Consider the following 60948-nt stretch of genomic DNA (forward strand, 5'->3'; position numbering starts at 1 on the left):
TATGGATATATTATGATAGTATTTTATACAGTTGAGTTTTTTCTGTTTCTTAGATCAAACCCTATATTACTGGGTCTATCTAGCAGAAAAAAATGCAGAAGAGGATGCACAGTATTAAATCACATACAAGTGCCAGGGAACCTTGTTCTCAAACTTGTGGGAATGATTTGTGTTGTTACATATGCTTCACAGTATGGATTTTTGCACACTTGTAACCTTTTATATGAGAAAATCTGGGGAGAAAACCCTATGTTTTTATTAGGAAAATCCTGATTTTTTTTATTATCAGTTGAGCTGGGTTTTGCTCCTGCAACTGACAGACAATTTTCTGCAACATTACATACATTTGTCAAGTGAGCTTTGTGTTCCACCAGCTAAACTTTGATAATTCCTCTGTTTCCAGAATGTGTGCCCTAAAATGGAAAAAAAAAAATAGACAGGATGAAGACCTTATTTTTTAATATACAAAAATGTACTTAATTTTACCATAACCTTGATCTGAGTATATTAATATCCATTTATACACCAACATAGGATAAACTCAGACATTTTTGCCCATGAACAAATAACTGAGGCCTATGCAGTAAAAATGAGTAAGCTTTTTTAACAAATAGCATTGGTGTGTCAGAAGACCCAACATAGAACATCAAAGGTTTTATACATAAAATGTAGACAGATGTAAAGTTATGTACCATATGAAGAGAGGCCTTGTTCTAGCACCTCAGACTTTCAAATTTGGCACATTTAAAGACTATTGTAAGTTTTTCCTAATGACTAGAGCTAAACCATAGCAACACACACACTTCTTGCTTTTAGTTTTAAAAATCTTTCATGTTCACAATTTCTGAATATATCTCTATTCTATCTGCAAATTATTTGCATTTTCCCCTTCTTCAATTTTGTTAAGTATATTTTCTTTGCAATAATTTTCCCAAAATTTCTCTCTTTCTAGTGCTGATAGTTTAAGAAGTTATTTCAGTGGCAAGGTACCTAAGTTATCAGAGGTGACAAGTTCTCACACATTCATTTGTCTTGCTGATTCTTCAGCTTTACCACCCTAACTAGTGCACCTGGTCTTTGACACCTAAACATTAAATGATCTGGTTAAAAGGACCTACCAAAAAGCAGGTAAGGGACAGGACACAGCCAAGAACAAGCAGAGATGGGGATAACAAAAAAAAAAAAAAAAAAAAAAAGAGAGAGAGATTGGATGTAACCTGCACAAACTCGTCTTCTGGTTGAAAACTGAATTAAATCTCAGAATTAAAAAACTGATTCTATATCAGAAAGTATTTATTAAGAACCAAAACTGTAAACTTTACTTCTATAATCACAATAACCAAAGTTATGCAGATTTTCTTCTGGTGGAGGGTATAAACATTTGGACTCAAATATTTCTCTGTAATTTTTTTTGTGTATTGAATAAGAAATATCTTAGATGTAATAGAAGAAATACATTGATAATATTTGGCTTAAAGAAGTGACCAAGGTAATGGCAGTGATATAAAACAACAAATCCCAGTCTCAGACAACAGTTGACAGATTATTATAGAAATGACCAGCATCAGAAAGAGACAGAAAGGAGGGCAAGAGAAAAAAACCAGTTTATTGGTATCATTACTAAACCAGTGAAATCCAAGTGCTTTGGATTTATGGTAACACTTAGATTATATTAAACATGAAGTAACATCTTCCTTCTTAATAGAATCTAAGTTTTGCCATACCACAAACCCCTCCTTCTGGTATATAAGGTTTCAAGCTACAGCTGTGGATCATATCAGAGAAGAAAAAAATATTATATTCCTTTAATAGATACCTTGTAGTTCCTTTAGTTTTAGGTGAACAGTAGATATTTTAAAAGAAAAAGAAGTAACTATCTGGATAATTGCTTCTCCTAGTCACTGGAAAGCAAAGGTATTTTATTTTAGCTCATTTTTTATGGGCTTCAGGTGTCTGATCCCAGCTGAACACTGTGCCTGCAGACAAGAATGCACAATCAATAACCTCAAGGGTAACAGTTACATGCACCACAGGTGGAGATCTGTCTGATACACATTTGTCACAAGTGAAATTATTCCACTGATTAAATCAATTTTATTTTGCAAACAGTAAGAGTTTGATAGAGAATACACACACCGCTTCTGATTTTTTTTTTGACAGTTATAACAACTTTTTTTTTTTTTTTTGTCTTTCATTTTCAAAAATCTCTTTACTTTTTCTGAGAAACCATCCTGTAAGTTACTTACAGGAACACAGCCCAAACCCCACTAATTAGTTTTGTGTTTCTGGAATGTTAGCCTTTATCTCTTTGGTTTTAATGCCTCTTGTCCTCACAGGTCTCTTTACCATTTAATTTGCCCAGCAATCTTTAATGAATGTATTTTGTAATCTTAAATACCCATTCAGAAGTTGATAAAACTATTCCAGTAGTAGCAGCAGCAGTTACATGTGCAACAACTACCATCATTAATAGCTGACACACTTGTCACACTTCAATACATTTAAAGATATACATATTGCAGTTCAGAAGGTTCTGCTCTAACCTGAATTCTCTGGAGGTCCCCCAAAGTTACTGCTTACCTCTACAATTGCCCATTTTTCTTATTAAATTACATTTTCCTCTGAACACTGCAGCAGAGAGATCAGAAAACAATTTGGACTAATATTTCAAACACCTCTCATTCAAGATTACTTTGTTCCAAAGTTTGAAAGTGTTTGAATTACCTTCATATAACATGAAAGCACAGTCACTATGACTGCTTTGGTGCCCATGTTTGTTTTACACTAAATCCAAACCAACTGACAGAATTAATCTTGGCTTATGTGTATGTATATTCATTAAATAAGAAATAAAGTATACCCTATGTATATTTCAGTTGGCAAACAACAATTTTCACCTAAACATAGTGAAGTTTCTGGGGAGATCATCAGTTTGTTCAAAAGCTTTCAATGTTTTTGCAGCTGACACTATTTCTGTCTACCCACATAAAGAAATTTCCCATATCAAGGGATTTTCAGACTTGGCACAAGAAAAGAGGGCTTACATTAATTTCTATACTAGGGGTCATACTCCCTCTGTACAAGGATCATAAATCTATAGATTTTAAGCTACAATATAACACCGAAATTCTAACATCCTTACAAAAACAGAATGCAGAAGCTTTTAATTGACATACACTCTGGTGGGTTGACCCCAGCCAGCAGCTGAACTCCCATCCAGTCATTTGATTACTCACTCCAGCAGGATGGGGAGAGAGTTGGAAGAAAAAAAGTGAAAAACTCATGGGTGAAGATAAAGACAGTTTAAAAAGGTAACAGAAACCCAAACCTAATAAAAAAAGCCCCAAGTGATGCAAAGGCAATCACTCACCACAGGCAGACCTGCTGTCCAGCCCGCCCTACAGTGAAGGTTACCTTGGAAGAGCGGTCTGCTGCCAATTTTAATGCTGAGCATGAGCTCTTTGGTCAGCTCAGATCAGCTGTTCTAGTGCTGCTCCCTCCCAGCTTCTAGCCCACCCTCAACCTACTGCCTGTGGGGACAAGGTGAGAAGCAGAGGCGGCCCTCTTACTTTGCACATGAACAAGGGATAGCAGAAGTATCGGTGATATCAGCACAGTTTTGGTCACAATCTAGAACATAGCACCATAGGGGCTGCATGAAATAAGTTAATTCCATCCCATGAGACCCCACACAAACACTAAGAATGAATAAAAGGTGTGTTAACTACAACAAGAATTAAAAAGGCATGAGTTTAGAGAATAGACTTGACAGTATGTTTGTCTGAATATTCATAGAATCAGTCGTAGAATATTGGGCTAGAGTGGGACCCCCCACATGATTTGAAATTTAGTTACAAGTACTTAAAAAACTATTTTATTACTGATATACCTGCAAGAATAGGGCCATTTAAGAAAAACAGCTCTTCTAAAGGTAGCACATTTAAGTAGGCTCATCTCAGGCCTTTTCTGAAGGCTGGCCTGGGAGCTATCACTTGGGTCTTGTTAATAAGAAAATTAGTTAAAATGGCAGTTAAGAGCTGTGATGCAAATTAATCAAGTCCTAACATAAAGCTACCCCAGTGGAATGTTTAAATCAGCCATAGGATTAGTTTACTTTGTTTCCAATGACATTTATATACTTCATCAAAGGAAGTTCTTACAATGCACAATCATTTTTATTTTAAAATGTAAAGCCTATAAAAAGTTAATGACTGGCAGCAGGAAAAGAGGACACAATACAAACCTCCTGCCCCACCAGTAACTTCTATAATGAGTTACAGCTACTACCTTCTGCAGATGTCAGTGAGAGTTTACTCTTCGTGGTCTTTCATCCCAGAGCAGTGCCCAAATACATATGCAGAACAAAAGGGGAATATTTTAATGGCTGTACAACAGGCAGTGAAATCTGAAAGACCCTGAGCCACCTGAAACCACCCATAATGTCATTCTGGTAAGATCTAGCCTGCTCTTCAACTTATAACAGGTTTGGGGACAGAACCTTGGCTTTGTCAAAGCAAGAAAAGCAAAGCTGTATCACAGTCAATAAAATTTAAAGTTATGTCTCCGTGAAAAAAAAAAAAAAAGTAATTTGTCAATACAACTCAGATTTTTCAGAAAAAATGTCTTGAAAGTAAACTGGTTTTGGCTACTACTGTCCCTAACACTACAAGCAACCACTTCTGATCAACTGTGTGTCAGGTTTCTTCCTGATTCTTGAATATAACAGAACATATGCAAGCACAGCTGGCTCCTGACAGAAGACTGAGCAGGTTCTACATCAAGCTGAGAAGGCAGGGAGCATCAGGAAGGAACAATCTCACCAATCTCACCAAGCTAACAGAAAGGACAAAAGTACACGCAGCCGCTGAACGTACCACTGCTTTCATCACCACCAGAAACCATAACCATGGTTAGGCAGAAATTTCAAACCCATGACAGCTACAAGACCACTAAAATACGCTTTTTTTCTTAGAGATGAAAATCCTTAGAAAGTAACTTTGTATCAGCCTTGAAACCCCAAGTAATGAATACAGAACTGCATAATTGGTAGATGCCGATGCTTTTCCTTTACATGTATCTGCTCTTCTTTCATGAGAAGGTTTTGAATTAGATTTGATACAGCTAAACATATCAAATAAAGCCATAAATTTGCTGACCAGCAAGGATGACTACTGAAACACACGCTAGAAAAAACTTACAATATTTCCCATCAGGCTTCTAAAAACACAATTCTAACAATTAAAATATCAAGCCACAAGTGCTAACAGGCCTCAGGTCAGCACAAAGGCTCTAATTGTCCCTGAGCTTCAGCAGCTAACTCCAGGACCTCTTGCATAACTTAGAGGTACCAAATCATACAACCTTTTCTGCTGAATATCTTCAGTTTGCCTCCTAGCACCGGGTGCAACCCACAGGAAACAGGAGTGAGGCTCAGACCAGGTCAGTAGCAAGACCCCAGTGAGCTGCAACAAAACAGAATTCCATGATTTCATCCTTTTTTATTCCAGAAGCCAGGCATGAGAATGTCATTAATTGCTTTTCTCTAGGTCTTTCCCCACAATTGTCAAGAAGTGAATAAAGAAAGGGATTTTAATTCATTCAATCATTACCTATAAATTTTTAAGTACCCATTTAGGGGATTAGTCTGTTCCATTTCAGTTTGGCACTAGAATCATCAGCTTGCTTAAAACATACAAATAGACAATTTTTTCTTTTTTAAATTTAAGCAGGAATAAGTATGACAAAATAACATCCGAATAGAAATAACAATGTTAGGGACAAAAAAGGATATACTGCATAACCAAGGCATTTTGATTTCTAAGTAGACTTGGGCAGAAAAAATCTATATCTCAACAGTTCTTATGGCACACTTTTACGGAGCACTCCAAGTAAAAAAATCAAGTAATTAATTATGCCATGGCAGAAGAAAGTGCATATCATTCATCTTCAGCTGGAGGTGGCTAAACTTCCTCTCCCACTTGATCTCCTTCTTAGTGGAAAGGAAATATCTCAGCCTACTGTCTTTCTTCTGTGATTCTCTCTCACTTAGATTTACTTAATTATCACTTAACCTCTTATCAGAAACAGCACAGTCATTCCTGTGGAAGGAATTTGTCATTATTTGCCATTTCTCTGTATATGTGATCAGTTATGTTACTTCATATAATCATCTTAGCCCTATCCATTTTCTACTGTATTTTTTGCCTTTTTACAGAAAATAATATCACCCATTTGCTGGAAGAATAGAGGGGAGAAAGCATACATGCATTACCTGAACAAACATCTTTGTGAAAGGATATTAGAATACCATTACTGCAACATAAGTTATGCAACTTTTATTTCATGCTTGTCAAGATCTAGTAGTTGTGGTCGTTGTCTTAATCACCTTCCTCAATTGCTTGCAAGCTACCTTAGCTTCCCACTTTCAAAAGAGACGCTTGCCCGAAATGCTACCCCATTCACGCTCTTAATAATACAAACGGCAACTTTCTTGCCATTATTGTGGTCAATATGGAGCTGGAGGCACACAAGTCTCGGTAGAGGTCAGGTTTGTGAATGATTCCTCAATAGGCACACGCTTACAGAAAGAGGTTATTATCAGGCAGAAATAACGTCTATGAAGCACACAATAGCTGATAATTTTCACATAATAATAGTTCTTCTATTGCCAGCATGTCTTGGCTGGCATCTCTGGGAAAAGGAAAATATTCTTTAACATCAGGATATTCCTGTGCAGGATGGTAATACAAAACACAGTCACTCTCAACACACATCTGGTGCCAGAAAATGAAAAGTCTTCCAAAGGCTTGGTATGAAAAAAAAGTGTAGGATTATTTTAAAAATGGGGAAATAAACTATTCTGTTTTTCTACAGAAATTATTCAATTTTATTTAGTTTTTCACTTTTTTCTGTAAGCCTGTAACTGACAAGTAACCCTGCAACACTCTCATAGTTAATAAATAAGTAAAGAGAAAATTCAAAAGGTTTTTGTAAGAAAAAGAGGAGGGAAAACCCAGATATCTTTACTCAACAAAAGCCAAGAAGCAGTCCATGCTAGCTGACTTCCAGCTGCTCTAATTTTGAATTATGTGTCACTCAGAGCACTGATTTATTAGAACTAGATTTATTGCAAGCAACTGAGACTGTGTTTTCCACTTCAAATATGGCCCCAAACATTTACAAGAACACACAGCCTACAAAAGTGTTTATTCATCCACTTTTTTCAACATGCCATAATAAAAGTGCTCTATTGTTACTTCCAGAGTCATAACATTTTCTGTTAAACTTGCAAAAGCAGACAGCTTCAGGCTGCAGCCAAAAAACCCAGAACTCCTTGTTGATTTACCTGACTTTTCCATCCAAGTTCATGAGAAAAGAAAAGCACAGGCCAAAGGAACGTCTAGTCAAACACCTCCCTTTTCTCAGAACAAACAAAATGACTGGGAAAAGTAAAGAAATAAAGTAAGTATATAGCGATATTTTTCCTCAATACTCTCTCAATCTCCAGATAACTTGAAACTTTTTGACTTCTGAACCAGAGGAATCCATCTTTGCCTTTGATTTTTCTTTGATTTCTCTTTTTCTTGAGTGAACTTAGTCAGCCTTTCAGACTACAAAAATTTTTATAATAAAAGCAGTTTACAGATAGCTCAAGGGGTGAAGCATAAAAAAATCACAGTACTCTACTGGTAATTTTTTAGTTTGTTTCTTTTAACCTTGGTACTGATACAAGTATTACTATTTTTAGATTTCATGTTACATGTAAGTTGGATGACTTGTTACTACAGAAGTACTGTTTAATAAAAAAAACCAGTCATAGTGTACCAGTTGTAATATATAATAATCTTTTTATAAACAAAAATAGGGGAATTAAAATATTGGTTTGATTGCAGTACTCCAACTCTTGTTCATCAAGATGTCTTTAGCAAGAGCTCTTCTATGTCTTACTTTACCTTCCCTGCTACAAAACCTTTGGATGAAAACTCATATCCTTCAAATAAAGTAATAATCCAAATAACTCAGCAGTAAAACACATCTGTGCATGCACACACACTAGAATTTTCATGCAGGACACAACACACTAAAAATATTTTTCTCTTTTCGTTTGCCTTGGCTACTTTCTAAAATTACTGACTGTAGCTCATACATGCTTACTACTTACTATTCAGTGCATGAAAAACAAATGCATGAAAAAATACATTATTTTAAAGTGGCCCGTGTTGCACAAGTGAAGGAGACTGAGTGTGTGTATATATACATATATATATATATATGTACGTATATGTATATTTGGCTTTTATCAGTCACACAACAAAGCACTTCTGTCCATAGAAAAACTGATCCCACTTGAATGCCTTCTGCTTTCCAGCCCCTCTCTCTCCACAGCAGAGGGCAGCTATAAGACACCATTCCACCACTTCCAGCAACGGAAGAGCTTTTGAAGACAGAACTATTTACATCGCTGAAGCAGGCCTCACAGCTAGCCTCAGGATAAAAGAAAACAACATTCTTACTCTGTAAACTGGACAACATTTATTTCTAAGAACAAAACACACCCATTGTGAGTAAGAGAAAGAAAGGAGTTGCTTTCACAGTCAAAACCCCTGAAAGGAAAACACAGCTGCACCTGCAAGTTTTCTTTACTGCAGCACAAGCATTGCCCTACACATTCTTAAGGACTGCCTAAAAGCCAAAGGTGCAAAATAGGCTGAATTCTTGTGCCCTTGTGCATGAGGAAGAACAATGCCGTCATTACCTTTTTTTTTTTTTTTTTTTTTTTTTTTTTGACAAAACAGATTCAAACAATCCTGGGCGCTGTTGCTATTCAGATTTCTTTTGGTTCCAGTCAGGTAAAAAAACACAGGCAACAGAAAAGGATCCTGACTAAAGTGAGTTGTTTAGAAATTATTACAACAAATAGTCTCTGTCTGCAACAGGGTAAAAGGTGAGTACAATACAGATGTGTCCCTCTGTGCTTAGCCATACTCCCTGCAGCATGTAGCCAGATCATGTACTTTGCCTAAAAGCTTCTTGGCAAACCATCTGAGATTGATTTAGATTCCTCTAGTCTCTGCAGGAGACTCAGCCACAAAGGTATAATGATGTAAAGGGTTCACATTCTGCCTAGAGAAGGGAATGACTTTAAAAAGTCAGACAAAAGAAAAAGAAATCACACCAGATGTTGTAAACATTCATGTCAAAGTATCTGAGGCTCCATGTTCAAGAAGCAGGTAAATTCAGAAAATATTGCTACATTCAGAAACTATTTTTGCACAATCTAAGCTGGAACAAAATTCCATTATTTCCTGTCAGAATCCTTAAGCAAAGAAATAACACAGCTACCACCTGCCCTCCTGAAATGCAGGAGGACCTTGCAAGTCTGAGCTCTCTTACACCAGCAAAGTTATCCAAGACAAATGCATGTCATGTGTTCTAGATCAACAGATACAAACACAGCTGACAGGATGCATTTGAAGTCTGGATAGCATGAAGTTTACACCTGCACTTGGGTCTGGTTAAAACTTTGTGCAGCTGCTTTGTAGAATGGCGCATTTCAAAGGCAGCCAGGATTTTGAGAAAAGGTTAGGCTCACTTGTGCTCCCCATGGGTGGTCCTTCTCCTCCTCAGGCTGACACAGCATGCTAAAATTCAGTAGACTGTGTGATTTCATTCGCCCACCTCACCCCCTCCCTGAACGTTTTTCTCTTTTACCAGCTCCTCCTCTTTTTTCCTCCATTCTCTCCTGCTCCAAAATCAGCTGTATCCAGCTGTAAACATAAATTCTTACAGTGTACATTGCTCAGTGTATATTGTAAGCTCTCTGTGCTCCTACTGGATGCTATTCCAAGTGCAAGCCAAATCACTTAATTTAAGAATTACAACATCTGCATTTGTATACTGAAGCACTTTATAAAAAAGATAAAGCAGGAGTCCAAATTCTGAGCTCACTGATGCCACTGAATAATTTCACTGATGTAAAAAGGAGTTAGTACAAACTTTTCTCTGGTATCACAAAGATCAGAATTTCACCATTGGCTTTAGTTATGTGCTGATATTTTCTTCAAACAGATGATGAGAAAAGGAAAATAATTAGTGTTCGCATTCCAAATATTTGATCCTTGTGAATGCTCAAGGCACATCTTTATTGTGCCTTAATTTCTATGAAAAACTGCATCTTATTTCTCCATTCTCAAAGCTACATCTTTAATAGATAGGAAATTGCATGAATATCTCCCTACACTGGCCTTTTCAATTTACAAGAATAGTATTTACAATTCAAAAGAATAGCAGGAAATGTCTAATAGACTTAGCACTTGGTCTCTAGGAAACGAGAAATACCATGCTAATCACTGAAGACTGCACCTTAACTATATTAACGTGATTAAACAAGCATGAGAAAGTGTACTTTTCTGTGAGCAGTAGTATTCTGAACAGAAAAACTACAGACATTAAAAGAAAAAAAAATACATACGAAAAATTTGTTCTTATCAGTTGTAAGCTTATGGGTAAATCATTTTCTGTTGCAGACATAAAAAGGATCAGCAAGCTTTTCTTGTACAAAAATTTTTAGAACTGTCTTAGACATGTTGAAGGTGTTTACGATCATTTTTTAGGAAAGGTTTTCCATATCAAATATATACTTTTCAGGTAAAATAAAATAAAAATTAAATAAATAAATAAATAAATAAAAATTATTACTGCAAAAGTTAGTAATATTAATGTTGTGAATTGTAAGCATTCAAATGGTGCTTCGCAATTGTTTGTTCATTTGCTTTTTAAAAAGCAGTAAGCTTGGTTTGCAGGATGAAGATTCTGAAAATTATTTTACAATTTCTAAACAAAACCAAGAAATTTTAAAAAATGTCTTAATAACAAATATATAAATTTTAAAGTAATGTAGCAAAGAATGTTAAACTTCAACCACACAAACCCAAGTAAAAACTAAAGCACTGATCAGATGCTGTCATTTTCATGGACTTTTCCCAATATTAACATGTATTGGACCAAATTATTGCTGGAAATTTTCCTTTGTGGTTTAATTTTCTTCTGGTTACTCCTAGTGGTGTATACAGGCATTAGCCTTCTCTGGACTCTAGTACTGAGTGAATATAAAAAGAAAAAATAATCCTCAGTCTGAATGAGAAATGAAAACCTTTGTCATTTACTTGCTTTGGAAACAAGGTAATGAAATAGGTTTTTTTCAAGACACAAAAACTCACTGAAGAACAGGTGCATATAGAAGACCCTCCTAACAACACAGGCTTGCCATGGTTAGAGGGCCAGGCTACTTAATCATCAATTTTGCAGGAAAAATTATGGAAAAAATTAGAAAATAATGCAAATATACACTGATAGATAACATGTTATAAAAGTTAATTATTTAACACTAAAGATAACAACAACTACAATCATAGTCTCTTCTGTGAGTTTTCCAGAAAATAATTCAAATGTATCAACAGTGCATTTGATAATCATGTTGTAGGCACTGATGACACAGGTATCATCAATATATTTGATGGATCTGCAAACCAAAACTACCTCTTTGCTCCTGCACAGATTCATGGCTGCATGAAGTAAAGTATGTGGCAGAGAAGATTTGACAGTACTTCCACAGAATCTCCTGATGTTTGTTTATCTTCAGGTCTCCAAAAGTGAGACACAGACCACATTGTTTCTTTCATCAGTCTCTGTGTGATCCTATTGGGAGATTCAAGATTCTTCCCTGACTCCCCTTAACGTGCACTAGGTATGCAGGGGGAAAAGCTGATGCAATTGGCAGTTTCAAGCAAGAGCCCCTGCATAACGATGGCAGTTCTGCCTCTTAATAAGTGTATTTTTAAAAAGTCTCTTCACAGGTACAGTACATGAATAAATAATCCTAATTCCTAACTACACTGTAAGACACATATTCTTGGCATGCTTACTCTACTATAAATGAGATTCAAGTTAGCACTCAGAAGATAAGTCCTATCATACATGTTAAAACAACTATGCAAATATATTTACATATTGAAGTAATTATAAAAACCAATGACTTCTTAAATAAAGCAGTAAGTCCTGAGCTGGTTATCTGCTTTATTCCTAGCTGACACAAAAAAGCATGGAACAGAGTCAGGGACCAAACCTTACCTTCAAATAATAACACATTACAGCACTACTAGACTTTAGAAAAATTCTGCCAGCTTTAAAGCATCCCTTGCCTTCTGGAAAGAAATTCAACTCACGCTAGACCATAAATGCAATAACCTTCTAAATCATGGCATTTATAATTTTGATTCTTGCTAGAGAATAATGTTTAACACATGGATTTGTGATTATCATTACAAAGATAGAGGTGTGAGCAATAAGTTGTAATAAAAAAACCCAATGTTTATCTTGATTATCCTTTGCAATGAGAATTTGAAGTTAAAATGAGTTGAGCAAAATATATCAGGTTTCTTTATGACAGAAATACCAAGAAACACTACTATTCTGTTCTTATACATCATTTTTCACCAAGGGATCTCAAAATACTTTAAAGAAAAGGAAGGAAATGTCATTAAGCCATTTTACAGGTAGATAAATTTCAGAGATTTCAATTTTTCTCTGCCTATTTCACATCCTCCTATGCAAGGAGAAACAATGGACACTATATTTAGAGGCAGCTTCCAAACTGTGGTCTGTGAGAATTCAGTAACTCACACAACCATATTCAAGAGTGGTTTTAGGGTGCCCTTTAAACTTGTGCATTCATCCTGAAGTTCTAAACTTGGAGAGCTGTTAACTGGGCCCCAAAGTCTTGCAAGGCAGTGGCCATCTGTGTATGCTCCCATGTACTGTGAAGTGCCAAGATATAGAAAATTAGATCCTAACACTCTAATACTTAAGGCCTACCCATTAAGAACTGTTACCCAGCTTAGACTGAAGCTAGGCTTTTCTCTCTGTGGAAGTACTTCTTATCTCAAAGTGTCTTTCTTTTACAAACTAACATCAAAATTCAAAGTCATAAAAAATCATGAAAAATAAATATTCCAATTTAGTCCAATAATTTTGTTTTACTTTAACTGAAATGTTGATTTAAAATGGGTGTGACCTGAAAATGGGAGCTTTTAGACTGAAATTTTAAAGTAAGAATTCCATCTTTTTTATTGTTGTCCTGCTTTTAAAAAGAAATTCATTATTTATTTGGGGAGGGAAGTAAAACTGGCAAGTCTGGATTTTTACATTAGATGGGAAGAAGTAAAATTTTCTTAGTAAATATCTTTAGACTGTCCTGAAAAAGTAATGCTGAGTATCTCCATTTTCTGGTGATGCATTCTCAGATCCCAAAGAATGATCTCGATTTTCATGTTGTCAAGAGCTAGTCTCAGAGTCTAGAATGCCTTATGAGTTGTCTCAGTTCATATGAAGGTCTATAGATTTTAGCAATAATTTCAGTAACAAATGCAAAGGACTATTTACACAAACCCAAACTTCACTCGGGTTCCCAAATGATCTTAAATGTAAGACTAGAAGCTTAACTTTAGGAAAAAAAAGGAAAAAATATCTTCAGTTAGTAGTCCTTCTGTCTTACTTCCATTCATCCGTCAAGCTACATAGCAACAGCAAATTACATCAACTTCAGATTCTGACAACTTCTGTTTTCTTTAGTAATGAAAATAAGTGACATAACATAGTTATGTTTGTGTAACCAGTTTCATAATTAAAAGCTCAATTCTGTGTCAAAGGAAATCTTTGTACAAACAACCATCTCCTAAACTCTTCCTAGCAGTAGTTTAGCAGGTGACCACCAAAAGTTCGAGGTCACATCAGGCAACAAAGTGAAATTAAATGTTTCCACATTAAGATTTGCAAATACTTATGTGGTCAGACAGATGGATTTCATAGCTGTTTCTAAAATCTGCAATACACATCTTCTCAAAGAAAGACCAGCAATTCAACTCTAAGGGTTTCTGGTAGCAGTTTTACACTGTCAAGTCTGAAATTTTAAAACATGTTGTCTCTCATTATTAGGCTAGTTAAACTTTTAGTTATACAGCTTGATTGTTGATATAAATACTGGATAACAAACATGGAAACTCTAGCTTACAAATTTTTCTGCTCAGTTGCAAACTTTTGAGTATTTCAGAAATAAATATAACAGACAAATTTGATTTATTATGAAATACAGCCCATTTAAATGAAGCTGACGAGTTACAAGAGAGGAGCACATTCAGCTACACGATTTGTAACAAAAAAAATGGATGCAATATGAGATCCTTAGCTACAATTGAAAAAAAATGAACAAGAAGCATAAAGGAAACAAGTAATCATGCAAGTACTTGTCAGCTTTCTGTTCATCAATGTCATTTTTAAATGTTAGTACTTTTATTCAAAGGCTATCTACAGAGACAGTTTTAGGGCCAGAAGAAAAACAAATTTGCTTTGTGCAAATCTCTGATATAAACTTTTCAGGATGAAAGGATCTTCGGGGGTCCTCTCAGCTCTGAAACATGACCTGCCTAAGAATTCAAAAGAGAAAATGAAGAACAGAAGAAAATCCTTTTCTGCCACTCTTAGAGATGCTTTGGGCCATGAAGATGTTATAGAACTCCTAAAAATAAGGTCAATTCCATAACTTAAGTTTGTATTTTAAGACTAAAAATTGATGGCTATAACAAAGAGAATTCTTTCTGTAATAAGCACATGGAATGTGGCTATGTGATTTTTATCCCAGTATATAATGCATAGACATAAAAATGAAAATTGAGTTCAACCATTTGTTCCACTATGATCTGTATTATTCTGCATAGAAGTGACCCCCAACACATCTAACACAAGCAAAGGACACAGCAAATATGAACAGCAAAAAGTAAGCCACCAGCACTTAGTTCCTGTAAATCCTACCAAATACCCAACCCAATGCCAACAAATATCTGAGTCGTGGAAGTCTTTAAACTTACTTTTGAGTGAATAAAAAAGGAAGTGTTTTACCCATACACTCATGGTCTCCAGCACTTTGCATTGCTGAAGCGTTTTGCAGGGCTCAGCTTATAAATCAGGACCAGATAAGGAGCTGGCAGGAAGTAAATCTGAAGTAAATCTAGGTCCTACTTCCCTAACTTAGTTGATCACATAAACAAATAAACAAGAATATTTGGGGGTGTTTTTTTAATATGTAAATATTTGATATACATAAGACAAACTGAAATCCAGATGATTTTATATGTATTTTCTCACTCAACTGAATGAAGCTGTATTATTTAAAAGAAGATCTTAAGAATTTAATGCCCAAAGATCTGAAACAAATCCCAACAGTTATGATGCCCAAACTGCATTTCACGTTCAGTAACTTGACCTGCAACTGAAGAGTGCTGAGGCCTGACTCCTATCTTAAACATATCAGACTGCACCTGTTTGTGAAAAAATGGCTTAATATGAAAACAGAGTTATTTTGAAGTAATGAAATACTTTTCCAAAGTTTAATGAAGTAAGAGTAACACAATTCAAATTTCATAAAGCAATTGAAACACTTGCAAAACATTTTCCAATATTTTTATATTGGAAATTTTTGGTATATTCCAATAATTTATATTGGAAACATTTGGTATAAATGTTCCACATACATAGAGAACTGATCCATTAACAGTATTGTGTGTACAGAACATGACAACACAAGTGCTCTAACAGATGCTTTTTCATATGCTGTGTCATGTGTGTCAAACACACTGCAATACCTACTTTTAATAAAATTCATCTTGTAAGGAAAGCAACTGAGGGAAGGAAGGAGCATTGTTAAAAAGCCACATGCCCGCACTATTGGGATGAAAACATACTTTCTGAATTAGCTGGGGAAGGTTCAGGAACCAAAGCACAAAGTGGAGGAGCAATATGAGGCCTAAAGGACAATTTCAGGGTACCCAGCTCCCAGTCACTGAGAAGCCAGCAAGAAGGATGAGTGGCAAACATGACCCACTGAATTTTACATACTAAAATATCCAACTATGTGCAAAGTATTTTGCCATAGTTCACTATATTTTCTATTTTTATTTATGTGCCTAATTTTTAATTAATTACACAAAGGAACATAAGCAAAAAGGTGGGTGAGAACATAAATGACAAACCAAAAAAACAATATTAGATGAAAACGGACATCCCTATAGGCAGGCACCTTGATAACTAGCAAAGGAAAAGGAAGAACTGGGCAAACATATATGAAGATGTGCAAAGAAAAACCCCCTTAACTTTTTCTCTCTCAAACCTTATGCCAAGGCTAATATTTGCTTTTGTGGAGTAACTACCCATAGATCTCCTTTTCAAGTACTTGGGCCACCCTGAAATCAAGCAAATATGATTCATCTCACTCCTGAACACAGCCCTTGTTCTGCAAAGAGTTCTGGAAGACGCATCCAGTTGAAAAATCTCTAAAGCATCATTGACTTTGAACTTAGAGAGATTTCATCAGCATAAGAAAAAAAGAGCAATGACAGAACTATTTCTAAAAGTCAGACTATGAGGGGAAAATAACTTTATATTATGCTTGTAAGAGGGCTAAAACAATAAAACTTGCATACACAAAGAAAGCTAGAATTTGCCTCACAGAGAAGATGACTAGTTAAGAATGTCTTATGGTTAAAAAACAATAACCATTTACTTTTTAACTAGAAGATATTCCATTATTTAAAATATGTGTGTTATCACTACAGACTCCTTCTGTTTTCATACATAGTAAGTGGCAGCCAATATCCTAAATCTATTCTGTACAGATTTATCAGCCACAGACTTGTTGTTGAAAAATAATGTAAACTTGGACACCATAGGAAAACATTGCCAGTAGAAAACTTAGGATATTGTTCACCAAATGTTTTGCAAAACATGCTTTGTGGTTTTTTACCTGTTTTTCATGCTACCACTATGAAAAAAACCTCAAATAGATCAAAAATACTTCAGAAGTGAAAAAGGACATGGAAGATTCAGGCCTAGACAGACAGAGCCAATACTGAGGAACCATTCTTTTCTCACATTTTGGAATGTAAAGACCTTAATACAGAAAAAAAAAAAAAAAAAGGTGAAGGAGGATGGAACCTTATTTCTTATTACCTAAGAAATTGGGTTAAAGATTACAGAAGAACAAGAAAACTTTTGCATTTAGCTTTTATATGAAAAGCCAAAGCAGCCTTGGTTGCAAGAATTTGCAACACAAATCTTTCTCATGTCTGGAAAAACCTAAGAGCTGCTTAAATTGAACTGAACAATTATATTAAAACATTATCCTTTGTATACAAACAGTTCAGCAGCTTTTAAATTGTTTGTAACCACAACTATTTCATGAAATAATCTTTAAGACACAACTAGGTATTTGGTCCATTTAATCAGCAGTGAGCAGTAATTTCTTTTATTTATCTCAAACCAGTTTTACTTTGTTAACACAGTTTAATCAATAATGTTTTTCTCACAATTTATTTCTTACTGTGAGAGTTGACTTTTTTCAACAGGCCTGTCTAGCTACATGAGACATCTTTGGTCAATTTATGGGAAAAACTAAGTATGTTTAGTTAAAAAAATATCTTTCTGACACTGCCAATGTTCTTGTGGAAGGGCAAATATTCAGCAACAGTTATTATCTTACTTATATTCCTGTCTGTAAAAAAACCAAGAACAACCACAACACAATATATACCAAAATTTCACAAATCCTTACTTTATTTCAGATCTTGTAAAACTTTGTATATTTTGAGATATGATGGATATCCTTTATTTGGCAAGAAAATGCAGCTTTAATTTCATAGGTTCAAAGCTTTTTGGTGATCTCTAACAAACAAGGAATGGGCTGCTGTAAGACATGTCTAGAACTTATATGTTCTACCTGTAAAAACTGCATTTCCAAGCACCAGACAAATGCCACCCGGTTTCCTAATATAGCAGAGCTTACATTTTCACATACAATGTCAGTCAAATAGGTCTTATTCTGATTTCCTGTTCCCATTTGCTAGAAAGCAACGCTAGTATTATTTTTCTTTTAACTGTACCTCCCCATTTTGACCCTTTTCCTACCAGGGCTGGTCTCATCTCCGTAAGCAGATTGGACTTCCATGTTTTTCCCACAAAACCTGAATCATAAGCTTCCTAAACTCTCCAGATCTTTAAACAATTTAGAAAGTCATTTGGATCAGGACCGCTGTCCTATAATGATCCTGTCTATGTACCTGGTTTTTTTCAGTTGGGTTTTCAGGAACTCTCATAAAGGACACCATAGAACAGGTTCCACAGAGGGAAAATGTGTATAAATACAAAAATCTAAGGCAGGCATGGGGAAGATAGATGGGACAAATTGAAACCACCTTTTGGCTTTCCTGCTGAAGACACAGAGTCAGCTGTTTAGGCAGAGATCAACATAACTGAGCTCCTAGGTCCTGGTCACTGAAAATTTGTATGTGAATGTATGCTGGTCTGCCTCAGCTGTCATGGAGCTCTTTGAAAACAAACTAATGAACCATTAAAACTTCCATTGAGGTAAATAATTATCACATCTTCTTTCACAGATGAGTAAATAAAGATAGTGAAGAAATAGCTGGTCTGAAACCACAGAGAAAAATCAGTAGTTCCAGAAACAGAGTACTGGTTTCCGTGTTTACATATTCCCTTCAAAGAGTTTCTATCCCACTTTACTTTTTGGTTTGGATTACAGATTAGCATTTTACTTTTTGCAGCTGCATATTTAGCTCAGTTTCACAGAAAAACCTCACAAGGGAGCAGAATGATACATACATATTGTACAGTATTATACAGCACGGAGGTCCCTCATCTGGATCCAGAAGAAGCAGCAGGACAAGCACGTCAGCATAAAGTAATCTACTGGTAGAGTGGAAGGAAGATTCAAAAGGAATTGTTGCTGCAGGGTCAGGTTTTAGGCCATGACAGCATCATTCATCCCATTTGAAACACAAGCATCTTCCCAGCACTGCCTGATACAGGCAATAAGTATCTTCATTAGCAGCTTAACACCTAGCTCTATAATCAAATTCCATCCCAAATGATTTGCAGTACAGCAGTACATTGCCTCAGACCACCTTTCATGCTACTTAATTACATCCACATCTATCAGAAGCTCAACACAGGCTTCAGATCAACTACTGCTCCATCTTTCTGCCAAGAGAGGCATGGGGAGGAGCACAGAGGAGCTGCTAAGCTGCAGTAGCAGCAGGCATGGTTTGCACCCTGGACTACTGTGGGGGAACTGAAAACAGGACTGCTAAACCAGAAAGGTTTGTTAAAGGAAAAGCAGCACAAAAGAAGGTAACTTGTAAGTGATGCCTTTGAAAGCAAACAGCTTTATCTTTGAGAAAGAACAACTCTCGGCAGCAAGTAATGGCCAAGCAGAAAGTAAACATAATTCAATTGCTTAAATAATTTACCTGTAAAATATGACCAGACAAAAATGATTGACAAAAAAGGTTGATAAGGATAGCTATGCAATATCACATGTGGCACATAGGAATGGAAATGGAAGTACATCATCTTTAAAAACAAACAATAGGTCACACTTGAGGGCAGTTCAGTTAGAAAAGAAAAGCAAACTCTCTTCCTCCCTGTGAAAAAGAATAAAATTCAACTTATTTCCATTCTTATCTCATTTGGGTAATGCAGAACTGAGAGAAATTAGTCAGACTTACTTTCCACATTCCATGTCTCTCTCATAATGAAAATTTCAAATTAGAAAGAGGGACAGATGAGAAGATAAGTCTCTCTTTGGAGGTTGTTGTACCACCTTTTCAAAGCACTGATGCACTGAATTGAGTTTAGTGTTTGATCAGAGAGTTTGGCGTATAGGACTAGCTATAGGGGCAGGCAGGGAAAAGAAGTTGTAAAGAAAGAGGCATAGCAGAATGATTAAAGTAAAAACTAAAAACTGAAAAGCATGCTGAAATGCAGAACTGAAACATTCACAGAGGTCAGCCATATAGCTACTCTTTAAAAGATTATCTCATTTTAGGGACTTAATATATTATTATATATTTAGGCAATATTGCTCTATGAATTTGAATACATTGCATTTCATTTTTCACTTCATCTGTCTATGTTTTTTGTTTGTGCTTTTATTATACTGCCCACCCTAACACATTCCAAGGTCTTGAAAGGATTTTCAGTAGACAACCACTAAAATATCTGGTAACTTGGTAACATTAATATACTCATTAAAAAAGGCTTAATATATTTTTTTTACTATAAAACTAAAAAGAACACATATGCATTTAGAAACAACTCTTCCAGATGACAGTTTAAAGAGTTTGCCAGAAGCAGTTAAGGAGCACTGATAAATTAACATGAAAATTATTGTATATGGCACGGTATGTTTTCTGTTTAGTGGATTAACAGGCAGCTTTAGCCTATTAGTGTTCTCTGTGCTATATACACATCAAATCAGCACTAAAAATATAACTTCTGTAACTTCAACTTCAGCTCCCAGATAAACAAGACTCCTTTAACATGACAGCTACAAGCATTCATGAGAAAATAAGTCTTTTCAGCAGTCAAGTAACAGAAGCCATACGCAGAGACACATACCAGCAGCAGATAAAAATCTTACTATACTGAACTCAGTTTCCCCAAAACACAGTTTTGCCCAATGTTCCACCACATCAGAACCACTGTTCATGTTTCTCACATGGTAAAATCATGCATGTATGGCATGTGATTTCATTTGATCCCAAGTATAGTCACAAAGAAACTCCGGTGGCGTGCACGCACTTGCTGGGAAAAAAAACAAAACAAAAAAAAAAAACCAAAAACCAAATTACTGAAGAACTCAGAAGGAGTGAAGTTTGAAAACATCACTCCAGCATGGTAAACATGTAAAGTGCATTAAAATTAAGCCATAAAATTAATCAAACCTCTGTAGTTTATCACATTGCTATCCATAATCCTTCTTTTGTTACTGTGTTGCTGTTTTACTGCTAGTTTTCAAGTATTGTGACACTGAATTTATGTTTCTTTTTAACATTTGAAAGATGTAAGGCTTTGTACAATTAAACTTTAGTAGTATTTTGTAGTATTAAAGCCTTTTGAAGTATTAAACATATTTTGCTAAACACTTCAATAAGACAGCCCCAAAGAAGAGAGAATGCCAGATGAAGAAGTCAGCTCTTGGCAGAATCCAGCTCCTGTAAGTCTTCAAAGAAAGGGCAGTCTCTGAAGACAATGGATTGGGCAAGCAGTTTTTAGCATGCCATTAAACCAAAAAAGTCCAGATCAAAAGTGGAAGCAGATTGGGCTGTCTCTGTGAAAACAATACTTTGCATGCCATAGTGTTTCTCCAACATAATTTTGACTTGGCTAGAACATTACTTTGGGTTTTCTTTAGCAGACCTTTGAAAGGTGGGAATTTCTAAAGCACAGACTTCAGTTGTGAGTCATTACTATTGTTTCCTTTAAATTTTCTCACCAGCTCATCCTGCATCACTTCCCTTGTTCTCATGAATGAACAACAGTAATGGAAATGTACCCATTGGTAAGACAGACTGAGAGAACTGTTGTGACAGATTTTTAAATGTCCTGACAACAAAAAGTTAACATTTAGTTGTAGTTGCTGACTTTTAGGGCTGTTGTTGAAATTAAGAATTTAGTATGAACTCATTTACTATGGACTTATTTCAACTTTGGAGCCATGCAACTCCTTAAGAGCAAATAAAATGCATCCATCTTGTGCAACTTTGTTTTATGATCCATTACCGTAAAAAGGAACAGGGATGTGATTTTAATCTTAAAATAATATGCCATTTGAGTAAAGGCAATGCCTCATCAAAGCTTCATTTCCCCATAGCATCTCCGTATTTCAGCACAAGGGAAAAAAAGTAAGAAGTCCTTACATTCCATGAAATCTTACCTCCTTTCAAGATTAATGAGCACGAGTCTGTAGGTACATTAAGGGGTCACTTGACCCCATCTGTTGTGCAACAGCCAGGCATGCTGGGATAAGTGAAGGAGACTGAAAAGCTTCGTTTCCCCTCTATAAGTCATTGCAAGCTTTGTATTGCAGACCCTTCGTGTGTTATGCCTTTGGAACTCCCTTTGATACCAGTGGAATTTCTGAGAATGACAAGAGTGTGATGCTGTCACATCAGGTTCTGCCAAGTGCTGCTTTCCTGCAACAAGTTCCCTCAGTTATTTATCTTTCCTAGTATCGGGACTGAAAGTTAAAAATCAAACAAAAGCCCACAAAACAAACAGAAAAAAATCCCGTGGAAATAAGGGGAATAGTCTGGTTTCACTGAAGATGTGCAAGATTTAACAAGTCGTAGCCTAGACTTAGTGTTACTCAGCGACCAAGGAAGACAGCAGATGCCAAGAACTTTCCAGATGCTCTTTCATGAAGGAGCACTATGACACAAAACCGCAGATATCTAGTGCAGTTTCTGTTTCACTTCAGCTACTGAGGCCTTTAAACACAATTCATCACAAATACTAACATTTCCCTCCTTTCAATATCATAAATATATGGTTTTTAGGTAAAAGCCTTGTAATGTTATTATCTAGCTTCTTCTTTGCTGCACCTTTATCCATGAAAATTGCCTCAAAAACCTGATTTCTCTCAATGTTAAAAATTTGCTTGTACAATTTAACAGAAGTCCCCCTGTGTCTGTGCCATGTGTAACATTGCCATCTAGTGACACACTGTAAGGGAGTTTTCTGCTGATAAACTATTCTCAATCACTTTTCCCTAACCAAATTTCACTCAGTGTATTAGCTTAGGTTAATAAAAGATTATTCAAATCATTAATGTAGTTTAATAGGAAAGGAAATTTTATTATTTGATTTGTTTTAGAATATTTCTCACGGTGTGTATGCACTTCCATGATTAGCTCTTCAAATGTCTGGCTGGTACCTTTTAATACTGCTAATGGAAAAGACCTTTATATTAGTAGGAAGTGGAAGTCAGTATTTTCTCTTTCAGAAAGAGATCATACAGGACCTATTTGCATGGTTGCTTTTAGTGCTCTGAATAACCATGTGCATTTTTACTGGTTTTATACTTAAAATTGAACCTTCTGGTGCACATCTTACATGCCCTCACCTTATCAATACCAGGTACTTTCAAAACAAACATAAGAGCTGAGAACCTAAATTAAGCCAGACTTAAGGCAAAAATAAATAGGCTTGTGGTGAAGATCAGAAACATACATGTGCTGTTGGGTTACAGCCTTCTCTCAAGCAGAGGGTCAAATGGACCAGGGTGGCACAGCCTCACCTGTGACACTGCAAATCTCCTGGAACAGGCACAAGATGCTCCAGCACCCTCTTGCTGAAGCACCAAATGCTCTAAAGGGACACAGTCAAACACCAAACTGACAAGGGCCTTGGCAGGTCCCTCTGTTCAGCTTCACAAGCCCTGTGGTGTGCATCCCAGCCCTGGGGAGCTTGCACACACTGCCTCTGGCCACTCTCATGACAGGTTTATAGCTAAAATTCGAACAAGGACATTTCCAGAGTGCCTATCAGAGTTTACACAAAGAACTGGTTGACAGGGTTAACTTTACCTGTCTGTTAGTGTATTACACCAAACACTCTTTGAAATATTGCTCCTCTACAAAAGTTATTTTGTGCATGACAGCAAGTTTGGGTGCTCTGGGTTGTTTTTAGGCTTTAGGCTTAGACACTGAAGGCAACAATTTCACTGAACTTCTTGCAATTCAGAATGGAACAAATGAGGTCCAAATGAGAAGAACAGAAACCCAAACACTGGCAAGAAAGTAGTGCTGACCAGCCCAGGCTGCTAAATCCAGTGATGAGCAGAGACACTCATTGATTCTCCCTGCCTGAATGAAGGAGTGTTTACATGCCATTCATTCACAGAAAACTCTTGGCTCAGTAAGGTCTTCAAAGTTATTTGGCACCAGCTTTTGAGTCAGGGTATTAAAAGTGGAAGAAGTGTGCGAGATTTTCTTCCAAGTCTTTTACTTTCACACTAAGTTGTCCTCTTTGATATCTTATCTGGGCACTTTCAACCTGTCTCACTTTCAAAGTGGTTTATGAATACTATTGATGCCTATTTATAGCTGGCATCATCTTTGTCTTTCCCTTTTGTTTTGGATCAAAAATACTTTCCCAGTGCTTGTCCATAAGGGAAAACTCCACAACATTCTGGAACAGGTACAGAATCAAAAGGACCCTGATAAATGTAGTACTGCTTTCTTTCTCATAGTTACAGAATAAAATATTTTCTTACAGCAGTTATTTTGGTTCTTTTTATTTGTAGTGGCTAAAGTTAGAAGGGATAGGATAAAAATGCTTGGTTGATTCTAATACAGCGGGAACTGCAGAGGCAGCAATTCTCATTCTCATGCTTTCTGTTGTTTTTAACCACAGCTGCTTGGAGATTTCCCGTTGCTGCTGCTCTAGCAACTGACTTGTATCTTGTCTCTTTGGAAAGCAGCTGCTCCTACTTAGCAGGGGTAAATGCTCAGAACAGAGATTTACCTTAAAGGATGGGGTCACTGCGGTTATCTGTATAGAAACACCATCCCACTTCAAAGGACAGCTATTCCTGCTCCACTGCCCAAATATTTACAAAAAATATTTTTGTTTCCTATACAAAATGAGTAATGGGTAATAAAAGCACTGAGAATTGTCTTAAAAATATTTACTACAACAGTGTAGCTTCAGAAAGAAGGTGATGTTGCCCTTATTTTTCATTCCCTACAGCAATCTCTACCCATACTATTACAGTTGGAAAATGTGATTTGTATTTGCAATGAATTAAGTTTCATAGTGTTTGTGAGACAATCAACCATCACTCCCTATACAGTTTAAAACTGTACATGGTAGTTTTGTCATCTGCAGCTTCTTGTTTAGCCCATGAAAGAGCTGTAGAGGACCCAAGAACAACATCCCAGAGTCCTGAGTCTGTCACAAATTTCACCTGTAAAGGATTTTTCATTTGCAACAGATGATAGGCCAAATTACAGGGATAGCACTCTCTTAAATGTCACCAGACACTTACTGCCTAGAGAAGACAAACGCAAGGATGTCACTTGTGTACACATGTACATAATTGACTCATCTTTTTTACTGTATTATACATGGCATTCATATATATGTCAAATATTAAAAAAAGAATTATGTCACATTAAGATTAAGACCACTGCTGTCTAAATCCAAACACTCTGAAAAGTCCTTTAAATTAAAATCTCCCAATTCTAATAGGTAAAACCCCTGCATAATAGCATTATATGCCTAAACTTAAAATCCTAATCTCTTATATATCCTACTGTGAAAATGGACATTTTTCAAGCTCCATTGTTTTGTAAAGTGAATGCCTGACATCTGCTGGTAAATATGAAAACTGCATAATGTTGAATTAAACTATCTGGTTTTTAGACTGAGGAAGGTGATTTAAAATATGTAATTTATTCAAATAAAAGATTAAAATTATTATGATCGCAGCATAATGATGTTTCAAAACTGAACTGCATTAATATTGCTTTTACTTGTTAGACTCAAGATAGGTTCTCAGAATTTCCTATAAAATTTCCCTGCAGGAATGATCAAATCCAGTCCTCAAAAAATCAACAAGAAAACCAATCATTTTTCGCCAACGTAATTTTTGTTTACATTATTTTTACTATACTAAATTAGCATGAACAATTTTAGTGCTATTGCACTGCCATTTTGTTTAGATTGAACATATTTCAAAAAGCTATTTCTACACTATTCTGTAACATTTCAAACATTCTACCAAAAATATAATTGCTGGTTAAAATAATAGGAATGCCCAGTAAAATACTGACTTACAAAAGTCGAGATTGTGAAAAAGGCTACAAAACCTTTTTTTTTTAGGACTTCTCAAGACCCAGGAAAGACATGGAATAAAAGAAAGGATTTCTCTGCAAAAAGCAGCAGAGGGCACTGCCCCAGAATTGATCAAATGAAGGCTTTCAGTTTTTCACCCTCTCAGTTCTTTTCACCTACAATTCCTTTTCTCAAATCTGAGGAATTTTTAGTATAGATAATTAGGACTCAATTTTAAAATATCCAAGAACTTGTGATTTTTTTATGACTTACCCTTGTAACACGAGGTCTTGCTAAAACACAATTCAGAAACAAATTTTGTGCACAAAAGGGTCAGCATATCAGAATTTAAATAATCTTGCTGGATACAAGTAGAAAATAGGAAGGAAATAATACACCTAGGAAAACGAGAACTGAATATTGTATGAATTCTTTAATATGGAGGAATACGGAAGTGGTTAAAAAAAATTTAAAAAAGCTTTTTTTGGACAAAGTTTAGAAGGGAAAAACTTCCAAAGTTAACAACAGACCCTTGCTCAAACCCTATATGGATATCAAAAAGCAGAACTCCTTCAGCCACAGAAACTGATCTTCATTCCAAACAAAAATACAATTTTGTTTGACGAGATTTTCTTTTGTAAAGTAAAAGTTATTGCCTTCATTAATTTTTGGTTTTTCATTTTCCCTCTGTACCAACAAAAACAATTAAGTATAATTAAAACCTGGTACAGTCTCTCTTGAATCCCTATATCATAATGTGCATTTCTGGTGTTGAGCAACGTAAAAACTATGCTTTGCTACTATACCATCAAAAAGAGAGCATAAAAGAAGTACAATAAATTTAATGGCAAATTTACATCAGTTTTCTGAAAGCAAACCATCTGCAACTCTCTTTGACAGACGGTACACAATAAATACAAAAATAAAAAAGAGAGAGGGATAAAAAAACCAAAAATCAATTAAAATCCAAGCCATCAAAAAACTTCACTTTGGATTCGGGAAAACAAATAATTTACACCTCATATAGCTCCCCAGGGGAGAGGGTTACATTGGTGTTGCACCCCGTAGAAGTGGCCAGATAAATCTCAGTGTTTGATGCTGGTTCCTCTGAAATACAAGCAGAACTGAAATAAAAATTGCTGAAGTTCCGTGGTGCTGACCAGTCCCTGAAGAATTACACTGAACAACAGACACACACATATAGCACACATATTTATTGGATCTCCCTGAAAAGTTAACAGAACTTCCATGTAAAGTACAAATGGAAGTTCTCCATTCTTTGTTTTCTTTAATACTAAAAATTATGAATTTCATAGTAGTGGGAAAATTCTCAACCTGGGATCAGGAGAGCATTAAAAAAGACATCACAACCACACTCATGACATTACTATTATGCCAAGTATCCAGAAAAAAAAAAAAAAGAAACAAACAAACCCAGACATCTCTTATCTGAAGACACCCACCAGCTTTGATGAATATTGATGGTTCCCTACACAGAGTAATCTCACTTTGAGGAGTGGCCTGCTGTCCATGCTGAGGATGTCAGCATCTGCTTTACAAATTTCTGATGAATAACTTATTAAAGTGAGGGACAGGGAAAAATGATAATCATCTCATCAAAAACTCCACCTATACCCTATTAAGTCAAAACAAGTTTTATCAACTTTGAAAAAACAATCCTAAGGAAATACTCCTTTTTAGGAGAGACACTTGACAATACAGAGAGGTGATAACAAGGCAAAGTTCACTGCTCATGTGGATCAAAGCTGGTGAAATGAGGCAGTCCTTATAGTGAGCTCAGATAACACATTTCATGAGATATATAATATTTAAGTTCTTTCATTACAGCACTGAACCATACAAAACATTCTACTTTTTAATCCTAACATTTGAAAATATAAAAACCCCCAAAAATAGTCCTTAAAAAGAAGAATGTAATGTTGGTTGTGGCCATATGTGCAGTTAGAATGCAGGCACCTGTATTCTTCTCTCTTTCTTAATTCACTAGTTCCTTTCTTACTTCCTAATTCTATTTACTAAAGTAAATGAACAAGTAATATTTAATGAGCGATGGGGACTGGAAAGGCAAGGAAGAAAAAGAAACCCTTGACTCTTGCTCTTTCAGAACTAAGGGGAAAAAAGAATGAAAACAGGAAGAAATTTACCTTTTAGAAATAAAAGTTAAAAAAAAATTAACCAACTAAAAAGATAACACCATCAAACCAAAAAACACCTGAAGGAGTATCTCCATGACAGTAGAGTCGGCGACAAAGTATCTCTATAAGCAAAGTAGCATTGGTAGCATGTGGTTTATTGTGAGGGCCTTGCTTGTAGCTGCTGGGCACAGGTAAAGCAAGCCAGGAGAGCAGGAACAGCGAACCGGGAGCAGAGAGTAGAGCAACCGCACGAGGTCTCGAATACCGTACATTAAATATCTTTCCAAGTTGAATAGTCTGTGTTGGACCAACCAATCTAATACAAGATAACAACATTTACATACAGCCAATAGAAATGTCCCATTACCTAAGGCAAGCAGAAGGGGATTGTTTAATCAATCAAACTGGCCCTTAGCTTAGCAGGAGTATATTGTTTAATCAAGGGGGCTGGCCCTCAGCTTAGCAGGTCGTTGTTCACAAGCTGATGGCCCTGTACCCCACACCCTAAATCTCAAAGCTTGCTTTCATTTCTATCTCGCTTGTTGAACTCAGACTCCCAGAATCTAAACCACCATATTTGCAAGGTCTTTCTACTTCATCCTTCCCAACAAACACCAAAACACCAAACACCAAAACCCAAAACCCAGAAAGACTTCAACAGCTACAATCTCATCACAGTAACTTCCAAATCATAATTAAGCTAGTTTTATCTTAATCTTCAGTTACAATGCCACACAAAAAGGCCTCTGTCTGCCTCTCATAACTACATCTAATACCAGCCATTCTTACACATAAGTATTTTTACACTTCAGCTCAGAAATTAGTGTTTGGTTTATCTTCTATACCCACTACATAGCTCCTACCACCACGCTCTGAAACCTCATCTGCATATCAAACCAAACAAATTCCCTTCAGCATGAGCACACAGAACCACAGCAGTCTTTTGGAAAACAAAAGCAAACCCTAACAAAGCAAGCAGAAACACTGAGCAAGGAGGCAGACTGAACGAATAGCACTGTACCTGTTGTACACGTTGCAACACAGAAGCAAAACTCCACACATCCAAATCCTAGTTCTGCCAAAGGACTCCCCAGTTAAGGGTTGACAATTATCCCTTCTGGTTACCAACCACCTGTGGAGCCAGCTGGTGGAACCTGTGGTGGGTTTATCACATGCCACACAGGCAATTCTAGTCATCCCAGGACACTGTCTTGAAGACTGTTGTTTGCAAAAGCACTTCCAGTATAGCTTGAGAATGCCAGGATCTTTCTGGAACTAAATGTGTATTTTTCTTGTAAAGTGCTTGGAAATCATTGCATTACAACTGCAAAACACATGATGACTGCTGTTAACTAAGTTAGAGGTATAATACAAACATGTCTTCAAATTACAGAAATGCTTGCTCACTGTCATGGTCCTCTAGCACTGGAAATAGGTATGTTTTCTCTAACTAATTCCTGCCAGTCTTATCATTTTAAAAGAGTACCAGCTATTTCTTCAAAATTTCCACAAGAACTACTAAGGAGCAAAAGGGAATACAGCTGGGAGGCAGAGGAAAGTTCCAGGTGAATTTGTCTGTGATTAACCAATAGTTTTTCTTTTTCCACTTGCCTTGGGCTAGGTAACAAAACAAAACAAAACAAAACTAAACAAAACTAAACAAAACTAAACAAAACTAAACAGTGTATTCTATTTCATTTATAGAAAGCAGATGGGGGAATGTTGTTTTTGTTTTTGTTTTTTGTGGGTTTTTTTTTTGTTGGTTGGTTGCTTGCTTTTTTTTTTTTTTTTTTTTCTTTTATCTCTTGTAACTCCAGGGGAGAGGAGTGTGGATGCCTTCTGATAACAGACCAGCTGTTACAACCATGTGGGGCACTGTTTCTTATCTCTTTCATCAACTGTCCACCCTCCAGGGGACATCTTCTGTTAATGGGCCATTAGGGCTCAGCAGGGACATGACACATTGCATCATCCCACTGGGAGATGCTCCACCCAGTGGGGAGGAGCCCACCAATCCCTACCCAGATAAAAATGGGGACACAGGGACCCCAGGCATCCTCTTTTCCACTGGATTCCCAGAGGAAGACAGGACTTATCTCACCACCACTGAACCTGTCTACAGGATCACCTTAACTTCAACAGAATTACATCTCTCATAATCTCTACTCCACCAGAACCACATCTGTCACTCCAGGACTTATTTGGACTGTTTCCAACACCCTGCCCAACAGCGTGTCCGGTCATATTCTGAACTCTGTCAGGGTTTTCTAGGACTTTTGTTTGTTTGCATGCTTGGTTTTTGGTTTTGTTTTTTTTTTTTTTGTATCACTGCATTTGCATTTTTAACATTCCTAGTGAAGAACTGTTATTCCTATTCCCATATTTTTTACCTGAAAGCTCCGAATTGCAAAACTGCAATAATTTGGAGTGAGGGATTTTACATTCTCCATTCCAAGGGAAACTCCAGTTTTCCCTGAGAGATACCTGTCTTTCCAAACCAAGACAACACTTTATTTTCTAGTTTATTCACACAGGATTTAGAATTTCATTATTAGACCATTAATGATTGAAAAAAGCAGTTGTGTTGCAGCTTGGAGTAAGCAGGGTGAGGAGTAGTGAGAGAGACCAAAGGGTGAGAGAAGGGCAAGAGGAGAGGGTGGAGAGAGATAGAGAGAAATATTGTGGCCATGCACATGATTAGAGCGATGGCGGAGAGAATTGGGCTGTTCAGCCTGAAGAAGGCTCCAGGGACTTTTAATTGAGGCCTTCCAGCACTTGAATGGGCCCTAAAGAAAGATGGGCATTAACATTTTAGCAGGGCTTGTTGAGATAGGACAAGGGATAATGGTTCTAAACTGAAGAAGGGTGGATTTATATTGGATATAAGAAGTTTTTTACAATGAGAGTGGTGAAACACTGAGCATGTTGTGCAGAGGTGCTAGATGTCCCATTCCAGGGAACATTCAGGGTCAGGCTAGATGGGGCTCTGATCAGCCTGATCTGCTTGGAGATCTCCCTGATCATTGTAGAGGGGTTGGACTAGACAGCCTTTAAAGGTTCTTTCCAACCCAAACTGTTCTATGACCATTGTTATTACTCAATATTCACTTGCTTTAATCTGTATCTCATCTTCGGCCCATTATCTTCAATAACAGGCCAATTTTAGAAAATGGTCTGAGGGAAGTGTTGGTGGGCACCAGAAAAAGATCCAGAAATGATCTGGCTTGTTCAAGCTAAGTTTTGGGGTTTTTTGTTTAATAAAAAGATGCCTGATATAACTACTGCAATATGAGCATTTACCAACGCATGTAAAATGCTAAACAATAGGCTAAACAATAGATGGCTGTTGGCTTGTTTGTTTGAATTAACAGTTTAAAATGTTTTTATAAGTTTGTAATTGTTTTAATGAAAAAAAAATTCCAAAAAAAGAAGCCAAAGAAACAAGAAAAACTTTAGGTCTGACAAAGTTATTCTATATTTTTGACACAAATTTGGAGTAAGATTGCTTCTCCAGAACCTGCATTTTCAGCCTAAATAGCTTTTATTTCGCAGAACTGCTCTGCAAAACATATCATCTTGAAGCAATTTTCAGAACATTTTCAATGGTCAGAATCCAAAAACTATGCAGGAACTATTTAAATCTTGCTAGTAAGCAATATATTAGCTAGATTTAACTTCCCTATTCAGAAGAAACATATTAAAAGCATTAACAACTAATAGAAGTAATTTCTTTCTCAATGTCTATTTTCAATAACTGTAGAGCCACCCATAAATAAGACAGCATGCTCAGGGGAGCAGAGTTCTAAACATAGATTTTTCAAAGCTGTTTTGCCCCTTCTGCATAGAGTGGTCAGTGTAATGCTGCATGTTTTTGACACATGGAAACCCAAGCTACTTTAAAAATTTCCATTTTTCAGTCCCTACACTCTTGTCTCCAAAATCTCACTTAAAAATTACTATCTGAAATGTATCTTAAGCATTTTCAGTTCAGCCTCTTCCCATGAAGTAAATCACTTGTGAAGGAACACCTTGTTTGTACATATTACTCCATAAACCAGCAATATTTAGTCAGCAACACAGCTAAGAGAACAATCAGCTGCCTGCAATACTAATACCTCATGAGATGTGTGAGACAAGGGGAAGTAAATGCTGTTAGTTTCCACAAAAGCATAGTCTTTTCATAAACCATTTGAGAATTGTCACAACAAAATACAGTAGCCTCTTGACTTTATGAAAGGCTTTTTACTTGTTTATAGAGATCAGTTGAGGAATTTGCTTTCTTTAACCCTGAACCAGCACCATCTCATTTAGTAGCTCAGGAGCAAAAACCAAGCTATTACAGCATCAAGCGCTCATCTGTGGTGGCCTTTTCCTCAGAACAAAAACAAGTTCTTCTCTCCAAGAACTTGAACTCCATGATGGTTTTCTCTTTATCCCCTTAAAATGCTTACCTGTAACATAATTTCTCTTCACGGGAAAAGGTTAATAAAGCATTAAACATCACATTTGAAAGCTACAGTTTTAGTCATTATTTTGAAATTCTGCTACTGTCTGCTGGGAGGAATACACCATTTTGTAGGAAAGATAGTAGCTTTCTCCCTGATGCTCTTTGACAGCGGATCCTTGTCTTTGTAGTTAAAGCTTCTCTGTAATAGGCAGCTATATTCATTGGAAGAGTACTGCCAGAGGAATGCAGGGAAGTGTTTAAATGCCAAGTCACAAGAAATGCTTCAGTAAACAATTCAAGAATATAATTTATGAAAAAACCAACCACTTATTCGGCAATTACCAAAACAAATCCACAACTTTGCCCAATTATCTCTAAAAATATTTTGTTTTCCTTCTCTATGACAGTTTTAAGTTCTCTGTAACTGTTTTTAAAGCCATTTATACATTTGATATCAAAGCACAACAAAAATAGTATGTGTTTCAGCGTGCTAATTACACTACTCTGTGGAAAACAGCACAAGTTCAGAGAACTGAAATTCATGCAAATATGCTGGATACAAATGACAAATTCTCCTAAAACATTCATGTGAAAAAAAAATTTTAGTCTTCACACTTGAAACAAAATTTTGTTTGTAAAGACAAAACACCTTTTGGGAATTTTTTTCAAGACCTTTTGATTAATGTGCAAACATGAAGAATGTATTAAATAATCACTTAGGGCTAATTCACAAATATTTAAGATCCCTTTTTAGAAGCAAGTTAAACCTCAAAACCAATCAGCTCTTAGGTGAACTCAAAACAAAGGGAGACAACTCTGCTCAAATCTTTTGCATCTCTTTTTTTGTAAGGTTTTTCACACTTCTCGCAGTTCTCATCAGTATTAAAACTTGAGTTTAGTTTCCTCTTTTTTCAAGTCCCCAGTACAACCAGCACATTTCCTGTCTGGCAACAAATTCCCTTGTCATACTTGGTTTGAAGATACATGTGTAAATTCCAGACTGTGCCAGGAAGGTGATAGCCATGCGTGCTCTTTCTCCTGGATATCCGATGACCCAAGTGCAGCAGTCAATCACCACAAACCATTGCTATTGTCACGAGGCAATCCTCTCTAATATTAATTGTCTCAGCCTCTTCTGGAACAAGCACATTCATACTTCCTGGTGAATAGATCCCAATAAAAATCTAGAGACTCTATTTTAGAAAGCCTTTCTTTACCTAAAGCTTTTACTTTTCTTACCGACTTAGCCTTATGTCTTATACTAGAAGTGTTAAGACTCACACTGAATAGATTTCTTTTTATTCTTCCAGCTTGCTGCACTGCAAGCAGTTATTAAAATGATTTTTAATACAGAACTGGATGTGGGCTACATCAGTGGCACTCAAGATCTGAGGCTGACTGACAGATAATGAACTATCAGTTTTCCAAGTAGCTGCTGGCAGTCCTAGAAATGACCAAACTTAGCTACTGTAACTGTGCAGTGGCACATGGATTTAAAAAATGCCCTAAAGTGGAACAGCTGTTTCCTTCAGGCACTCCCAGAAACCAACTCCAGAAGGTGTATTTTGAGTTCTACACAAAGTAAGTAATTATCACAGTACTTAAAAAGCCCAAACACAGGAAAACTATCGTCTGGTTTGAAAATATTTATTTAAAAGAAAAGAAGATCTATACTTAAATGGCCAGGAAAAAAATCCTCAAATTCTCTCAAAACCATTACTCTGCAGTTTACCCTTCCCTTAAGTTTCAGCTTCAATGCTTTATTAAAAAAAAAAAAACAAACCAACTAAAAAAACCAAAAGAACCCCAACAAAACACCACCTGAATTTTCATTTCCTTTTCCTATGCTACTTGCCTGAGGAAATTAGGTTCCTTTCACTGAAAAGTTGCATGGGATGTAAGAAGAAACTCCAGTAAAATGTATCCACAATATACAAGTATAAAAATATTTTGCTTATGATTCAGTACTATAATTTAATAACTTTTTGTTGTTTCATAGGTATCTGGAAAAGGTACAGACACATGTCCTGATCCTGTTACAAGAGGTAGAATGCCAGCATTTGGTACAACATTCCAGGAGAGAGTCAAGGTGATATTCCTGTTTCCCCTGCAAAAGCAACAAAGACTATCAGCACAAACACTCAAGTTAACCGATTTAATTAACAGTTACTAGTATTAAATACATTAGGATACAGATTGTTTATCTAATCCAGAAACAATAAGCTTTTTGATTTTAGGTAATTACTGCCAACTTTTTTTTTACTTGACTCCTTTGGAGTTGAGTGCATCACAGAACCAAGTCTACACACTCTGAAGGCAGAAACCTAGAAGCCAGTTGCTCAAAACAGCAGTGCATCTTCTAGTCTACAGAATACATAGAATATCTTGTATCCCAAGGCCACCTTCCAACATCAAAGATGCAACAGAGATGACAAAGTATCAGACAGAATATAAGTACCATCCCACACCAATGAACACACGTATTAAATGCGAGGTATATAAGTTAATCAAGATACCATAAATAACAGTAATAAAACAAATATTTACTTACTTGAGACCATTTCCATCATCAAAGAAAAAGTACTTTGACTTCATGTCTTTTAAGGACAGCCTTGGGTTATCTCCTCTCAACATGATCTTGTCCCAAAGGACTACCTGATTTAGGGCCTAAAATCACAATTGCAATTAAGTCAGCAAGGTACCTTACCAGATCATATTCAGACACTGGATCTTCATTGCACTATTCATTTAAAACCCCTGAAGTATATGCTTGTAATCCATAATAATTTAACAAACTAATGCTTCATAATGGGGTAATGTAATACTACTACACACTGAAGTGTGGCACAGAATAAATGGGAACAACAAGGAACATCTTAAAACACAAAAAAGACATTTTTAAAAAGTCATAGGCTTTAGAAGAATTACAAAGCATAAAAGGATTTCCTTCTGAATTGCACAGGTAAGTCACTTTTAAAGTAGTATTTAGACTTTGTTTCAAACAAAGGACTCAAATTGAGCTATGACTCTGCTTGTGTATTTAACATTTTTCCAACTGTAATGGAAAACTCTACTTGAATTGCAAGAGTAACCCCCAAAAATTTATGAACAGTTGAAAATGTGAGATCCCAAGTTCTTACATTACAAAACTTTATGCTGTTCTTTTAAGTAGACGCTAAACAGTCTTGTTTAGTGCTTTATAGAACAATTTTGAAAAACATTTCCCAGTATTTGTGAGAAATGATGATTTATGTGAAAAACAAAAAACGAAAATAAAAAAACCCCATCACAATCTAAAATAGGGAACAATACAATAAAATCACAGAAATCCTAAGAACTATTCTAGGACAAACACAATATCCACCATCATGTTCACATAGCTAAAGTATTAAAAAAAAAAGAAACCAAGAAAAAAAAAAAAGGACAGTTTTGTACATCAAGTTAAGAAAAACCACAAGCTTTCACCATATCCTTGCAATGTGACCACAGCAGCTTTAACTTGAATTCAGTGGTACCATGGCAGCATGGTGTTTCATTAAAGTAATTTTTTTAAAGGCTGTTTCACATAGCTTCTATCAGATCAGTAAAAATGGTATTCAGCTATAGAAAGGGAAGGCCCAATAACAACCAATTTAAAGGAGCAAGGCAAATTACTTCGAGAACTATGACAAGGTAATGTAAATGAATTAATGTAAATTAATTATGGGGTTACATTATAGTAACTGGTAGGGCAACCACTTCTGTGATCTATGAACAAAAGACACAACACATCAGGCCAGCCCAGAAGCCACTCTCTCTCCTGTTTCTAACAGCAGTCAGCTGCAGAAATTTAGGAAAAAAGTAAAATGGACACAAAAGGTGAAAATAGTCTTTTACAGTATGCTATGGTAACACTGCAACACAAGGTGTGTGTTATTCTTCTCCCACTCTACTGGGCATATATCAGCTCAGGTTTCCTGAAGGTGAACTTGCCAGCCTGCAGTTAAACTGTCAAGGAAATAATGACGAAGGCCAGTAAAAACAGCCCAGGCTAGCAGGAAATGCTGGTGGCCTTAACTCTTCTCAGCAGAACTACAGAAGGTTTAAAAATAGATGCAGTACTAAAACGGGTAATTGCTTCAAACTTCTTTTTAATACTTACATTGTTTTTCGTTGAATATTCTGCGGACAGATATAGAAACAATTGTTTAACGTTCCAATCAAATATACTCTGCAGATGTATGCAAGTTAAGAAAAATATCATATTGCAGTTACATAACCTTGTTTTATTTTTACTAGATCTAAGTAGTCTATAATCAGTACAGTGAGCTCTTACCTTTCAACTTACCTCATCTTACTCTTTAATCAGAGCACTGCCAGCAGTTTGAACACATTTTAATAATAATAAAATTATAGGTTTTTAGGTGGGTCTTCTTTTTACTATATATGAAACCTAGGAGCTATTTCTCCTCCAATAATTTAAGAGTTCTATATTTGACACTGCAAGCTAGTAACCAGAATCCTCTGCTAGACAACCTATTAGAAAACCTTAAACATGAAAGTCACAACAGAATTCTTCCATAAATACCCTCAAGGCAATTTTTTATACTATCAGAGAACCCTCGTATCCAAATACAGCAACATTAAACAATATATAAATGCAAAATTGGTGAAGTGTAGGGAATTCAAAGAGCCCTTAATGCCCATGTTAGAGAAATTAGAATATGGGAAGTATTTCATACAGGGACCCCAAAAATTATCAAGTTTGATTCTCTACTGACAACAAAGAAAGCTCATTTGACTCAACAATTCTCTGCTCAGATTTTTGATCAACAGTAAATAACTGATGACTGCCATTTGAGACAGTATAATAATGCTGGGATTCTAATTAGTTGTCTGTTTATTTAACAATAATGTGTGACTGCTAAGGAAAAGACTTTTTAATTCACAATAGAGATTAACTGTAATTTTTATTTCTTAGTCCTCTTTTGTATTCTATTTGCCATTCTCTCAAAGAATAAACAGATTCCCTAACCAGCCTCAAAATTATTTTTCTTTTTCCACTCATCCCATGACAAACACATTTTTAGGCTACTAATTGAAAGGGCAAGAAAGGAAAGAATTAAATATTTAACTGCTGTCTGCTGTCACTGCAGACTGGGTAGAAATATTTTACTTGAACATTTTTTGTCATCTGGCTCAAAATATCAAACACAATTCTGAAGCTCTCCTTGACAGGATTTCTCATCACTTGCAAAAGTTAGCAATGAATTAAATAAGCTTAAAGGAGTTTGTGAAAATTACATGTTCCCCTTTCCTTTGCCTAGTTCCTTTTTCTAACTGCCATTTTATTTAACAACGTCTTTCTAGTAGTTAAGATAATGTACCTGTATCTCTTTACAAATTCGGAACAAAAACCCTACCAGACAGTTGCGTTTTACATGTCTAAATATTGCAAGCTTTATTTATGCCACGAGAAATTTAATCAGAATTTGTAAAAAAAATTTAAAAGGCTGTTACTAGTAGAAGTCATTCAAACATGGAATCTTTATGCCCACGTATTGCAGGCTAATCCTTGTACAAGAACCTTTCTTTTAGAGGTCCTGTCCTGCCTTGCTCTGCCTCTCTCTCTACACAACGTGTACAAGTCTATGCATCTACTTCAGAATTTCAGTCTCTGATTTTAATATGTATAAGCATCTCAGAAGTAAAACTCAGTCTTAGGAGCTTACCTCTCCTGCTTCCAGTTGATTAAAAAAACCCTCTTATTCCTGTGCAGACCGACTTGCAAAAATCTGATTAGCCTGTTTATCCAGCATTTGTATCAAGAGTTGTATTTTATGTGGTCTGCTCACACAACACATTCTTCTTCAAAAGAGTGAAACCAGAACACAGGTAATCACTATCTTGCCTAATAGTGACAAAAATCAGCAGACAGGGAAAAATCCCAGGATTCTGAGACCAGTTGCAAAACACAGTGTAGTGTAATCACCTGAACATGCCACCAATTATTTGGTACAAACTTCTGCAGAAAAACTCTTTCAAGAGCCTAAATCCAGACTAGCAGAGAAGCAAAGAAGTACAAAAGAGAAACTGCAAAATTGCAACCGCAATTGAGAAACAGGCCAAAACACGATGTGATCAATTTTTTAGTAAATCATACGCTTCCCAATGTATTTCATACATTACTAAAGATCAGAGCATTTAACATCTAAGCAAGTAAAGAATTACAATGCCTTTTTTACTCTTAGGAGAAGACAGGTACTTCTACACAGCCATCACACAGTCAGAACTTAGAAAGCCTCGCAACAAGGTGCAGTGAAAGGTGCAGTTCCTAGGTTAGGTATGACATTCAAAATAGTATGCTATATGAACCCTACCATTAATTCATTCTTCAAACAACACATTTCATTTAAAAGTAATAATGTCTAGATGTTAAACTGCACTCCCCATTATTAGATCCAGTGCACTTCACAATAAGCCTGATTTTAAAAACAGGCATTCAACAACTTGTCACCTACTACAGACCAAATGGCTGGTTTAAGTTCTATTTCACTGCCATAGCTACGTAAAATACTATTTTTAGTTGCTTTAAATTTTTTTTTTAAGACAAATTGCTAGTTTTCCCCAAGTCCTGAATATCTGAAGATTATAAGACAACAAAAACAGACATTAAAGTGTTCTTATTCCAAAAAGTTTGCAAACCATTTTTTCCACTAAGGATATCTGCAGTTATGTCAAATGTGACAAATCCCAGATCACTTCTTTCTCTAGGTCCAGTGAAATCTTCTACATTTTTTCTAAGAAAAGAAAACACAACAAGATTATCCTTTCTCATTATTTGTCTTTTACACACTACATAAATTGTGGTTCTTATTGGATATTTCCCTCATCCAGTTTTTGTATTTTGTTTTAAATACTTCTAGTTAAAATATAATCAACATTACAAACTAACATCTACCTTCCAGAAATTATGGTGTCCCAGTTTTAAATGTCAGCCCTTGCCACCACAGTGTCAAAGACATACAAGTAGTCTATTGACTTCTTCCTGTTAACATAAACCTGTATTTAAGCTGGACTACATTTCATTTTAGTAAAGCATGTTTTAACATCCCCAAATATGTAAAACTGATTGGGACACCACCAGCATAGCAATCTGATGGCAACCATTTTCCATATTATTTCTTAATTGTCCTTGAAAAAACAAAGCCTTTCGAGGTCTGACCATTCCAACAAATCAGTTCATGTGCATAGTTCACACAAGTTTCAAGATTTATTCCTGTAATGTATTTAAGTAACAGCATGAAGAAAATAGTTATTTTCCTCTACATTCTGGAAAACTGAGTAATTTTGGAAGGCTTTATTATAAACTTACATTTGGAACAGCACTTCATGTTGCCACACTAAACCACAACAAAAAGAGCATTTGGAAAATAACAGACACACAGCAGATATTTCCATATGTATTCATAAAAATTATCAATTTACCAAACTTACCATCTAAAAAGAGAAATACCATAAGCAATTAGCTTGGCAATAAACTGTGAACCTCAATTCCTCATGGAACAATGTTTTTATGAATTATGAACTTCACAGTTATTTTGGTGATAGTTAAGGAAACCATCACCAAATCTTCACAATTTAGGCATTGGTATGAATTTCCATCCATTTGCAAAAAGCAGTATCTTTTTAAGCGGTAAACCTTCTCAAGCACTTGACCACTTAACCACTGTCAGTCAGGTGGTATAGCAGCCCTTAAGCTTGGGATGTCCAGAACTTCTCAGACATTCAAGAGAAGCAGCTTAGGTATAACATCTCCCAGTAACACCAGATGTGTGCATCACAGAATGGACTAGCAGTACACATTTCACCCAAATTAGGCATCAGTATGCTGCTGCATATATGCTGAGCTCACCATAACACTCCAAGACATGCTTTTATGCCATTTTTATGCTGTTGCAATCCTCAGTGTAGCATGAATACAGGTGTGGTTTATTTATTTATTTATTTTCCCTGTGGTATTAAACCCGTATGAAAGGTGATGGCATTCCCCTTATTTGCATTCATCTCTCCTTTCAAGTCCTGCTATTAGGCATCCACTGGTGCCATTTACCTTGGGGTGGTTCCAAAGCTCCACAGAATCTTCACCAAATCTTCCCAGAATGACCTGGGTTGGAAGGGACTTTAAAGACCACCAAGTTCCAACCTCCCTGACATGGACAGGGACACCTTTCACTAGACCAAGTTGTGCAGAGCTCCATCCAACCTGGCACTAAACACTTCCAAAAGTGGGCTGCTTTAGCTCCCTAATCTGGACCAAAACCACCCAAACAAAAAAAAAAAAAAAAAAACATGAGCTGAGTTAAAGCAGCTCAGTAAAGTGCCCTATGAGCCAGATTCCTTTGGTTAAGAACCACGTGGCAAAATCGGGAGCACAGACCTCCACTCACTGGTGGCTGTAACAGCTGCTCAAATGCTTGTGAAACTACTGCCCTCCACACCACACATACTTAACAGAAGTCTTCTGTGACGAAGTCTCCTTTCAGAGAAAAAAATCACCCCTAACCAACACAAAAATTGGGAAAAAACGGTCCTCCAGCACAAGTTTGCATCAGTATATCTTATGTGTAGGCAACACGTTTTGATGAGGTATGGTGTCCTACACCTGGTGCATTTGGCAGAGAAGAAGGCACTTTGCTGCCACAGGACAGGAGGTGTGCTAGGTTATCAATGGAGAAACGCAAGAGAACAACTAATTGACAGAAAAAGCTACAAATGTTCATAGGACAAACTGCACGTTCCTCTCGGTCCCTGCCCTGCACAACGGCGGGCAGAGCTGGCTCCACTCCGCCGTGAGCTGGGCTCCCGGGGCCGCGCTGGGTGCAGGGCGGCCGGGCCGGTCCCTGAGCGCCGCCCCGGCTCCCGCCCGGCCGCGCCGTCGTGGGGCTCCCCCATTGGCCCGGCCGGCGGCGCAGGAGGCCGAGCCCCGAGCGCCACGCGGGGCGCCGGGGGGCGGCCAGCCCTGCCGTCAGCGTTCCCTCACCCGCCCGGCCCTCGCCCTCGGCTCCCGAACCCGTCACCTCCCCAGCGGGCAGCGCCTGCAGCCCGCCCGGCCCGGCCCTCCCCCGCCACTCCCTTCCCTCTGCCCGCCGCACTCACAGCGTGACCCGGGAGACGGCGATGCGGACGGGCACACTGCGCTCCTTGAAGGCGGTGGTGATGAAGCAGCCGAAGGTGAGCGCCGCCATCACGCTCAGCGAGAAGGCGAAGAGCGAGTTGGCCCGGGACAGCACCGTGTTCATCTCCCCGCTGGGCCCGGCCGGGGCTGCGGCCGCTGCTCGGGCGGGGCGGGCGCGCGGACGCAGCAGGAAGCGGGCGGCGGCGGACAAGGGGCGCGCGCGCGACCGCCGGGAGGGGGCGTGGCCTCGCCCCGCCTGGGCGGGCTCTGGGAGGCCACGCCCCCTCCCCCTTCCGCCAGGAGATGGGCGGGGCCGGGCCGGGCGCGACATGGCGGCCGTGCTGGTGCTGACGCTAGAGGGTGGGCTCGGTACCCGCCTGCCTGCGTGCCTGCCGCCGCCTGTGTTCCCAGGGCACTCCTTACAGGAGAGTTGGGATTTGTCTCTCTGTTGGATTTTTACATTCGTATAGTAAAGCGTTAATAAATTTTAGGCGAAGGCTTGCATTTTCAATTGTTGTCTGTATCTTGCCTTCCCTGGTACAGTGATTTGCCATTCCCGCCTCCCTTGTTTCCTCTAGGATATGCCTATTCATTTTCGTGTCGGTATGTCAAGCTTCTTGCCTAGACATTTCCTTTAGTAGCTGGGCTTGTTTCAGCTACTTTTACAAAGAAAAATCCTTTTTCGTTGCCTGATGGCATGATGATCTCACACCGTTGGCAAGATGAGGCAGCTTTTCAACTTACCCCACCAATTTGTTTGAAATTTCAATTCCAATTGGTGCCAGCAAAGATAAGTTTATGTAGTGAGGTGATTCCTGGCTCCTCCTGGGGCCTCTGTTTGGTGCCTATTCCTGCTTCCCGGACCTGCAGCATTATCAGTGTGAGAACCAAGGGGAGTGACAGCTTTTACAATGCTTTGGGGTCGATTTGTTTTTTGGTGTTCCCAACCACTCTATTCGTCTGTATTAATTATACCAGGCCAAATTAACGGAGATTTCTCGGGGCTGCCGACAGGTGTCAGCAGTGACTCAGCTGTGTTCAATTTCCTCTTGCCAGCCCTAAGGTTCCAGAGCAGGAAAAGGAGCCCAGATGACTGTCATGTATGAAAAGGAGATCGCTACAGTCAGTCGGCAGGTTAGGGATCCATGCTGTGCTTCCGAGGGCTTAAGCAAGATTGTATGGGAAACTGGGGCTCAGAAGCGGAGTGATTCCATGTGCCAGGCTTTGTTTCTGTGTTGCTGGTGTGCTATGGGCAAGCAAGAACATCTCAAATGAGCTGCCTGCCAGGGCCCCTGCACTCACTGTACTCTGTTCCTGTCCTTTTATCTCCTGCTGTTGCATTCTAACACTATTTGTGTTTGCTGTTCTCCATTTTGCCTCTCAAAATGTTTGCCTGTCTACACTGCATTCCTTGCCTGTAAAAGCAAAGGATCTGGTGGCAGGATTTGAAACGAAGAGCAAAGACAAAAGAGAGACTCATTGCTCACAGTCCTCAGATGAAAAGCTTACTAGTGCCGCCAAAATGCTCTTTGCTTCTGAGCACATCCGCTGCAGCAGCAGTCATTCTGGCTGGTTTGCAGGAGACAGTCTGCAACAGCAGTTGCTGTTACTCTTTCCAAAGCTGGCACGCCTCTCCTTCGAAAGGTGCTGCTCTGCTAGTGTTGGAGCAGCAAGGTCTTCCTCTCAATGCACTGTGTTCTAGCATGACTCCCCATTCCCCTGGAGAGGGAATTTTTAGAGCTGTTTCTTTTCTTGTGTGATGAAATCACAGCACTGTGATGAAATCACAGCACTCATTTTTGCCCTCCTGTTTCTGTTTTCTCTCTCAGTGTCTTCAAGGACTGGATTTCCTTCACTCAAACCATGTGGTCCATCGAGATTTGAAGAGCCGCAACATCCTTCTCAGAACGGACGGCTCTGTCAAGCTGGGTGAGTATATTCTTGGTCAGGTGCAGCATTCCAGGGATGTGAGTGTGGGGCTGCTTTTGAGTGACTGCCAGCTCCCCAAAAATGCTGCTGGTGGCAGTGCAGGAGCCCCTGCAGTGAGCTGGCGACAGGGTTGCAACGTGCACAGACGTATCGCAAGCAGCAAGCAGTCCAGAGCGTCATTGCTCCCGTGTATGTCCTTCCCAGAGTGAGGGAGCCACAAGTCGAAAGCTTCAGGAGAACAAAAGCCACTGCTGGAGGCAGTGTAAAAAGCGTGGGGATTTTTTAAGTAGCCAATGGCATATTTCCTTGGCTAAAGTCTTGAGGAAACAGAGTAGGGACAGCTGTCCAGAGGATTCAACAGCACATTCTCAAACTTACACTGGGGAGTTCTTTCATTTGGTTTCCTAATGGCATAGTATGAAAATAAAAGCAGTCTTTTGCTTTCTCCCCAACTGATTTTGGCCTCTCTGCTCAACTCACTCCTGAGCAGAATAGACGCAGCTCCGTGGTCAGGACTCCTTGGTGGAGGGCACCTGAAGTGGTGCAAGGTCAACCATATGGCTTCAAAGCAGACATCTGGTCATTTGGAGTAGTGGGAATGGAAATGGTGGATCGAGAAGTTCTTTACTGGAATGAAAATAGTCACTGGGCAAGGTGCAAATACTTGGATCCTGCTGTCTTCCTCACCTATCCCACATTCTGTGCAATTGGACAAAATCCCAATCACTTCCAGCCCGGTCCCCTTCTAAAAATGTCCCTGCAGCACATCAGCATGTGCTGTAGGTTTGGTTGCATCAGTGGGGGAACTCAAGCCTTACTGCACACAAACAATCTCCATTCTCAGACAACGTTTTGCTTTCACTTAGAAGTCATTCCAGCTCTTTTGGCTGTGGCAATGGCCCTAGTAATAGGAAACAAGTGTCTTAGAACTGGTGTTATCTTTCCTGAAAAGAAGGCAAGAAACCCAAACCCAACCAAGTTTCTAAAACAGTGGTTTTGAGAGAAGAAGTGCACCCCCATTCTTCTCACAGGGAAACTTGCCCAAAACGTGGCCACGAGGGTGTCAAGGCCAGAGTCTCTTGTGCTTCTTGGGCAGTGTTGCTGAAATGCTCAGTAACCATGTTTCTTTCATAACCCAAGCCACTTTCTCCATGTCACCAAGCTGAAGCCTGGTGATGTGGAGAGCCTGCCAAAAGCACCCCTTTGTTTCCTGGCACTTTCTAGGATGGGCATAGCATTAAGGCATTGACTTGAGTATCCCAATGGGCAGAGGGCTAGCGCAGGGACGGCACTTCTCCTTCTTCTGAGTTGACTGTGGAAAGGTTTCCTTTTGCCACATAAGGGAAGCTGAAATTTGCAGTCAGCTGAGAGACAGAACTGCAGGTGTTTCCTGTGTGTCCAGTCAGGCATTTTCATCCCAGTACATCTGTGCAGGCATCTTAATGTGTCTGTGTTGAATGTGAGCTTCTAAATGTTTGTTTCCTTACCTGAGGAATAAGGGATGGATTTCCTTTCTTTACTTTCAATTGGCATTGCTTTCAAGAACAAAGCAAAAGGCGGGATGTCTTTTGGTTTATGGCAGCTGTGCTTAAGGGGCCAACAAGCACTGCAGAGATGCCTTTCATGTAATAATGCTTGGAAATAGAGTTAGTTACTGTAGCAAGGTCCCTCTTCCAAAAAGCCTGTTGAGCTGGTGTCAATGGTCAGAGAAGGAAAGATGCTTTTACTGATGTAGTTGCCACTAACTAGGTCAGTCAATGCAATCAGCTGCCAAGACAAGATCTACTGGATGTTGGAAATGCTGCAACTGCACTGGGGTTTGGGTTTTTGTTGATACAGGAGAGTCATCTCTGCCTTTCTGCCAGGGCACAATCTGCCACTGCAGAGTGGAGTTTAAACAATGCAGTCTGGGAGGGCAGTTACAGATGGGAAAGCAGCCGGTGAGAGACTGGTGTTTCCTTTTTCTCCAGGCTCAGTTCATGATAGTGGCAGAAGGGATGCCAGAGCTGCGCAAGCCCCACCTAGTCTCGCCTTGGCTGCGTGACTTCCTGCGCTGCTGCCTGCAGAGAGACGAGGCGCAGCGCTGGTCTGCCAAGGAGCTCCTGCAGGTAAAATGCCAAGGGGCTGCAGGTGAAACCGTGCCTGAGGGATGGGCTCCTCCTCCACTGAAGTCCAAGGCATCAGATGAACCCCCCTTCTCTTCAGCTCCACTCTTGGTGCTGTTCAAATGAAAACAGTGAGCAATCCTAGACTGGGCTGGGCTGTCTGGGGAGCAGGGACATCTTTTAAGGGATCAAGATGCTCATACGTGAAATATTTCCAGTGGTGGGGCACTTACCACCTCTTGCAGCAAGCTGTGCCAGTGTTGCCCCACGCTCCTTAGTTAGACCTTCTCTGACTCAATCCTCTTTCCATTGAAAAAACATTGCCCTGGCTTTGAAACTCTTAGCTTGGAAAGTAATGGTTTGTTGTTGTTTATTTTCCCTTTGTGCAGCATCAGTTTTTAACGTCAGCCAAGCCTGCGTCGAACCTGATACCTCTCATGGTTTCAGTGAAGAAGTGGAAGGAGAAGAGAAGAACATGAAAAATCACTTGAGAACTGTTTTCTCCATAACCAGTTTAGAGTAGGATTGTAGAGTAGCATTGTAGCTAGCTAGTACTGTAGGGTAGGATGGTAGCATAGGACTGTAAACAAATAAAGTTTCTGAAACCTCAACTCGTCTGGAAGATTCCTCTCCATCTGATCCTGTGAGAAAGCTCAGCATTTCCTTCTGAATTGTCAGCTTTTCCTTAGAGGTGCAAAGGGGTCTTTATGACCTTTTTTTAGTGCTTTGAAAGTGGGGAAGGCTCTTCTTCAGTCATTCTCTCCAGACCATACTGCCTTTGGAATATGGCCCGCTGGCTGGGTTTTACCCGGCTGTGGCACTTGTAATTTGAGGCAGAAAGGGCAATGGCATTTGCAGGCAGAACCAAAGGAAGCGTGGGGTTTCCCAAACATCCTGTCCAGATGCAGGCCTCGAGCTATGAGTCGAGAGCATTTGGATTTGTATCCCCAAGTGCAGTCGCTTTGGCTGCAGGAGACTTTTGCTCATCTGAGAGAGTAGAAAGATCTGGAAGGTCGCCTGTGGTGCCGAGCTGTCAGTGAGTGTGAGGTGAGAGCAGGCCCAGCCTCGCCCAGGGCGGAGCTCCAGCAGAGCCCTGGCAGAGCCCGGAGCAGCCTGAGGCTGGCAGAGGCAGGCTGGAAGGAGGCCGGTGGAGCTGCAAGAGGCAGCAGCCCGGCCTTGGGTGCCTCTTCCTGGGCATGTCCCCCCTCTTCTTTAGCTCAGCAACGAAAACCTACCAGGAAAAACCCAAACAATGTCCTAAGACATTAAGAACAGTGACAACAATAACAACTAGAGCAACTTTTCAAGAACTGTAACATAGGCATTTAACATTGTGACTATATACCCTTGGAACCAGGAAGATGTGACAAAAGCCTGCACACAGCCTGAGGGAATTCACTTCACTTGCGTGGCCTCTAGAGACACAGGCATAACCTCTACCCCACGTCAATAAGTCTAGTGGTCCTTTCCATTCTCCAGCCAGTAAGTCCTTTATTATCTCAGGAGGTTTGGGATGAGCCTTTGTGTCAAAGGAATATTGCCTTTCACATGCTGTTTGGCCTGTCTCACATCAGAATTTCAAAAGCTGAGGACATAGAAGGCCTTGGCTAGTCTATTGTGAGGGCACTCCAATTGCTCCTTTTTTTTGCTCTTCAAGCCTGGTTTTTCCACTTTTATGGGTACGCTCTACTCTAGCTTGCCCTTTGGACGAGTGTGGAATGGCTGTATGGTGAGACACCCCCACTGCTGTGAGAAGTGATGGGTTGGCTCTGAGGTGTGGGAATGTCCATTGTCAGTTTTGTTGGTATGTGGAAGGTCTAGAGTGGCAGAACAGGTGAGCCAGTGTCGGAGAGCGTCACGGGTCTTCTCTCCAGTGCGAGCAGCTGCCATAAGGAAACGGGAATAGGTCTCAATGGAAACATGAATATCTTTTAAACAACCAAATTCTGGGAAACGGCTAGCATCAGTCTGCCAAATGGATTGATCTGCTAAGCCTTGGGGATTAGTCCCCTCTGCTAAAGGAGCAGCAGCAAGCCCACAGCAGGAGAGACAAGACAGCAGAATATCACGAGCCTGTGAGGAGATGAATTGAAATTGATTAAAAGGAGAACGAGCATTGTGGAGGAAAAAGCTGTGAGATCATTGGCCTGTGCAGAAGTACCGGGTACCATACCTGCCATGGCAGTGATGTCTGCATAGTTGTTGAGTTCTGTAATAGGCCCTGAGTGGGAGCAAACATATAATACATAAAAATCATGCTGCCAGGTGCTAATCAAAACCCAAGGCCAGCGTGAGGCAGTGACAGCTTGTCAGGTCACATCTGCAGGAGCCAGTGCCTAACACAGCTGTGGCAGGAAGCCCCTGCAATCCTGGGGTTCTGCACTGAGAACAACAGAAAGCTGCTTTTTATTGCCTTTCCCAGCCCAGGGCAAACCATGTCCTCTTTCCCTTGGCTGGGTACTGGGGAACTTCTATTCTCTCCCGACTGCCTACTTCTCTGTCCCCTCCCCTCTTATCCTACTACCCTTTTGGTGTGGTCTTCAACCTGGCCCCTCTGCCAGCCTCACAGCAGTACCCCATAAATTAACGAGAACAAATCCAAACCATCAATAACAACACCTGGAACCAACAATTTTCGTTCATTCTTCTAATCCTCTTTTGGCTGCAGCAAATTTTTTTCTCGTATCTCACAGAGGGAATCAGGGATGAGCCTGTGGTTTGTGCTTGAGCAGTGGCCTGATTTGGAAGGGAGCTGACAGGTTTCAGTAGGCAATTTGTGTTTTCTTGATCAGTTTCTGAGGGAAAGAAACGATATGGTTTCAGCCAGCAAAATAATTTTCAAGGTGCATTGACAAAATGCTTGGGAGCAATTTCATAGAGAAGGAAGATGTTGAGAAAATGTTTAACAAAAGATTAATTCCTTTAGCATTAACAGACAGTGTTGAGGCCTCTCTTCCCCCAGTGCAGTGATTCATGTGTGCAAGTGGCCACCTTAGCCTTGGGAATAGTGTAGTCGTGCTAAGAAAGAAGCTGGAATGCATTCAAGGGGAAGGAAGTGGTTGTAGGAGGCTCTTGACCATCAGAAGAGTATTTGAGGAATGGGATGTTCCCCAAATGACCATCAGAGACCTTCAAGAGAGCTCTACTTTCTGATCATGGTGTTCATCTCAGCTCCTCCCCCTCGGCCCACCCCACCCCTCTCCTCCTAGTTCTCTCTAGCTCCCTAACTCACATTTACTGTTAAATAATGTCTGTATTATTGACTCCAGAACAGGGTCTTGTTTGCACCTTAATTCAGGCAGAGGCTTCTCTTAAGAATCAAATCATTACACCACGGTTATCCCCACCGGAGGAAGGAAAAGCAGCACATTAATACCTTCATTGAAATCCAAGGGACACTACAGCTTCAGCCTCCCCAGTTCTCTTCACATCTTTTTGAGCTTAGTAGTCTTTTGCACATGAGTGCTGGCATTCCGGAACTCTACAATTTGTCTCTTTCTTGAATCTCATGTATGTAAGGGGAAATGGAGCAAACACTTCAAGACAGGCATGAAGCAAAATAGGGTGTCAAAGCCAGCACCCAGGAAGAAGAGTGGGCACCAGCTGCTGGCTGGAGGTAACTGGGCTACTGGTCAATCCTCTGCTTCTTGCTTGTCACAGAACTGATAAAGCCAGAAGGCCAAGGCTGCTTCTGCAACTCTACCAAAACAATTAATTAATCTATCATCAGCATCAGATTTCAATCCCATTCTGAAAAAGCAGCATTTCTGAACTGGCAATGGTCTAAAACACATCTTTCTTCACTAAACATAGCTGTCAAACACAGAAGTCCAACAGGTAAGTATCCACTCTTTTGTATTCCTAATTTCTCATCTTAGGACTTACCAAGTCCTTCTCTAAGTCTACTGCCAAAAGGCTTTGGGAGACACTCCCTTCACTCGCTTCAGCAGCTCCACCAAAGTCTCCCCAAAATGGGGAGGTCCAGTTGGTTTTGTTTAGGTCCCAATTTCTGCTTGTACACACCAGCAAAAGACTCAGCTTTTGCTGTCACACAGCCACATGATTTACTCAAGAGGCACCTGGCTGTTTCACGGCTTTATGTGAAAGATTAGTGCTTCAATGGAACAACTGAAGGAGTACAGGGTGTGATGGTTGGTTGTGAATTCTCCTCAGGATGAACAAAGACACCAGTCACTTGTTATGAAACTCTTGTGCTTTTAGGTACAGTTCTCTTAAATCCCGCAGGCAAACCCACTCTGGAGACTTAAAAGCTGTTGGCAAGCAAACCCTTACATTTGTACAAGAAAATTTCACAATTCATTCACAGTGAGCCCCTACTGTTGCTCAGTGCACTTCAATCATCTCTCAGCTCTTCCCAAGGACCTTCTCAAAGGTGCTGGCTCACAAGCCACAGCACACAGCCACAGGCTCCCCACTCCCACAGAAAACTTCACAGCCAAGGATGGAGTAGAGCAGGACAGCCGTGCTTTGCCCAGGCAGAGTGAGGGAGGAGAGAAATTAAGATGGAGAAGAGAGACCCAGAACAGAGAATGTCACTTGTCTGTAGATCCTCTGTTGATCCCGCCATGTGGATAGTGCAGAGCTGGAGTCAACAAGGAGAATGAAAGAGAGAGAGGGAGAGTGAGAGGGCCCCTTCTGCCTCACCCTGGCATAGCCTCTTAGGTACAGCGGCTTTTTGACACAGTTTTGTCACACGTGCTAAGCCAGCCCTTTGAGCCCTTGAGCTGAGGGTGGGCACTGAGCTCACGACTCCAGGCACAGCAGAAAGTGGGCTCGGGATATTGGAAGATGATATAAAATTCAACTTTTTTATATCTTTAGTTGGTGTTGTTTGCCTTTGCCCCAGGGGAATGGAATCTAAAGGTTTTCAAAGGACTATTTCATCACTCAGGGGGTGATGACATGAACATCTCAACTGACTGGGAGTAGCACCAAAGAAATACAAGACAATGACCATCAAGGACCATCAATTAACAACTATCAACTCTAAACATCAAGGCTGGCATGATCGGAGACACACGGTCTGGAATAGACTGAGAGGAAATAAAAATGAGGACCAAATTAGCTTTGGAGGCAAACAAATCAGTAACCAATAAGAAAACAAATACAAAGAACTCCATAACTTGGAACCAATGAACATTGAATAATGAATTTCTATGGGGTTTGACTGAATAAATATCTGGAAAATCGAGTAAAGGGTTATGCATCATGGAAGTTATTTTCTCTGCACATCCAGGCTACATGGGGATGAAATGATTCCTGTCGCACATCCTGGCCAGAATAAAGTCACAACTTGATTCTCTTACACTAACAATGTTGTTGCAGGGTTCTGTTTTTTCCCGCAGTTTTGGTGACAGTGACAGCACTGCTCCATCCCTGCAGGACCCTCTCTTCCTGATTACAACCATCCTGTCACACCTGTCAGAATGTCTGAGGAAAAACATGCTTAGGCCTCCCCCTGCACATTCACATCACAGCTCTTACACCACCAGCAAGTGTGCTAAAACTCAATACACAGTACAGAACATTAAGAATGCACAAAATAAATACCTGAGCAGGTCTTGCTGGAGCATCTCTTTCAGAAGGCTCAGGAGATGTCACTTGCCTGGTGCCAGCAAGGTTTTGAGATAGAACTGGTTTTCTGTAAGGATGGTCCACCATGTCAGGTTGCAAGGCATAAATATCACCTGTCGTAGTTCCTTCCTCACAAGAAAAGCAGATGCTCAGTGTCAGGACTTGAGGAGACAGCAAGAAGCTGAATTGAGGGAGCTTCAGGCTGCATGTCAGGAAAAGGTTCTTGCCCCAGAGGGTCCGTGAGCACTGGAACAGGCTCCCAGGCCAGTGGTCACAGCAGCAAGACTTCAAGAAGCATTTGGACAACACTCGGAGTCACAGGGTGTGATTCCTGTGATGTCCTATGCAGGGCCAGGAGTTGGACTCCATGATCCTGATGGTGACTGCTGATTCAGCATATTCTAGGAATCTAGGCTTCACTTCCCAGGGCATTTTTCTGAAAAGGCTCTTCTCCTTTTCCCAAAAGACTGAACTTACCTAGAAAGTACTAACTTCAAATTCTATCTGTCTATTCCAGTATAGCCAGCCCAATTGTTCTGAACGATTTGAGACAGATGTTCCTTCAGACTGAAGGAATTATCCTTTGGATTCAGGTTGGCTACCTACAGGCAGATATCGAAGAAAACAAATGTTTATTATGGTTGCTATATGCAAACTACAGAAACATGACTGGTCTGAACAGCCGTTTGTGAGCATCCAACTCAAGCAAAACCAGATCCTTTGGCAGAGAGATGAATTATTCCTCTATTGCATGAGTTTTAAGCCATATCAAAGTTTTGCCAGTTGAAAACAACCAAGGAACCCTATTCATATCTAGCAAGTGTTCCTTTGAAAACAAAAAAAATTAGTTCCTTTTAAATCAACATTTAATGCTACAATGTTTGAGGAGAGGTGGTCAGGCCAGAGTCCCTCTTCATGTGGCAGAGCCAGGGGTCATTCCAGCAAAACCCTGCCGTGAAAAGGCCGTGCACGTGCCTTGCTTTATTCCTTTGAAAATAAGAGAGGTTCGTATCTTCCTCAAGACTAATACAAAGTCTACTCAAAAAGATAAAGTGAGGCAGTATACCTCAAGATCCCTGATATCAAAAGTGCTGGTTTAGACTTTGTCACCTGACACCTGCTCAGAGTTCCATAGAAAAGCCCATGGGGAAAGTCTCCATCAATCTGACCCATTCAACACACTGAATGACTCATCTGCACACCATCACCATCTGTCACAACCTTGACTTTTCTCCTTGAAAAAATGACCAACATTGATAATTCGGGTGTTTGCTGCTGTCTGTTTTTCTACAGTTTAAAAAAAATGTAAAAGTAACAAAGATACCCAGAATCAGGAATTCTCTTTTTCAAAGCACAGCTAAGGTTGTGTTGGAAGGGAAGCAAACGTGTGCATATCAGCTCTCAGAAATCTCAGGCTGCCCATTTTAGATTGATACGAAACAAAACCCCACTCCCTCTGGTGCCAAAAAAAGCCTGGGCAGTGCATTTGAGTGTGCAGTGCGGCTCACACAGCCCTTTCAGAATGCAAACCAGTACCTTGAGGCAGTTCATATCTCAAGGTGAACTGACGGAAAATTGCCTACAAGGAAATCTCCTTAAATCTTGCAATGGAGCAGGAGAAAAAGTTTTCACCTTTTACCCTCTGAGGAGCTGAGCTTTGAAATCTTATCATCAACTTGAAATCGAAATCTGCAATCCCATTGGGATGGCAGAACATGGCTCTCATTAACTTGGGAATGTCTTCAGGGTGATAAAACCCTGCCACTGCCCTGGGCAAACACGGCAACAAACTTCACAGGTTCCAGGAATGAGTTCTTAAATGTCACTGTGGGATCAACTGAAACTGTATCCATGTTGAATTTTCCTCCCTTGACTAGGTTCAAAACCACGTTTTTCATGGCTAAAATGGAAATATTCCTGCTTGGTATAGTAATGTTTCCATAATTCAGCAATAGTCCTATGTGGACTGGGAATATTTAAAAAGGAGGGAGAGAGCCACTGCATCCCTCAATCAATGTGAATCATAGGAATGGCTGTGATAAAGAAATATCAACAGAACTAAAAGGAGAACTGGAAGAGTTACTGAACAGTAACTGATGCCAAGGAAGATGAATACCCAATCCACACGAGACCAAAGAAACTCTGTGCTCAAAGTTCAGCCATCACCTCTATCATGTAGGATTTGCCTGGAACACCTTCCCTGGAAGGCAATCCCCACCGATCCCAGCAGCAGACAAGTACCACTGAGAGGCCACCAACTCCATTCAAATGAAATACTGCCCTATGCACTTACCAAATTTGTCTCCTCACATGTTTGTCCCAGGAAATTTTAAGTACTGCAACAAACTGTTTCACCCTGAAAAGTTACTCCATGAAGCAGTTAAACAGTTCAAGGGAAGGAGTGAGGATGAAATACAGCATGAGAAGCAATAGCATTACAAAGAGTTTATCATTGCCAGCTATTCTAGCACAACAACAACAATACCCCAAAAGTTTTGAAGGTTTCTTTTCTCTTCCCACATGGACTTGCAGTTGGGGGGAAACTGGGTAAAGTTGATGGGAAAACTTAAACAAGGAGCATTTCCTAAGCCTCTGGTTAGTTTCTAATTGAAACCCTGAAGTAAGACAGCTAAGAGGTAGCATTGCCAGCACCAGTTCCAGGATCTCACCTCCTGAAGGATCTTTCCTTGTCCTTCTCCACAACTCCCTCTCTCTGTAAGCAGGCAAGTAGCTCTGGCTTCTTGTAACTCTTCAGAGCCAGTAAATGAATCAGCCTGTCTCTGACTGCTCATTGAAAAACAGTGCAGAAAAGTCTCGGGAAGAATTTTGCAGGGTTCATGGGCATTGTTCTCTTCCTCCCAGGCACAAGATCTGGAGAGCTATGTAAGGCTCTGCTGAGCTCTAGTATTTTAACTTCAGCAAAGGAAAAACAGAAAAGGATTTGTCAAATGGAGGGTTGGGACAAGGCAAGGAAGGTGATTCAAATGTACCAAGACTGTTGAAACTCTATTTGTTCAGCAGTTATAGATCAGTAAGAATCCAAACAGTAAAGCATTAGAAAGAAACAGTTATTGAAAAAACCTAGTAATGCAGTGATACTGGAGGGGAGGTTTTAATATACATTCTTTATATGTATGATTTTTTACATGATTTCCCCACTTTGTAAGCTCAAGCCCTGAGCTATGTCAAGAATGGCATGGACAGTGGGATGAAGTGCACCCTGGGCAAGTTTGCCAACACCAGAGGCATGGGATGCCATCCAGAAGGACATGGAGAACCTTGGGAATTAGGGCCCTGGGAACCTCATCAGATTCAACAAGGCCAAGTCAAAGTGCTGCATCTTTGGGCTTGGGACCTGCCCTGGCACTAAGGCAGGCTGGAGAACAAAGGTGGGGAGGATTTGAGGGTGCTGGTGGATGAGAGGCTGGGCATGACCTGGCAACATGTGCTGGCAGCCCCGAAAGGCAACCATGTCCTGCGCTGCATCAGGGGAAGTGTGGCCAGCAGGTCAAGGGAGGGAATATGACACACTGGGCTCTGTTTTGAAACCAAGAACTCGTGCTTGGTGGCTGGTGGAAACTTCACAAGTATTGGTGAGAAATCCGGGAACTTTATCTCTTCCATCAGACACACAGAGACTGACCTTCCTTTACGTGCTCCTTCAACCTCTCAATGTAAGTCAAATTTTTAATGCCACTCTCCACTTCCTGTTCCTTGGACCATGCATCTCTGATATTCCCCTGCAAACCTCCTTGCACAAACATCATACAGTTCAATTATTCAGAACACTGTAAACTTGCCAGTTGCTGAGTGAAGGCGCTACTAATGTTTTGAGACATTAAATCCAATGTAAATACAGAAACTTCCCACAGCATTTGAGCAAAACACCTCCTAAAACCATACTCCTGAATGATTTCTAAAAAAAATTACCTGAAACCACAATTAAGCATTAACATGAAAATTAGATCAGAGTTCTTCACCCAGAGGGTGGTCAGGCATTGGGACAGGCTCCCCAAAAGACTGCTCATGGCATCAAGTCCACCAAAGCTCAGGAAGCATTTGGACAAGGTTCACAGGCACATGGTGCTAGTTCTGGGGGCAGAGCTGGACTTGCATAGCCTTGTGGATACCTTCCAATTCAGCAGATTCTCTGATTCTGTGACAAAGCCCAGTCCTTAACTGATACTGCACGGAGCAGGTTGCAAAGGCACCCTTGTACCCTACCAGCAAGCAGACCTGTCTCACCTGAGTTTCTCAGTGCCAGCCCAAAGCAAAAATGGCCCCAAGTTCCACAATTGTCTTACTACTGTCAGTCCTCAGACCCCAGTTACTCAATGTTAAATATTCCCTTAGGATCTATGTAAACCATCACCAAGAGTCACATAAATCATCATTCAAATGTGAAACAGATCTTTGCAAAGAGAAAACCTGAAGTTTACTTTTGTCTCTCCAAAAAGACATGAGGATGCTCCCTTAAAGTGCTCTGCACCGAGCTAAGGCAGAGCAAGAGCTGCACTTTCAGTGGCAGGGATGTCCCTGCAGGCATGTGACTGCAGCCACAGCCAGCTGAGAGCCCATTTATCTCAGGGCAGCTGGCTGTATCTGGCTCAGCTCACTGCTGCAGGCAGCACACTGAGTGCCTGTAAAGGGAACCTCCACCTCATGTCTGCCTGAGCCAGGCAGACATGGGGAAACAGTACTCAGAACAGATTAATAGAAAATGACACCACCTAAGCACCTTGTGCTTTGTGGGAAATGATGGAATCAGTGGGGAGAATGACATCATTACTTTCACTTTCCTTGAAAAGAACCTACTGTAGCAACCGTCCCTCATTAATGACCAAGACAAAAAATTCAATCAAGCAGTTTTCCATACTGACCTTATGAAATTCTACATGCGACTTCCTCAAGGTCATTTTTTGTCCATTTCCAATGAAGTTGAAGGGAGGAGCAGACTCTCTTGGTACTCCAAAGTCCAGTTGCAAGACCAAAACCTTAGCTACCATAGTAGGGAATTTAAGTGCTTTGGGTGCTCCAAACCTTGACCTCAATGATCCAAATTCCAACCAGTCAAGCAGTATGGAAACAAGGAAGGACTGGCAGGCTTTGTCAGAGGAAAACAGGTCAATGGCTCAATGCAGTGACGAGAGATTGCAAGGCTGACCACAAAGGACTCAGAGCCCCAGGCAGTGGGAATGCCATTTTTATCTCCTCGATGCTGGAATCTCTGCTTTCAAATGAGCACCTTGCATTTTTTTTTTTCCTCAGATATGGTGACCATGGAAAATGCCGCCCTGAGGAAATACATCCCGTTGGAAAATATTGGCAGCGGGTGAGTCCAATCCCAGTGAACTACTACTTCTACACAACCATGGGCCGGGTGATTTGCTGGTGCAATATCTATCAAGTCAGAAGCCAGGCAAGCTGCAAACATATTCAGACACCGGCGTTAGTCTGCCCCATCTCTCAGTCCTGGCCAGAGTTTGTAAGCGTGGTCAAAGCATTGTCAAAGATACTTGTATTTCATGGCCAGAACCTGCAACCTACCCCTTATCACAGCAGTGAGATAACAGTTCTCTGAATGTTTCTTTCCAAGAGTTTGCTGAAGGAAATAGTCTATGGTCAGGATAAAAACTGCACAGTTTAGAAACTGAAATCCAAGATGAAAGAGTAAACTGGGCTTTTGAGCTGAGGCAGTAAATTCTAATGCTTCAGCTGCAGTACCCATGCACTTGAGAGGAAAATGCATCATCTGCCTTCTGGCAGACGCCTCCTGCACCCTGCAGGCTTTAGGCATTTCTCCAGCAGATCTCTCCTGTCTGGACCGGCTTTCACTCCACGATCTGAATGGCTTCTCCTTTCTTTGCTGCTCTTTTGTTTCTAGGGGTTTTGGAGCTGTGTGTAGAGCACATGACACTGCCACGGGACAGGAGGTAAACATCAAGAGCCCCTGCAGACTCTGCTGCTCTCGAGGGCTTTTGTCTGTGGTGTGAGTTGTGGCGGCAGCTTTGGGTAGAGCTGTGCTGAAAAGAAGAAGCACAAGAAGCACAGCCTAGTGCCGGCCTGTAAATTGCCATTATGGCAGTCTTTGTCCTTCTCAGCTGCCAGAAGGAAGGCAAGGAGGGCAGCGGTTCCTTTCAGAGAAGGATGCTTGTCGCGGCGGTGTCTGCTGTTTCCCGTCTGCCTAGCCTGGCTTGCTCTACACCGCCGGCAACACAGACTTTGGGAGGCGAGCTGACAGTATGGTGGAGTCAGCCCTGCCCCTGTGGGTTCTTGGCCTCGAGAGGCAATGCAGACCCGATGACTTGCCACAACAGAGAAGAAGGAGACAGAGAGGCTCTCCCGGGGGAATACACAGAGAGGTTTATTTCTACCCTGGGTTCTCCCCGGAGAGAGACCCAGAGCCAGGGATGCACAGGGGTTTTAAGGGACAGAGCATGGGAGGAGCAATGGGGGTGGCTAGACGCAGCTAGCCAATCCAAGTCAGTAACCAGGACAGAAAAGGGGCAGGGACATGCAGTAGAGCCAATCAGGGAGGAAGGGGAGGAGAACATTTCTGGCGGGAAGGATGAGGGACACTTAACAGTAAAAGCTAAAAATAGCTCGGGGTGCAGTGACTGTGAGGGAAGGCTTGCATAACAATTAGGGGGGAAGGGGTACATAAAACTGAACCATACAGAGAACTCATAGAGAAATAAATCATGAATCCCAACAGATGCTCTCACTCACTCCATTGCTAAAACAAGGGTGGTGCCTCTTAGAGCATCTCAGTGCTCTCTGGGGCTACAGCTTGAGTCCTGAATTCTCATTTCTGGCTGCCTGCAAATACATCTGAAGGTTCCTGGGAGTTCCTTAGCCACCTGCAGTGCTTCATGTGGGAACTGCCCATAGGGAGAGATCTGCAAGGCGTCCCTCAAAGCCCTAAGCCCTGCCCATAGCCCAAGATGCATCCACAGAGTACCAAGGCATGGATTCCTACTTCTGAAGTACAGGGAAACAGATGTGTGGCCAGAGCTTTGTGGGTGATTGTTGAGACACCATTGTTAACAAGTGCACAAGGCAAAACGTCAGTGGCCACATATCCTGTAACTGGCCCCAATGGAACAGAGAAACGGGCTGTTGCAATGTCAGCTCCTAATGACTCCTTTCTCTAATCACAGGCCACCTTGGCCCAGCTCAGCTGTGTCATTGCAAAATCACATGCTCCTTGTGCATTGTGGTCTCGTGCCACCACTTTCTAAAGTTACTGCTTTTCAAGGTCACTTTAGGTGGCCATAAAGAAAATCAATCTGGCAGGACCAAGGAAGAAGGAATTAGCCTCTAATGAAATCAAGATCATGAAGAGGCTAAGGGGTCCAAGTCTTGTAAATTATTTAGGCAGGTGAGTGGTCGTGGTCTTATGCCATGAATGTTTGTTTACACACTAGAAGTATGCAAGGTTAAAAATCCACTTTAGCCACTGGCAGAAAAGAGAGCTGTTAATTATTGGTTAGTTATTATTTCTCTACTCATCTCCAATGGATGGGAAGAGAGGGCATTTTGTCTGCATGAGTCTTCCCTGGCACACCTGTAGTTTGAAAATTGTTCAAAAACCTGGACCAACCCTACCACAGGAAGTCAACACCCTCTAAGTTATCTGGCTCCATGTTGTTGTTTCAGGATTGATTTTTTTCAAGTTCCTTAAATGCTGATGAGCCATCCTAGAGAGGATTTCCCTTGGACTGTTGCCCCTCTTTCCCATAGCTGTCCATGCTAGGAACACTAGGTGCTCATTTCCAGAAATACCATGAGTGAGAGGTTTTTAATCTTAGCTGTTACTAAACAGCATTTTTCACTTGTTGGCCATCTCAGAGACCTCCTGTTCACAGCTGTGCCATTCTCCTTGAGACTGCATAGACTGCAAACAGTGCACAGCCTCGAGGGAGTGTCTCTTCCTTTTATTCTGTCCTTGTCACAAAGGGCCCCGGAAACAAGAATCGAACCAAAACCCAATGTAGCTGTGCATGTTCATCTGCACGGCCTTGTTTCCTTCTTTCAGCTACCTTGTGCATGAGGAAGTCTGGCTGGTGATGGAGTACAGGGATGGAGGCACTCTGAGCGACGTCATGTGTGCGACAGATGGTCGCAAGGGGTGGAAGGCTTCATGGTGACTGAAGGGATTGCGAGAAGAGGGTGGGGACTGTCAGGCCATTCTGAAATACCTGTGTTCAATAATGATGGTGCTGTTTCTTCTCCTCCTTGTAGCCAAGAGCCAGGTCTATGAACCAGGGAAGAAGAATTTTTTTTCAGGTAAAGATAGAAAATGGAAGGAGAAAGATCATATTGAGGCTTTTTGTTCCACCCCCAGACTGAGTTATATAGTACATCTGTTTAGCCTGTAGGATGTGAAGGCACCTGTGGAGACATTCCTTTGGGGATCCTGTGTTCCACTATGCAGCTGGTTTCTGTCTGCCTGTGCATTTGCCACATTGAAATCAGTCTCAGGCCCAAAGAGATTAGGCTCTTTTCTGGTTTGGATTTTGTAATTCTTGACCTCTCTGATATTTCATAAGAGTTTAGCAGCACAGAGAGTGTAAAGTGTAAAGTGTAAAGTGTGTAAAGTGGTTTTTTTTTGGCTTATTATTTTATGCTACTCAAAATATTAATTATTGTGATGATTTATGATCTGGAACTTGTTGTTACTGAAACCTTGGATTACTCTGCCTGAAAAGTGGGTACTTTTCCCCAAAATATTTGAAGACTTAGAAGCATTAGGGAAACTCTTACTGTAAGCTGGGGAACTTAATAGTTTCAGAAGTTATAAAAGGTCTGCTTTCAAAAGGATACTTCAAATGTGAATACCTTTTTTTTCTCATAGCTACAAAAAAAAAAAGGCTTAATCGCCTTTGTTCTTGCTTTTACTTCATGTAGTTGCTATTTAGAGTTTTTCATACTGAACTGAATATTTAATAAGAAAAATTGCCCTTGGGCAGAGTTTACAGGAAAAAAGTAGTGAAATCTCCAAAGTAGTAGTTTGGTACCTGCAAAGGACCAAAATCAAAAGGCTTTCAGACAAATTTGTGTGTTTTTAAGGAAATGTATAAATATGGCTATTGTTTGTGGAGGTTTGGATTTATTTTAGTAGAAACCTTAAATAAATGTCACTTAAAAGCACAGTATACAAGGGAAGATAGATGGTGTAATTTGTTCAAGGACTGATCTATTACTCTTTCAGAATAAAGAAACCTATCTTTTAATTTACTGAAATCTTGCAAAATCAAAATAGAAAAAAATTTGAAACACGGCAGTTGTGGAAGAAGAGTGTAAGGTAATTATTCACAATAGCCGTTTGCTTGTGAGTTCTAGATTGTTCTTTGAAAGATAAAAAAGCTGATATTTTGTGAAGAATGATGACATAATATTGATGTTAAAAGTTACTGTCAGCTAAATAAATTGTGTTACTGGGAGAAAATACTATAATTATGAAAACAAATTTATAGGCTCTTGGGGAAGCAGAAAAGTTTGTGAGACCATTTCCAAGATGCAGTTGAATGGTAATCGTTACACCCAAGCAGCATTCTTGAGCCTAGACCAGCAGAGCACAAGCCATGTCAGTGTTCAGGCTGGCTATTACTTCAAAAAATGTCTTCTTTTTCATTACAAACTCATTGGAAAAAATGCAGATAGGATTGCAGCAGCTCTGAAATGTAGAATTTGCCATTCTTCTTCAGTCCTTATCCTAAAATTATCTGACTTTGAAAATGAGTTTTTGTGCACTCTTTGATCTATTAAACATGTGTTCTTTTTTTTATAGTGCTGGCACTTCAACAGGATTGA

The 60948-nt window shown here is 39.7% G+C and overlaps 1 protein-coding gene and 1 long non-coding RNA gene across 2 annotated transcripts; one reads left to right on the forward strand and one right to left on the reverse strand.

Annotated features, from left to right (window-relative positions):
• Nucleotides 1–33977: 33977 nt before the first annotated feature.
• On the reverse strand, nt 33978–41778 carry SPCS3 (signal peptidase complex subunit 3). Its single transcript, XM_063402178.1, has 5 exons — nt 41485–41778; nt 39050–39125; nt 36488–36562; nt 34898–35013; nt 33978–34453 (listed from the first exon to the last, which is right to left on the reverse strand). Exons 1-5 carry the CDS (start codon nt 41625–41627, stop codon nt 34321–34323), a joined length of 543 nt encoding a protein of 180 aa, XP_063258248.1. The 5' UTR covers nt 41628–41778; the 3' UTR covers nt 33978–34320.
• LOC134552955 (uncharacterized) lies at nt 41438–47794 on the forward strand. Its single transcript, XR_010080987.1, has 5 exons — nt 41438–41559; nt 42560–42637; nt 43333–43432; nt 45403–45540; nt 45927–47794. It is a non-coding gene; the product is annotated as an uncharacterized LOC134552955 (long non-coding RNA).
• Nucleotides 47795–60948: the final 13154 nt, after the last annotated feature.

The sequence above is a fragment of the Prinia subflava genome, chromosome 7 (assembly GCF_021018805.1).
Source record: "Prinia subflava isolate CZ2003 ecotype Zambia chromosome 7, Cam_Psub_1.2, whole genome shotgun sequence".
NCBI lineage: Eukaryota > Metazoa > Chordata > Aves > Passeriformes > Cisticolidae > Prinia > Prinia subflava.

Coding starts and splice junctions, on each gene's coding strand:
- SPCS3 (XM_063402178.1), bottom strand. CDS start 41,627: ATGAACACGGTGCTGTCCCGGGCCAACTCGCTCTTCGCCTTCTCGCTG. Junction 39,126..41,484: donor GCCGTCTCCCGGGTCACGCT/GTGAGTGCGGCG, acceptor TTCTTTTCTTAG/AAAAAATGTAGAAGATTTCA. Junction 36,563..39,049: donor CATTTGACATAACTGCAGAT/ATCCTTAGTGGA, acceptor ACTTGCATACAT/CTGCAGAGTATATTTGATTG.